Here is a 53,158-nt window from a genome sequence, read left to right on the forward strand (position 1 = left end):
CCGTGAGGTCTGCCCCTGTATCGGGGCAGCCTGGACGTGGGAAAGGGGCTGGTGGGCTGCTGAGCCCACTGTGCCACTGTAGCTTCCAGCCCCACTCCAAGTAATGTCATTTCCCTGCCTCTTCACAGGTTTTTCTAATTCTCACCTTGGTGCATTCCTAAGCCAGCATTAGATCCTCATCTCATCTCTGCCTGTTTTTTATGTCTTCTCTCTTTTCTTACAGCTCCTTAACTACTGCCCAGGGAAATGATGTGTACACTGGGATGCCCCTGCTCTTTATGCCTGGCTTCCCACCTAGTACCTTAGAAGAGAGTGTTACAGCTGTTTGCTGCTCTGATTTGCAACCCAGCTGGCACTGATGCTTCCTTGTGCATTCCCTAAGGTAATTCTGCCTCTCTGCCATTTCTGCTTTTGTCTGGAGCTTGTCTCGGATTCCTCTGTTCTCTCTCCCAAACTAATTGTACTTTGCTGCTCAGATCAAAGAACCTGGTTTTATGTCTATTAAGATGAACATGCAATGCAGTTTATGAGGAGGAGGCTCCTTTGGGAAGTGTGAAAGCAGCAGGTGCATGTGAGGTGGAAGCACTGCATTGCAGAAAGAGGGGAGATTAGGATTATAACAGATACAAAACTTCAACATTACTCTTTAAAATAATGGATTAATTATTCCAGTGACAATGTGCTGTGTGTCCCTGTGCTAAGAGGGCCTTTATTTCTTCCCTCTGGAATGGGGAAAGCAAGTGGTTGCTTAAATCCCTATTGACGTACAGAACATGAATTCCAGTTTTGATTTTATGAACAGCCTCTATCATCCTGTCTTCTCTGGACTGCCTCATTCTCATTGTACTGTGGGGTTAGACACGCTGTCACCATTCCTATAAATAGCCTGCCTGGTTATGAAGGACCAGCAGTGTTTTCTCTGGGAGAACAGGACTTTGACTAATGGAATTTTAGGCCAGCTTTTGTCAGACTTTCTATAGGAGATAGGGTTTGGAGAGTAGAAAATCTGCTAAAGAAAGCCAATAATCAAAATATTAATGTTTGAAACAGGCTCTTGGAGAATCCACAGAGAAAACTGAAGTTCGAAGGAGCAGGATGGTGGTGTGCTTTTAAAACAGAGGCTTGGCTTCAGGGCTGGTAAGAAGCAAGGCAGCTGCCATGCGGAGAAAGAGAATCTCTCTGTGATCCTGCAGAAAGCTGGGCTGTGGTGCAAGGATGTCTGCAGTGCCGGAGAGTCTGCTCTGCACACGAGAAATGTGCAAGTGCCCTGGGGAGCAGCAGGTAAGGCAACACGTTTTTCTGTAAATTTTTGTAGCAAAGGAGGAAGTACCTGTGTGTAGAAAGCCTTGTGTTTCAGTCTTTAGCTGTTAGTAAGACCTTTTGACTGTGGAGAGCACTGTCAGGCAAACAACCTCAGAGATGGTTCAGTAAGGATGGATGTGGATGAAGTCCCCTGGTTTTAAGGATACAGGTAATTTGGGCCGTGTGACCCTGTTTTGTGAGTAAATGCCTTGGAGACACCAAAGTGAACACACATCCTGCTGGCCACGGAGTGAAGGAAGTTCTACTGCACACAGTGCAAGAGGTCAAACACAGCAAGGATGTGAATGACAGGTAACAAGGCTTGGTGGGTGTCTTCTCCCGACTATTAAAATCAACAAATGCCAAGATATTTGGGGGGTTTTCTTACAATCAGCAACTGATCTGGAATTCAGATGCCATCTCCCACAGCCTGGGCAGATTCCAAGGGTGCGTTGAATCGACAGCAGCACCCTTTGTGCAGAGCAACTCTGCACACAAGAAGATAGCCCTGCCGAAAGAAAAGAAACAAGCATTGCATTCAGGGATGTGACTAACTTCTTCTGAATGGCAAGGAAAGCACCATGCTTGCCAGTTATCTCTTCTGTGCGTTTCCTCAGTTGTGGCTGGGGCCATCTGATGAGTGTTTCCCTTTCGCTCCCAGCGCGGCGCAGTCTGTCTGCTGTCAGCAGTTAATGAAGTCACTTGCAAGACGCCATCCCCTGGGGAAAAGCAGGGCTATGAATAGACCTGTTACTCGCGTCTCTGGCTGCAATGCTCTCAGCGCTTCTTTTGCAGTGCCACCATCTCTGATGATTGTGCCACTTCCCAACAATGGGCTTTCACTCTGGAGCTGCTGCTATTCCCGATGCCAAAACCAGTCCCTTTCCTTCTGGCAGAGCTGTGGAGCTCAGTGTCCCCAGTGACAGGCACAGGTTCTGAGATACCATACGCTTACCAAAAATGTGCAGAAAGTGAATGAGTAACCTTATTGCAGCAAGTGCTTTTAATTATAGTCCTGAGTGAACATCACTGTCAGATGCATCATCAGGGCACATCCTAAAACAAGGAGGAAAAAAAGAACTTTTTTTTCAGAGAACAAAGTATTTCCATGCTACTGGAATAGAAAGGCAAACTGTTAAACTTATGAAAACATCACCTCTTTGCCCAGCTGAGCTTGAATGTCTAGGTATGGTTAAGCTTGTGTTTATAAGGAATTGTATGTTGGTCTAGACAGAGGTGAGTTATAAAAGAAGCAAAGTCAGCAAAAATAAAGAGAGATAAAGAATGATGAATCATGACGACATATTGCTCAAAGTATGTAAGATCATGTAAATACTTATCATGCTGTGTAGGGCATACAATCATTATCAGTGCAAGTAAAGTCTAAGACCATTCAATGCACTTTAGTTTGTGATTTTAGTTTATGTTTGTGACTTAACTCAAAATAACTTTACAGTTGAACACTTTGTAAGGAAATTTAGCTAACAATGCCAATAAATGGTGAAAAAAAGAAAAACTAAGTCAGCATTCACTTTGACCATTTCCTGTTCTCTCTTCAGGAGATGTCAGGGAAAACTTATTTTAAAAAGGTTTTGTTTCATATACACCGTTTATTATTTTATATCAGAGTTGATGGTCTTAAAAGTCTCCCCCAAATCAAGTTGTCAAAATTTTAATTCTCAGAAAGCTATAATGAGGTTTTCAACAAAATGCAAATGTAGATCTTTCTGCATTGTGGTCCAAATGCCTGAACCATTCCTACATGAGCCGAGTTACAGTGGTTGCCACATATGAACCTTTGCTCAGATGCTTCATCCTCCTGCTTATATAAAACCAAAACAAAAAACAGCCCCTTGTTACTCATACTTTTCATATTAATTCTGGTTGGCTGAATTAGTTGAAGTGATTCATGACCTATGTTAAAATTTAACACAGCCTTTAGTGTGTTTGGCCTGACACATGGTGCCTTATAATATTGATATATCTCATCAAGCAAGCAATCTGCATCAGCTTGCTGAAGCATGCCTTGAAGGGAAAATGATACAGTAGTCCTGATCTACTTCTCTGCCAAAGCTTTAATTAAACATTCATGCTATCAGGTAGGAATGAAGGAGCTTGGGGAAATGCATGAGATGTCAGTCCTGTCATTAACAATATTTCTTTTTGAAAGTTTAGGAAGATAGGAATATGCCTCTTAAATCAGATGTCTGTGACCTCGTCAGCATCTCAATGGTATTAAAACTCTGATCTGTCTTGCTCTCTGGTATCCTAAACCTAAGAAAACACAAATCCATCTGATTTTCTGAACTCAGTACTTTTTCCCAGTAGCACCCAAAGCAGGTGGGGTGAGTTCAGCAGAGCAGAACTGGAGTAGTAGTGCTCTGGCAGTGGATCTCATCCTTTTCCTGGGGTACAGAGTTGTGAACCTGGAGATAGGCTTCTCCTTAGGGTTTGTCTCCCATTGCTGGCACCCAGACAGCCTGAAGGCTGGTAAGGCAATCCTCAGCCTTCTGCAGGCCACTTGTGTGGGAGGTAGAGCCTGGTCCAAATGAGGTTTCATTTAGCACTAACTGCCCCTGAAATGAGGCTCTGCCAGACTAGTTAGGAATGGCACTTGTATGATAAAGCCTTCTGGCTGTGCAGAGGTGTGTTATGACGGTCATGGAGAGAGTGTTTTTCTTCCCTTAGTGGAACTGTCTGGGGGTAGAAAATGCAAATGCTGCCGTTTCTCCCCAGGGCAGAAAACCTACTTGGAATGATGACCCTTAGCATCCCTAGAAGATGCTTCTTCCCTCCTTGAGAACCATGCTAGCAGCAATTAATCTCATCCAACAGCAGAGGATATTAAAACCTCAGCCAATACCTCAAATGGTTGTTTAAAATCAGCTTCAGCAAGCTTTGCTTCCTCTCTGACCCTTTCCTGGCTTCCACATCTCTTGTGCTTGGCTGTCCTCCACTCAGGCTTTCAGCCTCAAATTTGGAAATCCCCTGCTTCTGACAGTGGACTGTTATTCTTCTGGCAATATTTACCTGCCATCCTTGTGGAATAGAATCAAGGCCTCTGTGGTGCCTGTGCCGTTACCCAGAGTATTAATAAACATTGTAAACAGATAGAGATTGTCAGATTTCTGCCACAAGAGCTGCACTGAGGAATTTCCTCAGCCAGGAAGGCTGCCCAGGCTGGAGCTTGTGATGCTTTGTCTGACTCTGAGCCTGGACTGGGTCTGGTTGTAAGAGGGGAGAAATTATTTCTGAGGAACAATCTTCCTCAAGCTTCACTATAACAACAGAAGAAGCACAATACCAGGTTCGTGAAGAAAATGATACACCATAAAAACCATGACCTTAGAAGAATATACGTGAAAGGCCAAGTCTTGAATGATTCATTAATATGCAAGTTCAGAAGGATGAGTTAAATCAAACTGTCATTGCCCAACCCACAAGCACAGCAAATAAACTTAAGAGGGGGTTTTGAAGCAGCAGGGGAAAAAAGAAAAATACTCATTTTGAAGTGGTCAGGACAAATCAGATGGTAACACATGAGAACATAAACATCAGTACAGGATGAAGGAAAAATAGGCTTTATTACTCCCCTTGAGCAAACTGATGATGAAGGAGACCTAGTAAAAATGAATGTTTTTATCAGTAATATGATGCACAGGCATCGTGAATAGCTGTGTGTCAGCGCAGTCTGAATAAATTACTGCAATGGTTTTGTTTACTTCTCTGTATGCTTAAAACTGAATATTGATCAAATTTCACAAAATTAGACAGAAAATTATGACATCATGAGAACATGACAAGTACACACTTTCCACAAGTGCTGACACTACTATTTAGATAATCTAAATTCAAATTTTTACCATTATTTTTGGCTATTATGTCAATGTACCCATCCTGTCTAATCTTCATGTTAACATGACACAGGCAGAAGAAGTTGTTTCTGTTTTCTCTACATGCAAGAAAGTTGATACACTACAGAGCTTGAGAGGAACTCGCCTGGCTTTGTAGTACAGAAAGAAAGGTGTACTCTGTACATCTGATATGCCCAAGTTAAGAACCAGTTTGCTCTTGACTGCGTCTATGGAAAGAGCAGAGTGAGGCACCTCCTGTGTCAGCCCAAGCCCTGTGTCTGCTGTTCCCTGGAGCTTTGATTATTGCCATATCCATGCCTTGGCACAGTCCTGGGAGCAACCATAACACCAGTGTTTGACCTGTTTGAATTTTTTCTTGGTTTACCCTGTTGCTCTCAGACGTTGCCGAGCACAATTTTTCTGATTTAAGAGAGCATTCAGATGCCTCTTCCAGATTAACATAACTCATTAATCTCTTTACCTTTATGTATGTTTCTCATGCAGTTTTAAAATTTTGTGGTGTTCCTCTGGTCGTTTGACACTCAAATGTCTCCACCGATTAGGGTGGGCAGGGTCTTACTCTCATCCCCCAGATCAGCATCTTACTGTAGATCAAAACAAAAATAATGTTGGAAAGAATCACATCATAACAGACTGAATAAATGACAGCTATGAGTCAGTGTCTGCATTTCTTCCCTAACACAACACTACATGGTAGACTGGTTTTGAATAGGTTTTTCCCATAATTTCAGGTAATGATTAACTCCCAATGACTAAAATATCTCCAGGAGAACTGATGAGACATTTCACAAAGCTACTCAAGTTCAAAAGTATATGCAAGCTTTCATTTTAGCTCTTTCATGCAAAGATATACTTATTTTAACAAAAACTATTTTAAAACTGCCTCACAAACGTAAGTTCAGCAGTACTATTATAGCATAGTTTTAAGCTGAAATTATTGTATTCCAGGCAAATACACACACAGTATGTGCATGCAGTTTATTATTTATTCCATTTATAAAACAGAAGCCATTTTAGTGCTGCTGGCAGTGCAATCATTTCTGGGATGAAATATAACTGTAGCAGCTCACATTGTAGGATAAAAGACTGAAGGAAAGAATGAAAACCAGAGGAAATCTGTGTGAGTAGGTTTGTCCTGAAGGAAAAGCTCCCACTCCAGGGTTTCATTCCTGAAGAGGGTGTGTTAAAGCATGCAAGATAATAAAGAGCAGCAGATGTCTTAAGAATTAGTGTTATGAGGAGTGTTGTGAGGAATTTAGCTTTTGAGAAGAAGGAGGATTTTTCACACAAACTAGATGAACTCTGTTGGAGCAAACTTGACATTGATTTTCTGGAACCAAGTTTTCTATAATTGGTATCAATATAGTATAAGGGTTAGGTCATGTAGCATGTTTAAAAATAATAGATGATAACAATATATATATATTTATACATAAGTATAATCAGTACAAGAATTCTAAGAAATGGGAGAGGACGTTGGGGGGACACTTGTAAGTATTTTGATGCCTGGTTCTGAAAAGCAGAATGTGATGAATAAGTTAGGGAGAAAGAAATATCAGATGGGAGAAAAATGGACAGGCAAAATCAGCACTGACACAGGTGCGAATGTGGTGTGTGTGCCCTGGGTGTTAGGAATAAAAGGGATGTGATACTTGAAAAAAACCTTCACACTGTCACAGAAATTGAGCCAAGATGTTTGTGTACAAAAACTGCACACACAAGCTAGAGCTGCAGCATCCAAGATGACCCCAAATCTTCCAAGAATAGTGAAGGATGGTGGATGGGTCATCTATGACTGAAATGAACTTAAACTAATGTGTAGTCTTTTAAGAAAACTGGAAATAAAACCAGTGGCACAGAGACATCACTCAGTAGCAGTGAAGTTGCCTACAGAGGCAGAGAGAGGTGGCAGGGGCAGAAAGGAATTTGCCAAACTAAAGGTCTTCTGAAGGGCCACTAAGGGGCAACATGTGACAGATAGGTCTAACTCAGATGATGAGCATGAAAGAGAAGCTCCCAAGCATTGCCTCATTGTGGGAGATTTTAACTCATCAGAAACAGAGTATAAAGCAAATGTTGCTGATAACAGTAGAGCCAGTTATTCCAGGGTATAATAGCTGGCAGATTTCATCAGCAAGCAGTCACTGGACTACCATGATGCTATTCTAGGGGATCTTTGTTAGGTAGTGATGACATAGAGCAGCTGGTTGTAGAAAATAACCTAGCTAAAGTTATCTCAACTTGATTAAATTGAAAATAAATGAAAGAATGAACAAGAATAGTCCTGTTCGTTTCTCAAAATTTGTCCTTGTGAAGTATTGTACCTAAAGAAATTAGTTAGTGATGTTAATTGGATGAAGGCTCCAAACCTATTAAAATTTCTTTAATTTAAATAATAATTTAAAAATCTGTAATTTGTACTGTAAGGAGAGAATGAAGAGTGCTAGCACCTTACAAATCCTTAGAAAAGAAATAAAAATATTGGAAGTTAGCAAAGAGAGTGAAAGTCCGCAGCATACCAGGTCATCAGTGAAAATGGTATTTTGGGAACCTGGAAGAAGAGGGTGCAGTCAGATCTGTCATGTTTACAGACTTACCATCTGTAACAATATTTGAAAGACTGAAAGTTTCTTCTACCACACAAATAAAAGGGAATCTGGTACGTGGCAAGTACTCTCTCAGGTAGAGATTAAAGACTGTGTAGAAACCAAGCAAATTCTCTTTCTTCTTTTCTGTAAAGATGATGGTACAGATCATGGAGAAAAATGGGAGAATCTGTAGAAATTAAAGCTAACATTTACACACTTTAAAATTTGTAAACAAGGTGTAGTGGGCCCACAGTGAAGTGGTGTTTGTTATCCAACCTAAATTGCTCAAAGAAGAAAAATTAAATTTCAGGTACAGTATCAAGTTTTCCTTTAAAGATATCCCAAAACAAAGGAGAGAGAAGAAGTGAACTCACGCCTACAGCTTCATTAATTAACCTTAGTAATCTGGAAATTTTGTATACATTTTGCAAGAAGCAATGAACAATAGAGTGAAGATAAAATAGAGAAAATAAACAATAAATGTTTAATACAATGTATTAGGGCTGAGGAAATGTTTGCATGGTGCCAGCTGCTCTAGAGGGGGAATTACTGGGCTACCTTAAGGTTGAGTAGAGCTTTTCAAGCATCAGTGTTTCATCTAGTCCTTCAAAGTGTTAACACTTCCATTGTTGCTAAAAGTGGTCTAGTCAGAGGAGAAAAATATCGGTTCCATTATGGAGGAACAGAGAGCTGGAGGTGTGGGGTAGAACTTAATAGTACAAGTGCTGGATCACACCCAGACTGAGGTAGAAATGATTTCTGTTGTAAATTGTGACAAGTTGGTTAGGTAAGGGGAAGACCATAATGTCTTGGTCAGTCGCAGAAGGATCCCAAGAGAACTGGGGTGGAACCATGGGAAAGGCAAAATTGATCCTCCTTAGAGATCATGTAGGAGACTTAAAGAAGGGATACCTGAGTGCAAACACCATTGTAGGAGGCTCCTCTGGTCAAAGCTCCTCTGGGTACTGAGAACAGTCTGTCAGCCATAATTAGGAAATGGCATTGAAAGAAATGCAGAAAATTAGTACTGGACAAAACAAAGAATGAGGGATATACAATTGCTCTCTATAAATACATCAAGGGGAGGGGAAAGAAGGGCAGGGCAAATACTAGGGAGGAAAGAAGCTATTTAAGTTGCCAGACAATGTTGTCATTAAAATAAATGGATATATATTGAGAGTTAGTCCATCCAGGCTGGAGCTGAGGTGGTTTCCAGCCATGAGAAGAGTGAAGTCTCTGAAAAAGCCTTCTAGTGAGAGTGACAGGGACAAACCACAGTAGGTGTGTGTATCACAGTAAAATGGAAGTTATTTGCTTGCAAACTGGATAATACGAATTCCCGTAGCTCTTGCATAACGGTGAGTAGAGCCACTTTCTCTTTGCCTCTCTGCCAGAGTGAAGCAGTCTGACAAGACTTATGATGGATTTCCATAAGTTTATTAAGAGAGCTGTGTAAGGTGAAAGGACACATCTTCAGCATCTATAAGATCCTTTGCAGTGTTGTGCCCTCTGCTTTTTATAACTATGGCAATAGTATTTTTTGAAATTTCTGTTAATTTATTGGTCCAGATATAAAGCACGACTCTATGGCCTGTGTCGTATCAACATGCTACAAAATATTAAGAACTAACTTTTTTTTAAAGATTGGTTTAAAATTTTGACAGATCTCTGTGCCAAGTGTCAGAATAAAGCACAACAAACATATGAGATAAGAAGCATAAGGTATCAGTGGATCTAATATTATTGACAGTATTTACATGATTAATCATTTTGAACTCTTGGAAAACATTGTTAGAGAAACCTGCTCTGCCTTTTCCTTTTGGTATTGCTCAGCAAAATACTTGGAATTGATTTAGTTTGATTTTATTTTTACTTAGAGGTGGCCCTATTTACATATTCCTTGTTTTGCATGGGTTTATTAGATATATATATAATATCTACAGTTCTGACAAGTACTTTGAATTGTAGAAGTACTAATCATTTAGTACAATATTGTTTTTCCAATATCCCTGTTTCCATGTGAGCAGACACTGTTGGTTTAAATTTCCTTCCTGCTTTCAGAAGAAACACACAAGAATAACGCAAGGTTTATAAAATACAGTAATAATTTACACTGACAAAGATATTGCACAATTTCTGACATTTCAGAAGCTTTTAACCAAGCTTATAGCAAAGAAAATGGAAGTAATGTTCTATTTAATGTGAGATGGGATTTGAAAAAAGGGTGCAAACAAAATTATAATTCTAATATAATAAGTGAATAAATTGTTTAACAAAGATGTGAACATCTCCAAAGGTTTTTATATAAGTCACAAAGCAAAATATTGCTAAAAGTTAACAGGACTCTTAGTATCACCTTTTTCCTACATGAGTTTGAGAATACTCATTTTTTTACTCCAGAGAAGCAGAGTAGCCATAAGATGGCAGCACTCTGCACAAAAGGCTCCTGAAACCACAAATTCTGCTCTTTTCTCAAGAAGAGACGGCAGCCACTGGCCAGAACGAGTGGCCTGAGTGTCTGTAAATGGAAATCGAACTGGCCGAGTCCAGCTGCTGGGAAACTTCAGAAATGGAGTTGCTTTCATGCAGTACCTGAGCCCATTTTCCTCAGTATTTAGTAGCTGCTTGGGTGCTAAGTTAAGCATTCTTATCTGTTTTGGTTATTCTAGAATAACCTTATTCAAACCCTGTGTTTTAGTGAAGCAATGTACCTCTGTAGGTCTAAGTACAGTAAGATCAGCTATAAAATTATTTTCTGTGTGCAAAACCAGAGCAGAATCACTTTTTACAAGTGATTTAATCCCAGCTCCATAGTTTAGAATTTACATATGGGTGGTCAGGCCTGACGACATTGTGTTTACCCAGCCTTACAGTCTTCCACAAGCAAGCCCAGCTTGGTGCAGGGCTATGATAAAGGGTTCTGTTTCCCTTGGTGCTGCTGCAATAGCAAGGCCATCACCTTGGCCTGTCTGTGATGGGGAGTGCAGGTCTGATTTGAATTTAGCAGTAATCTAAACAAAGAAAGTTATGAAAAGTTCTTCACCTAAAGTGCAGGGGTCTGAGGAGCTGTGGAGTCAGCCCTCAGTGTAGTTCCCACCCCCAGCATGATCAGCCACCAGCACTGAGAAGTGCTTGCTCTGCTGCCTCTGCCCCACATTTTTATAGTGTAGGGAAAGCAAGGGGTACCACGTAACCAAGAAAAGCAAACAGAAAACAAGGTGAGATTTGATGGGCTGTGTGGAAGTCCCTGGCACAATTTGACTGTTGTGGGCTTGCTGACAGTCTGATGCCAGCTGATTTTCCTACCAGTTCCCCCTGAGCCCTTCTGCAGTTCAGAGGTTTGATTATTTCTCTTTGAGTGTGACAATGTAGTAAAATCCAAAAAGCAAACAAATCTTTCGCGTTGCTCACCCATGCCAAGAAAACTGAGAACAAAGGTTTGCTCATGCCCTCGGCTGGAACTAGCCAGGTCAGAGCTGTGGGCAAGGGGAATACAAGTTGAAAACACCCTGAGTTTCCTGCCTGCTGCTCACTGTTCAGTTGGTGAGCAATTCCTCCTCCTTCCTCCTCTTCCCCTCTGTTTGTTCAGAAGCAGGTTGTTGACTTCACTCCCTGCCCTCATCTAACAGCAGCATGCTGCTCCAGGAACAAGAGGAGACCAAAGCATGAATCACAACTTGAGTCACCAATTCCCAACACCTTGTTTTGCTCAGAGCTGGAGGGGAAAATTCCTTTCCTCTATGTGATTCTCCATCTCCTGTGACCCTCCAGAACTGGCTACAGACAATCCTCCTCTGCTTCCAAAACTGCTCTCCATTGTGTGTAGCCATGCTTGCAAACAGCACTTGGAGAGGAGAGTAGGAGACACCACATCTCAGTGGGCTCTGTGGCAGTGTTTTGGTCCTAGGCCCCTCATGGGATATGATATTGGTACACCCAAAAAACACAGGAGCTTAAATGAAGCAGCTCCACCACTGTATGTTCAGATCTTTGCTTACAGCAGGCTCCAGGTCACTCATACAGGACCCAAATGCCTCCAGCAGTTTCTCTGGATGGATGTCATTTTCTATTGGAGAAATACCCATCTCCCACCATGATGATTTATAAAGAAGGAGGGAGCAGATGTCTCAACAACAAAAAAAAAAAGAAGTAAAAGTTGCTGATTTGTTACATTCATCTTCACTGTGAATTTCCCCATTAAATACAACGGTTTGTTAGGGATTGTCACTTCCTCTTGAAATGGTTTTGCCAGCTCTCCCTAAAGCACTGCCAGATCTGTACTGCAGCAAAGGCAGAGACAGGATAGTCCTTACAGTGTCACTGCAGTACTTATGTGTGGTTTCTCTCTGTGCTGGGCTGGCCTGTTTGCAGAACTCTCACACTGCTGTGTGGATACTCAAATCATCTCTAGCTCTGTAGAGATGAACCAAAGTTTCAAGCTTGGAAACTTTTTTCAGCCTTCATTGCTTAGCGAACTGACAGGCATCCTCTGAAACATCTGCCATTGCTGTTCTTTGGAACTGGGTCTATCAGGCTGCTGGGGGATATATATCTGTCCACACTTTCCAAAGAAAATGCTTTCCATTTCTGCTGGCCCAAGAGTATGGAAGCACTCATCTATACAGCTATAGAACATAGGTCTTCTTTGGGAGAGAAGTGTTTTAACCCGTAAACTTGCGTATAATCTTTACTTACTGCCTTTCAGGTTAAAAAGTTTGACTGAAATTTTAAAGTCTACTTTGATTCCCCACTAGAGATTGTCAGGAGCTTTCAGTATTTGATTGGGAAAATAAACCAGAGAGAGAATAAAGTCACCAGATGTTTCAAGCACAAAGCAATCTGCTTCTGACCTAAGATGCATTGAGGAGCTAAATATGGTGGAGAGAAGGCAGACTCCATCTCAAAAACAGAGAGAAATGTTTTCTCAAGTGCAAGGGGTGCCTCCCTGCACCTTTGTAAATATTCTGAGAATCATCTCAGCCAGGGGACATTCAGATTTTAAATTGTTCCATATTTTTCCAGGCTTTCAGGGTGTGAGCGTGTAGATCACTGGGAATTAAAAACTGGGCTGTGTGTGAAGCTGAGAGATCAGGGCTATATTCATGCCAGGAATGGGGGAAGACTTGCATTGTTCAGCATTGCCTACACTGAATGATAAAGAGCTGTTTTCTGTTCTGATGTGTCATTAAAAAACTGTAACTCTGATTTAATAGAGACCAGAATTTGCTCCAAAATGAAGATACAGTGGCTGATGGGAGACAATAATAATTGTGTTCTCTCTGCACTATAAACTACTTCTATGTGTATCTCATTGAATCAATGCCTTTAATTTGGGTGGGTGAAGCAGAATGTACTAAAAACCTTATGAAGAAGGGGAACCCTGCTGTCTAATCAAGCAATGCCACGACCCCAAAGGATTTTACACACCCTTCCTACACCAGCATGGCCACTCTAGATTGAGATTGTACTCTTTTAGTGATAATTAAAGCCAATAAAACATTGATCTAGTAGAGGAATTTCCTGGTCAACTTACCTTTAGTTATCACAGGTGATGTTTCAAAACAAGAATCGTTTGTCAGCTTCCTGTCTAGGTATTCTTACCTTGCCCAAGGTTTACTCTTGGTGCATGCTGTCTCTTTTTCAGGACCTCTCTTAGGCCCCTGCTGTCTTTTTTTTTCCTGTGTGTTTTTGTTGTTATTTATTCTGCTACTTCCTTTTCCTTCTCTGCTCTCTCCAGACAATCCAGAGAGGTCTATTCTGAATAATTTGCAGAAACTTAGCTATTTTATTCAGTAAAGACTTATTCAGATAGTCTTTGGCAGCCACCCCACTCCGAGGCAGGCACTTAGCCTCCAGCCATGCTATTCTTGCCAAGACCTATATAAAATATTAGCTCACAAGCAAATGGGGAACTGATAATATCAAATAGAATTTGTAAATTTTATGTAGGCTGTATTATTAATTATCTCTACACTTCAAAGTTTGATATCTTGAATCTAAGTATTTGCTAATTGCCAGCTGTTCAGCTGGCTGGTCCTTAATTTGAGACACTGCTGGTGGCTGGTACGTTGTGGTGGCTGAAGGACTGCCACCGAGCCCTGTGAGTACCTCGTTTGGAGTGTTGTTATGTTACCAGGGGCCAGTGAGAGCTACAAGGTGACCCTTCTACAGGGAAAGCACTGGATTTTGGAGCTCTGCAAGGCTGTAGACATAGTAACAATATTAAAGGACACATACACAAATGTCAGTCAAACCCAGGGAGATAAGATGTTTGAATGGCTTCTTACAGGAGGATGTTTTTCTTAGCGAGAACAAACACTTTCAGTAGATTCCACTTCTTTTTGACCTTATGTAGTTACATAGGCAGTGTTCTCACAGAGTTTTGTCTTCACAAACTGAGGGAACATAATCTAATCAATGCTTTTTTCATGCCACATGAAATTGCTGTAGCTGAACAAGTGCCTTACAAAGGGCACTCTGAGGCATAGAGAGCAGCTGAAGGAGACTTAGGAATGTTGTTGTAAATAGAAATGTTAAGATATGGTTCCACAACAGCCTAAACTGGGCTAAATTTGGCCTAACATATTCTCACCTTTCCTGCCAATTGTGCCTTGCACTCTGGACTGGGCAGCCACAGGGTTCAAGGGACACACCCAGATGAAAAACAGCCCTCCATCTTCCCCCAGAAGGTGACTGGATTTTAGTTGGATCAGTTTGAAAGGCAGCGTGTTTGGACATGAACACTGACTAGTAAGAGCAAAGGGGTGGGAACACAAGGGCAGAGCAAAGGTAGTCCTGATGTAATCCAGTTTGAGTTGCTGTTGAACCTACCCATAGTCTGTGTAAATACTAGTAAAATTGGATGTGCCTGGGAATATTTCCAGGCACTAGAATGAGATTGTCTATGCTATTAGACTGTTAAAATTCTCCCTGGCATGAATTTGACCTCTTCCAATTAACACTCACTGCAAAAAATTTCTGGGCACAATTTGGTTGCTAGAATAGTCCCAATAGGCACTTTGCAATCACAAACTCCGGTCTTTCTGTGCCAGTTGGCCTCAATGCCCAGGAATGTTTCAGGCATGTTGAGTTTAACTAATACAGACCCATCCCTACTTTCACTATTGCAAATCCTTGTGAAAAGACAGGATTTGTCTGGAACAAATGATTTTCAAAACAGACAATAGCAGGCCATAAAAGATGGGAGGAGATGAAATCTGGAAATAACGTATTTTATTTCCTTTTAATATGGTGGTAAGAAAGACATATTTTGCATTCATTTCAGGTTGGGAAGGTGGAGGAGAGATAGCAGTAACTTGTTATGCAGTTGTATCTGTGCTGTAGAATATTCAGCCACTTATTAGACAGAGTAAAAGCTGACATGATCCTGTTTTTCAAGTCAGTTGCTGTACTGCGAATGAAATTATTCCTCCTTCTATATATTAAAATAAATCCACAACTGCAGTATTTTCCTTTCAGTTTGGAATGTTATAAAATCAATATACTTGGTATCTTGAAGTACTGAAGCCAAGTCCTCAGCTTTAATCTGTGATTGCTTTTTTGTTTTTGCTTTTTTGGGTTTTTTGGGGTTTTTTTTTTCACAATTGCCTTTATGAGTTTCCCTCCACATCAGGAAATCTGAAAAAATGGGATTTTTACTTCTCTGCAGGTATACTCACTTGGCAATCTTAATGATCCATCTCTCAAAGCACTCCCTCAGGGAACAATTAAAGGCGTTATTTGAAGGAGCCTTTAAAGGGTTGTTGTACATGGACAAACACGGTCTCTTGGCTGGGTTGCTCTAGGACCCAGAGTGACTGGGATTAACAGAAATCTTCACCTGAATGAATTTTCCCCGTATGCCTTATAAGGAGTCCAGGGAAACAAGGAAGTGATAACCATGTTCACGTTACTGTGTGCACAGCTTGTCCTCTTTACCTGCCCAGGTAGCCCTTGTTTTCACTTTTGTTCATGATCCGTCCCGCTGGGGTTGAAGTTTCCTTGCAATCTGCTGTACGTGACATCTGAAAACTTACCCTCCAGGAATGCATGGTTTTTACGACATTCTACCTTTACGCAGACGATAATTAACAAGCTAATATTTTTTTGTCACGCAGCCAGCACTGAAAACGAATGGGGATTGAATTGCTTTGCCTCTGTTTCCTATTTCTGCAAAGAAATAACTATGTGCAAGGTAAGGCTCAGGGGCAGGGAGATCCATTTCAAAACCATTCTGCATTGTTTCTTGCTTGAAGTTGACACGAAATAGCTTTCTGTCCTCTGTATTTAATCTTTCCTTTCTATTTAATGATTTTTTTTTTTGACAGACTGCTGTAGGGCTGCATTGCCAATTCATCTACTATTTGGTGGTCGTTACATAGCACAACAGGTTTGAAAGAGACAGACGTTTGAGCAATTTTGTTTACACTAATCACAGATTGATCTGCTAAGAAACTTTCATATGATACATATGAATGAGTGTTTCTCTGGTACTTACACAATGGATAAAAATCATATCCAGTATCTAGAGCTGAGTGAAGCAATTTTAAGCTTACAATATGAGCTAAATTCGTTCTTTTAACATCTCTGGTTACTTCAGAAATTACTTACCTACACCACACCAGAAACACATGTAACACTCTCTCAGGTGCACTGGAGGAAACAAGTTAACATGTTCTACGTGAATGCCACCCGTAAAGCATGCAAAAGGAGGTATGTTAATTGCCAGCAATTCTGAGGTTTTAATCTTTATTAGAGAGTTAATATTTTACCAATAGAACTGTCGTTAAGAAGGAATTTTATCAGTAATCCTAAATATGGCTAAATGTGTGCATTTTCCACCACACACATTCTCTAAATGACAAGTTTCTTCATAAATGGAATGATTAAGCATATTATTAATAGTCTTTTATCTTCTTGGATTTAAATTCAGGGACCTGTTCTCAGGAAAGCACAGTGACTTGTGAAGATTGTTTGCTTTCCGGACCACACTGCGCTTGGTGTTTGCAAGAGGTAGAGTGATAAAAAAAAATTTCAAAGTAAGACTTGAAGTCTTTGTAGTCACTCCAAGTGATGAAGTATTGACTTAATAGGGTCAGCCCATGGTTTTGTAATGCATGCAGTGCTTAGTGAAGCCTTCCTGGGGATCAGAAGTGGAATTTAATCTACTCTAGATGGTCTGCTATTCAGAGTGTGGTTGTTTGGGCATTTGTTTGCTTGTTTGTTCGTTTGTTTTTTTGAAAAAACCACAACAACATCAACCTTCCAAATCTAAGGCAGAAATAGAAGTGCTATTAGAGGGTCTCAGATCATCAGCCTGAGAGCTGGCTCACTCCCAGCATTGATAATGAAGCACCAGATACAAAGCCAGAGGCCAGTCTGTATCGTACAGGTTACGTGCTAAGCCAGACAGTGTAAACAGAAGGTTTGCAGGTAGAAACAGTGTGTAAGTTTCCACATGTAAAACTTGCATATGGAAATTATTAATCTGGGGTTGATTTTAAGTATGATGATAATGTCGGCTTTATAATTAGTATGATATAGATGTGTTTTGGTAAAACATTGGACTTAAAAAATATATCTGGATTTTTTTCCTATACCTTTGTTTCAGATTTTCAGTGCAACCCTGGTCAAGTGACTTCACATCTCTGCTTTTAAAACTTTCTCCTATAAATGGTGCTAAATAATATCTCCCCACTTCACAGTAAATATTCTAGCTCTTAGTTCATTAGCATTAACAAGATAGTCAGCTACAGGAACTAAAAACTTGACAGAAATACTAGAGAAATAAAGTAAGTCCTTTTCATTTTAGTTTCTGGATTGCACCTTTGCTGCTAAAAGTTTTTATTGTTTTTGTGTATAGTAAAATGACACTTAGCATGGGACTAACATACTGCTTTATGAAATAGCTAACAAAGACAAAACTGCATATTTAAAAAAAAATCTAAAAAGACATCTTTTGCCATTTGCAAAATATGTTACCATGGATGTCAAAAAACCCCACATTTGTGTGTTTGCAGTAGTTTTTATATTTTTACTATAAAAGAGGATTTTATTGAGGTTGGATCACGTAATTTTGACTACTGCCATGTATTTTCAGGGGAAAAAAAAGAGCCAAACATAATTTAATTATTTAAAAAATCCCAAGACCAAAACAAGCAAAACTGTGGAACTATTGAAAACTTCAGTGCAGTAAACATGATTTTTCGTCTCATTCATTTCTTTGTTAGAGAAAAGCACACCAAAATTGCAAAAGACATAGGAGCTTTAGTGTCAGAACAAACAAAAGCACCTCCAAAAAAACCACTGTTTTCTGTAGGATAAGAACACACTTTGTATTTGAAATATGAGGTTGTTTCTTCACACATTTTGAAAAGTTACAAAGTGTATAACTGATACAGATCTCTCTGCGAAAGGTTTGTAATGCTAGAATGGTGTATTTTATGTGCACTGTATTCCAGATGCAGTGGGTGAGAGTTTTGCCTGAGCAAAGGCATCAGGTTCAGTCTGGAGAATAATAAACCACTGCTCCCAGCAGGTGCCTCAACATTGTTTCCACCAAAATATATAGGATCCCTGACAATTTTCAGGCATGAAGGGTGATGTTTTGGTGGAAAGAAGGGTCATAGTTCTGGTTTTAACAGGTTAAAAGTAAATTTGTTTTGTCTTGCATGGGAAGTTTTTCAGTGACTGAATTCAGAGAATATTTGTGGCTTAATGGCTGATCCATGGGTTGCTCGCCCAAACCTAGGACAGAGCAGCAGCCCCATGGTATGGGCCCACGACCATCTGCCAGGAATTGAATGCTTCAGAGCTGGTCCTGCCAGGCATTGCCCAGGTTTTTGGTCAAAACGTCTTGCAGGCCAGAGCAGTTTCCAGGAGACAGCTGACTGATTTTGAGGATCTTAACTCTAGGCATAGCTCTGGGAAATGGTAATAAGGCACAGAATGGTTACTTTTACTCTTTGTGAAAGTAACCATTGACTTCACCCCTGTGCGAGGTTAATACTCACCCTGTAGCAGTGCTGTGGAAAGGAATGCATATCAATGCTGAGTAACAAAAATAAACTGTGAGATATCAAAAGGCTTGTGATTTCCTCTGGATGGGAGAAGGTCAAGGAGGATGCTGGGCCAAATTTAGATGTGTGGATGCCGAGAGCACCGTTGGTGCTGGGGAACCGTGGAGTCAGGCTGTGGTCATTGCTGGGCACCAGGCAGAGGAACAAGGACTTGATGCCTGCTTCAGTGAACAGGTTAAATGAGAGCTGAGGAGAAAGAGTAGGTCAGAAAAAAAGAACCAGTAAACACTGGGTAGCCCACAATCAGTTTGTCACAAAATGTCCAGGAGTTTATTATCAGCAAGACCTCTTCTGTTATTAAATGATGTCCTTCCATCAGCAGTTCAAAACTGTCTAGGAAAGACTGATGAATTTGCAGCATAATCCTGTGAGAGAAAAACCAGTGGCTCAGAGGGGCTTTGTGTTATCATTCCCAGTACTGTGAGAAGCCAAATGCAGTGAGTGGCACAATTCCCATTCCCCAACAATAGAGCAGTTTCTCCCAGGATAACAAGACAGTGTAAGTTACATTAATTATACACCTGTGTGACATGAGCCATGAAGGGCAAATTTGGGTTTCTGTGCCACCTAGATCTAGTTCTGCACTAGTTTGCACAAACTTGCACCTTTGTTTCCATTCCCTGCATTGGACTGACCTTTTGTCCAGCAGGTGCTGGCAGCTAGTCAGTAAAAATATTTAACTCATCCCTTCCTTCTCCTGTTTGCATTAGAATTACACGGACTCATCTGGAATTCATGGGAGGTGTGATACCCTGGAAAATCTTTTGTCCAAAGGATGCCAGTTGAATTTGATTGAGTTTCCCATTTCAGAAGTAGAAATTCACAGAAATGATCCTCTAACTGCATCATCTCAGAAGAACAATTCTGACGTCACACAGATTTCTCCCCAAAAATTAACTTTGAGGCTGCGACCAGGTAAGTCACAGCTTATAGGTGTGGGATATTTTGTTTCAGACAGTGTGATAAACTGAAGCTTCTTGGATTGAACAGTCTAAAAAATATCTTGACAGACTAAAGATGAAAATCTGTGTTGAGTCCAAAATTATCTGTTGACTCATTGCATGAAAACTAGGTTCAGCTGAATTCAGAATACTTTCAGAAGTGCTGGATACATCACAAAAATAAGGATATATATTTTTAGTTCCCCTCTTCTCTTGCCAGTGAGGTGGCAGGGAGAGAATGAAAGCCCCTGGCTCCTCCCCAGCCAAGCACCTCTCCCCTGCTGGTCTGGCAAACAGACTGTCTCAGAGGCAACATAAAATCTTGCTTTGAGGATTTAAAAGGTACCAGTGACATTTATGGTAGCATTCCAGACCTACCTTGGGGTCCTTCAGATGTGAATTTTTCCTGAAGAAAATTTGGAATGAAAAAAGGTAAGAGACATTCAGCTAGGTCAGGTCATAGTGTTGGAACTGAGAATAAAATCTCTGTGTACGTTTTGACTTTCTTTAAATTTTTAAAGGATATGATAGGACCCCAAAGTTCTGCCTCCAGTTTGAATTAGTTCTATATCTAAATTTTCTAAAGCCTCATGCTGCTGAAGGGATGTTCTCATATTTCTTCAAATTATAGCAATCAGTTTTAATTCTGTGCTTATGGCATTACTGAAGAACTGTTCAGAAAAAAAACCCAAACGTTAGAACTACTTTTAATTTTTCAGACCCTTATTTGAGATTTTTTTTGTTGACAGACAATTTTTGAAGTTTTTTAGTTAATGCTACTGGTGATTTAAAATACCAGATAATTGTCACCATATAGAAGTTTATGAAGAAATTGGCATTGCTCGTGCTTTCTGCACAGAAGTGCTGATCTGTATCCCACTTTCCCTGACCTTAATAGGACATGAAGAAACAATACAGATCAAGGTTCGCCAGACTGAAGATTATCCAATTGATCTCTACTACCTCATGGATCTTTCAGCTTCCATGGATGATGATCTGAATACAATCAAAGAACTGGGTTCAACTCTTTCCAAAGAGATGTCAAAACTGACAAGCAACTTCAGACTGGGGTTTGGATCTTTTGTTGAAAAACCAGTTTCACCATTTATCAAAACTACAGCTGCAGAAATAAACAACCCTTGCAGGTAGGCAGGGAAAGTCCCAATATCTGTTTGCATGCCAACACTTAGTCACAACTTTAGCTAAAATTAATTTCAGCTGCTTCACTGGAAACTGCCCTCTTCCAGATGTAAATCAGTCAGTGTGTGAAAAAAGATTTGGTTCTTCTAGTTTCACCCCTCTGATCATTGTTCTGTTGCATCTTACATTATTTGGATAGAGGAATCTGGGAGTGATTCTGGTTTTTAGCTTTTGCTGCTAGTTACAAATGTGCTTAATATGTCAAAAAAAAGGTATGCAGCATACTTGTATGTATATATATATATATATATATAAGAATTCTATGACACTATACTAAGGAGTTGCAAACTCAAACCCATCACAGAATATCAGTTTCAGCCATCAATGCTGTTTTCCTGCTTTTTTTCCCCCTTAAGGTCTAGCAGTCTCCCCAGCCCCAGGCTGCCCTCGCCCTTAGCTAACCTGTGTAGGGGAGAACCTGTGCTCTGCAACCTGGAGCAGGATGGCAGCACCTTGGTAGTTCTCTCTGAATGCCATTAAGGAACTGTAGATCCCAATATGCTTCCAAATATGAAATCAAAGCACAGCAGGGGGCATGGCATGTTGGTAACTGGCAGCTCCAGGAGGCATTTCCCAGCCTTTATGCAGATTTTTTACATTGCTCAAGTCACTGGATGCTCTTTAATTATCTTATGCTTTTCACTAAATCTTCGTAGGCACAGACGAGACATGTAAGACCAAAACCAACCCAGGCAGGCCTCTGAAGTAGCCATTGTAGTGATTTTACACTCTGTATTATCCATAAGCTGTCTCACTTTTCTTGCAGAAGTGTACCATACGAGTGCTTACCCACCTTTGGATATAAACATGTTTTGCCCCTAACAAATGATGCTGAAAAATTCAATGAAATTGTGAAAGGACAGCGAATTTCTGCTAATATAGACACTCCAGAGGGAGGATTCGATGCAATTATGCAGGCAGCTGTTTGCAAGGTAATTGAAACTTCTAAGTATAATATTATTCCATATATTACATCTTCTAGTATTACATGTTGGTATTTCAAAGTTACAGATTATTTTTCAAAACATTTTAACAGAAACCAAGAGCCTCATGAAATTTGTGTGAAAATACTTTGGGCTGTACAAGTAAAACCTGCATATTGCAATATTTTAGTCTAAATTTCCTTTTCATTGCCAGAGACAAGCCCAAATACCTGTATAATTACTGGGTCTGTCTTTCTCTTTAAATATTTTTTATTAATTATGTTTAGGGTAGTAAGCAGATTGACATGAACATGGCCAACCCATGTTATTAGACCCAGGGATGGGGAAACAAAATGTTAGCCAAAGACAATGGAATGAACATAATCTCTTAAGAGATGTTGTGTTGCCTTTGATACCTCCTTGAGAATGATGCTCTTCATTTATTTTGAGACACTGTTCTCCAAATATTTTGCTATTTTTCTATGTTGTGATGCAGTATAGCCTGCTAAACTGATGTGTTTTAAATGACAGGAAAAAATTGGATGGAGGAATGATTCTCTACATTTGCTGGTGTTTGTGAGTGACGCTGATTCCCATTTTGGGATGGACAGCAAACTGGCAGGGATTGTTATTCCTAATGATGGGAACTGTCATTTGGACCATAATAATGAATATTCCATGTCAACTGTTCTGGTAATTAACTATGAATTTTGTACACTCTCACATTCTGGAAATTTAAAGACTAACACAAACAACTTAGAAAATTAGTGAATTATAGCACTGAAATGTGTAAAAGCTGGGGAATCCAGATATTTCACATAATCTATTTTATTTGTAACTGTTCATTTCAGTCAAGAGAGAACAGCACGTTTGTATGGAATTAGGATAGATTATAACTAAAAAAAAAGAACAAATCTGATTTCTGCAATAGGAAAGCCCATGGATTTGGACTAAATACTATTTCCTTCTGCAGGGAAGGCAAGATTTGCATTAATTATGTTCCCTGAAAGAGTGTGAATTCAGGGCCAGTTCAGGAATTTTCGGGACACTGTTCCTGTAGAAGAACTTACCTTAAGATTCAGTGTTCAGAAATACTGAATATATACACTGTGCTGTTCATTGTAGGACAAATACCTAGTTGCTCTGGTGCAGTGTTTTCTTTGGATTAAATATAAATATATAACACAGATGCTACTGAGCCAAGCTCCCTCTATGGAATCTAGCTCTGTATTTTTCACAGAGGGGTTTCCTTAAAAATAACATGAGGAAATTAGATGCACTATCTTTTATTTTGTATACACGTATTCCTAATTAGAGTTTATACCACACAGAGAACACAGTGTTCATTATGATCACTTGAATGTGTGTTTCATGGGAGTCAGTAACTGGAAGCACGTGAGAAACAGACTGATGTGCCTCTCTTTTGTTTGTTTGCAGGAGTATCCCACAATTGGACAATTAACTGACAAACTCATGCAAAACAACGTTCTATTAATTTTTGCTGTAACAAATGAGCAAGTTCACATATATGAGGTGAGTAAACTAAAATGTTCAGTTTGCCAGTATTTGTTTTAAATTTCACCTTTTTGCACAGCTGATAGAGTAATTCTAGTACTCAGGACTGAATTCTACAAGATATTCATGTGATAAAAATAACTAGGAAATTGTGTATTGGAGGAAAACTCTTCTGCTTAAGTGCTCCCTCATGTATTGATTTTGGTGTTCTAAGGTAACTATTAAATTGGATTTCAAATTGAATCACACTAGTCCTTTAAATCAAAGATTGACAAGCTATGCATTGCTAAACTATTCCGTGTAATTATTGTGATTAGCCTTTTGTATTTTATAAGGCTAGAGGAGAGTTGAACCTTTTCTTACTTTTATAAAACAAGAATATACCTGGAACATGCCGTTATCTTCATGCTCAGCTCTGAGATCTTTGTTTGTTGTTTTTTTTTTCATTTTTCTTTATTTCTGTGACTCTTTTGAATGAAACTGATAGGACACCAGTGCCAAGATGAAAAGTAAAGACCACGATGGACAAAGTCCTCTTTCCTCATGTATTGTTCCTCATGACTACTGAAGGAAAACACTTCATTACAGGAATTTTGGGCATTAGGACTGGCAGGATCCTATTCAGTGAAGTGATTTCCTGCTGTGTGAAGTTGTCATGGGAAATGGAAGCCAGGAGAGAGGGGAAAGCAGAGGAGCAGTGGATATGGAGATCCAAAATCTGTATTTTTAACAACTGGAATATCATTCATACCTGCAGCTCCATCAGTCTTCTGTGCAGGAGTCTGTTTTCAGCCTCCACAGCTACAAGCAGCCCTGTGTTACTTTTGACCCATTGGATATTCCAGCTGTGAGCTGAGGTGAAGCTGCCAACAGCTGCTTCCCTCTTCTTACAGTGAAAGTGAGCAAAAGCCCTCTAAGATAAAATAAGATGGATGTTGGAAATTCTTATTTCATTTTCTGTCCAGTCCTGCTCCTGGGAAAAGATCTTCACATGCTAAAAGAAATTCTAGAGAGGAGTTCATTGTGGGTAATAAGGGGTTTTGCAGCCTGAGCTTGGCTGCCTGGCTACATCCTGCTGTGTGAAAAGGGACAAGCAGAGAGAAAATGTTCCTCCAAATTTATTCAGGTTGGTTGAGCGGTAGCCAATAACGATGGTCCTGCTGATACAATAAGACTGGCTTTCTGAAGGAGAAGCCTTTGTAAAGCATTCTGTATTAAAACCAGAAGTACAGTAATGAGCAGAAGTGCTTCTCTGCTGTGATTACCACATGGCAAATAGGAAAGAAAGAGTAGGGAAAAAGAGAGAGCAGCTGAGTCCTTGAGGTAGTCACCGGTAGGATGGTTTTCTATTTCTGTCCTCTGTGTAACCCAGGGAAGACCCCCCCAGTACTTCTGCAACTGATTCCAGGGTTGGAGTTGTTTTTGGTAAGACTGATGATCCAGCTGTTTGACAAAAGTGACAAAGAGTCACAAATTTCATAAACTGATTCTCAGGTTACAGCCTTGACAAGGGAAGGAATACTCTGAGTCTTGAAGCACTGACTGCCTGGCTTTTTTGAAGACTGTATTGAATACTGAGCTGGATCATGAAAATTTAGATCGATAGCAGCAGAAGTTGATCACTTACAAATGCAGTGGCTTCAACAATTTCTTAATAGAGATCCAATTAATAACAGGTGAAATATTTTTCCTTATAGGTGCTTTTTTTAATAGGTGCTTCATGAATAATGATTGTTCTAGGAAAGTAGTTTGGAAATACCTCTTTGATTTACAGAACCTTTCTTTGTCCAAAGAAACATTTCTCTTGCTGATGGCACTGTATTTTACCTTGGAAATTGCTTGTGGTCATCCTCAGAGTTGGCCACCAGCATTCTTATCGAGGTGTTTCTATTTCAGTATCCATTCAGTGTCTTATGTCAGTATCAGTTTCCAAGAGGCACCCTTTGTTTGTGGGGAACACTAAACAAGGTCTCATAGCTAACAAAAAATACAAATCATGGTGAACCCAGCTAGGGAATGGTTTGCTCTTGTTACTTTCTCTGTTAGAAAAGAGAAAGTATAACAATCTTCTAAGGTGTGTAGTAATCCCACTGAATATGATTTATCTTCTGATTTTTTCTTTTAATACTGCTTTCTTTCCTTTATTTGGATAGCTGTAGTTGTTATGGTCTGCTTTTTGTCCTGTAGGTGATGTAAAAAATCAGTCAAAGCAAGTACAAAAGTCATATACAAGTGTCACAGTGCAGTTTTGCCAGAGTAAAATATACTTTCAAGGGTCTATGTAGGATGTGCAAACAGGGACATAGTGCCATGTTTTCATCTCTGTGATGCAAATCTGTAATATAAATGTAAATAACCAGTATCTATGCTTAAGAATGTAAAAAGAACAAAGCAAGACAATGAGAATCGTTCTCATGGTACGGCCTCTGCTCAGGGAGCCTGGAAGTGATGGCAGAGGACCCTAAACCCTTAAAAGTTCTGGTGTTTCAGTTCTCTTGTAAAGCTTCAGCAAGTGAGATTCCGTAGTGTCCCTCAGAAAACCCTTCCATTTATCCTTTGAGGTAGAAAGACTCTCCCCAAATATCTCATCTCAAATCTACTTGAACTCAGCATCTAATTATACCAGATACCAATACTGACTATTGCTATTTATAATCGAGTTCTCAGGGACAAACTTACGTTAAAATTACTGTGAGGACTTAGAAAGCACCTCTTTAAATAGACTTGATAGATTCCATTAGTCTTAAGTGCAGTGTTCAGACTGTCAAATATACATTTTGTATTTCTAGCCCTGAATAATCCCCAACAATTTAGCCCAAAATAATTCAGACATGTAATATTCTTGATCCTCTTCAACTGAATTTTCAGTTTATCCACTTACATGTGTGTTATTATCTAACACACAAATGTTAGGGGTGGCACAAGCACAGAACACCTATGCTTGTAACAGAGCTGGTGTTGCTTTTGAACCTTCCACGCAGCTAAAAAGCTGCTGCACAGTAACCTCAAGAGATCATTTAGATCTGATGCTCTCCCTGACCACAAGAACTTCAGAAGCAGTCATGTGGAAACATTTATACAGCCACTCAAAAGTAAATGCAAGAGAGGAGAGAAAGTTCTTTACACTGAGCCGTGATTATTTGAGATTATTTTTTTAAAGGAATGGTTTTTTTTTAAAAAAAAAAGGTCTTTTATAATCTATTAATGTATGTCTAACTTTTAGCATCATTAGTCTCAGCTGAGTCTTGCCAAAACAGCAGGGGATGTTTTCATTCTATAAAAGCTATTCACTCAAAAAGCATCTGTGACTATGACAATAATAATTATAGTTTAAAAAATCATATTTTGGTATAAAAGAAAACACCAGTCCTTAAGCTTTCATGAAGTAGTTGCTGCTATTGCCGATATTATTTCTTTTCCAGCGGAATTCTTTAAAAACATATTCAAACTTAGATAAGGGAAAGACTCCATCTTTAGTCCTGAATAAGCAGCATTTCTTTTGAAACAAAAATTACTCTTTTTGATGAATTATTTCTTTTTATATCATAGGAGAAATAGCTTGAAAATTAGGGTTTCAAACTGCATTGCACTGCTGAAAATGGAACTAAAAATACTCTAGTCTCCACACTCATACAGAATCTCAAATTATGTATTTGGTGTAGCACACTATTTATGATGAAAATTCTTCTATCATTTACACTGCTAAAATATAGACATAACCCCACTGGGCTCAAACATATAATTGTCAAATTTCCTTTACTTGAATCAGAGTATCCCTATAAAATGGCAGTTCACCTGTTAATGAATATTTGCCAAAGGTCTAAATTCTGTGATATCCTTTGGATGTTTGGCAATAGTAGCACCCCAAAAGCATCTGTCTACCTCACCTTGGCAGTGCTTGAACAGAAATATTTGCTAAGAGGTGAGGTTTAACCAATGGACTAGAGACACACAGTCAGCCTGGGCTTGAAACACCATCCTTGTATCACCACGCAGAAAATTTTTGTTCAAAGAGGAGAGATCAACTGAAGTGTTCAGAGCAGCATATCCCTGCTGTTTGTTTTGCATACCACAGATTAAGGGGGACTATATTTTAAATTCCAGGTTTATCATCTTTTCTCACAAAAGGTCCACATGTACGAAACACAGAGTTTCAATATTCCAAGAATCCTTGAGACTGCACTAATCACAGGAGGAGTCAGGAATGCAAAGATGCCAGCTGTAACCTAAAATGCAGTTAATCCCACTGATTTACAATAGCATGAGAAATCTAATGAATGATGACTATTCCATACATAATAATAAAGTAATCACAGGGCTTTGGGAGATATGAAGTATAATAAGGATATAAGGGTATCAAATTACCCATGGTTATTAATAGTTCTCTGGATACTTTTATTTAAAAAAACAGTATTGATATGATAATGTGTAAAAGAAAACTAGTGCTACAATGTGTTTTTTTCAATGATGAACACATTGTTTACCAAAGGCATGGGTAAAAGCAAGGGAATTTCATGTAGTTAACAATCAGGCAAGATAAATTTTAATTCACCATATTTAAAATCTAGCTGTCAGATGTCATGTTAGTGTCACAATGCAATTTAATGCAAAAAGAAAAGAAAGCTTATCATGGAAATAAATTGCTAAATTGGCACTGTATTATTAACAGAAATTCAACATACAATCCACCATAACCACAGAGCACTGAGATACATGTGCAAAGACAAAAAAGTGACTGCAGGTGCTGAATGTAGGGTCCAAGACTCTTGAGCAGTGCAGCAACAGTAGAGCAGCTGAATCTGTTTCTGGATATTTTTATTAGAGCAAAACACAACTGTTGATAAAATGTATCTTCCTTCTAAATTGGAAAAATTAGAGCTTGAAGAATACAATAGTATCAAACTTCCAAGGACATAGAGGTGATTTAGCACTATATGTTCAAAGAATTTTAAATGAAACCAGCTCTTCTTCATCTGACTTTTTCATTAAGACATGTGCAATGGAGACTGCAAGAATTCTTGAAAATGTTGCTGTCATTTATTTCAGTTGGCTTCAATGTTCTTGGTTTTGTTGTGGGCTCTTTCATTTTTGTTTTGAGGTTGGTTTTTTACTTTTTTGTTCAGCCTTAGGGTTTTTTTAGATGGTAGCTCCTTGTCACCTAGACTTTCATTGTGCTTTAAATTAATTTTTTATATTTCCAGAATTATGCAAAGCTTATTCCTGGAGCTACTGTTGGACGACTACAGAAGGATTCTGGAAATATCCTCCAGTTGATCATTGCTGCATATGAGGTAAGATGGTTACAATGCAGTTTCTTCCCTCATGTTTACATGTTCAACATTGGTTTGCAGTTTGGTAAAAAGAAGTGTCTTTGATTCCTTTTATGAACTGGTTACATAATTTTTTATGTTAGGTGCTGACCTTAACAGGAAAAGTGTTCACTCTGAGGATTAAGTAAGCACAGAAACAAAATTCCTACAACCTTCTCTCAGTCCTTAGTTCACCTGGAATGCTGAATTTAAATCAGTGTCTCATCTGCATTGCTTTCTTCATATTCCTGTATTTTACACCTACTCTTCAGCCTTCTTTATATTAAGTTCCACAGTTCAAGAGAGACTCAGCTCTCTCTGCGTTGGTAGCCACGACCAGAGCAGACAAACAATTGCTTTGCAAGAATATCTGTGGGGAAAAAACACTAGTCTGTGCTCAGTGCTCTTCTCTCCTTCAGCAATTTGGTGCTGCCCCTGTGAGGCTGTTTTGAGGTTTTTGAAAAGAGGAACACAGGAGCCAGCACGGGTTTGTTTAGGTAATGCCAGGACCTGAATGGGTTTGTTTAGGTGATACAAAGAAACACCGTAACGATGTCAGGAACATAAACACAGCACTGTTCTCCAGAGCTTTGTTTGTAAAACGCATCCTGGGCGCCTCCTCTGTCAGAGGAATGTTCTTAGGCAGCTGCACAGGTCTTTGCACAGATACATTAATTTACATACACGCTGATATACCATAGATTTCTCTCTTCTGTCTCAGCCCATATTTATGAAAAACCTGCTCTACCAGTTGTCTACAATGACAAATAATTTTGCAAATAACTTCTGTTTCTTCTCTTACTTTTTTTTCTGCGCTTCCTTCTATCGTCTGAATAAGACAATCATCACTGTCCCAAAATTACTTTGGTCTTGGTGATAGAAGGAAACCAAATTCTTCTAACTCTTATAAAAGCAATGAAAGCAATACAATTGCTGAACTATGATTTTTTTTAAATGAAATGGAAAATACCAGAAGATTCTTCATTTTATGGAAAATTATATAAGGAGAGACCTTCGGGGTTAATCTCGGGAGTGTACAAATTGTAATAAATATGGACGAGGAAATCTTCTCATGAACAAAGCTATTGCTAAACTTTTGAGTGGCAACAGGATTTCACTTCTGGATTCCAACCTGCTGCTAGTCACATCTGGTTCCTATCAGCATTTCTTCAAGCTGGCAGTCTAATGTATAGACACAAGTTCCTACATTTAACAGCTAAAATATCATTTTGCTGTCAGTAAGTAATGGAAAAACACACAAAAATTGTCCCAGGGCTGTGTCCTGGTGCCTTTGCCGTAACATAAGTGAGGAATGATGCTCCACTGGAGTATTGAAAATGTGAACGGTGAAGTGAATTCTTGCCTCTTCTCCTTAGCATCTGCTTATATTCCTATGGCCTATGATTTTTTCCTATTCTCCTTTTTGAACCTGCTGATATTTTTGGCCTCTGTTGACTTCTATGACAAGAAGAAGTTCAGTTGCACTGTGTCAAGGTACATTTTTCTTATTCCTATCTTACTTCTTATGTTTTAAAGTTTCACTGAGTGCATCTCCATTCCCGTGTTGTAGGGTTTGGTGAATAACAGCTCTGCATTCACCTTATCTTTGGGTCTTCATGATTTCATAATATTGTGTCACTGAGACACCTTCCACACCCCCAATCTTCTCTCCAAATTAGACAGTCCCAGTCTTTTAAGTCTCTCCTTGGCTGCTCCATTCCCTTGGTAATTTATCTGACCATCTCTTTACCCTCCCTGACTCTCATGACTGCCTCCTGAGATGAGGAGCCCATAGGAGCTTGCAATACACAGTACAGGACACACTGAGGTTTATACAAAGGTGAAATGATGTCCTGTCTCTTGTCCTCAGCCTCCTGGCTCTGTTGGCTTTTTACCTGCTTTTGAGCTGCTGCATGCTTTGAGCAGAGCAGCTCCCAGAGCTGGCAGTGGTGACCACGATGCAGCTCCTGAGCTGTTTCATCGGATCCTGTTTTCATCTGTTCACGGGCGTGGTTTGGAGGGAGCTCTGAGCTCTGTGCTTGCTGCACTGCAGGAGTGGCAGGGAGGTGACTGCAGGGAGGGTGGTCCTGCCTTTGGGCCATACTCGTCACCGCCTCATCCAGGCACAGCATGTCTGGACCATGCACCAGAGCTGCACGTAGGTTCTTAAAATCCCGCATTTCTTTCAAGGTGTAAAAAGTGTACAAGCAGCTACATGTCACACTCAAAATTTCACAAAGTCCATTTTATTACACTTAACCTTAAAGGTTAACAATTTTATTGTTTCGTGATGGAAAATCTTCCAAGCAGGAAGCACTAAAAACCACTTTATTTGACAGGAGTAAAAGTATCTGAATTTTTTTTGACTGTGAAGAAGGAAATGACAGGAGACCTACAGCTGAAAATCACATGCAAAACAGATCTAATGCTACTTTTGTTAGAAACTTTTCATGATATTCAATTCAATGTCCTGTGTCTCTGCTTCTTTACTCACTAGAAAAGGAATAAATAACTTTTTGCCCCCTGGGAGTAGAGTTAGGCTAAATCTTTTAACACTTTTGAAGTGTTTTTGAGTGTTTACTTGCTGTGCAAACACAACGTTTGTTAATGCCATTCACCATGTGTTGCCATCTAGAAGCCTCAGAGAGGAAGTAAGTAAGTTAAGAAAGTCTGAGCTGTCAAAATATTTGTTGCAAGGAGTTCTCATGTTCCTTCCAAGTATGGTTCATTTTCTCTTGTAAGCATATTTCTGCCTGCTTTGTTTAGCATTGAATTCTGCACAAGTTTGTGTTGCAGAGCTGCAGGCTAAAGTGCATTGTGACAGATAGCAGGCCGCTTGATTAAAGACATTCCAAGAATTTAAAATTTCATAAAAATTCCACTTTCTTTTTTTCCCCATTTTTGATCCTTGCACTTACACAAAAATCAGATCAAAGAAATTATGTATTAGAAAGGACAGGTAACACAAGGGCACAAGTATGTAGCACTGCTTTGTCTGTTGTTCCATTCAGAAAGTATTTTGAACCACAAATGTTTCTGTCTGAACGGCTTAAAGCTCACTAAACTGCTATTTGTCCTCAAACTATGGCCAGAGAGCTTAGTAGTTTTAAAACATCATTAGAAGTGCTCACACATATTAGGATTTAAAACCCTTGAATTTATCACAGTTTGTGTTGTACACCACAGTTCAGTGGTGTAAGATGAATAATTTGATCTCTCACAACAGCAAGGCACATTCAAATGACCCAATACAGACTCCAGAATTCAAAGTATTACAATCTGGTGTTCAGCAGCATTTAATTTTCTCTCACAGTTGCACTCTGTACCTTACAGTTTTGCAGCTGGTGGAAAAGGGCCTGCTGGTGATACCTCCAGTAACGTAAGCACATGCCCACAGTCACAGCCTTACCTAGAGATTTTCTGTATTGGGTCCTTTTGGGAGAGCCCAGCTATTGCAAACAAATTATTATCTATGACTCTGCATTGTTTCAATAGCGACACAAGCACCTACCTCCAAATCAAATGTAAATGGAAATCTGGACATACCCAAAGCTACCAACATTACAAACCCGATGCCCAGGGCACAGTTTTACAATAGTAAGACAAATTTCCAAGGAATCCAGAACATGTACAAAGGACAGGGAGTTGTCTATGCAGGTTTATACCTATTCTATTTTTACTTTGATTTACCCCACCAGACCTTTACTCCAGTGAGTCATCCTGCTACCTTTAGTAGAATGACTCACTGAAGTAAGGTCAGCAAGTTCCTTGTGCTCTGATTGAAGGGCAGGGGGTATTTTGCAAGCAATTAAACTTCCATGAGCACAAAGTCAAGTCAGTGAGATGTTTTCTTAGCAGTTGCCGAGGTACTTTTGAAAAATTTCCATTTACTGGATCCACAGGCCCATGAAGTCATAGGGAATTTCCCCGTGGCCTGTAATAGGCTTCGGATTAAGGTTGTGTAAGCAAAGTTGCTATAAAACATTTTAAAGACTTGAAATATAAATACCTAGTATGAGCGAGTTCAGGAAGACAGTTTGTGACTTTCAAAATGAAAGTTTGATTGAACAAATTGATTTAAATAATGGGGAAGTTGTTGAATACAGGTTAAAATAGCACAAACAGCTCATGAAGCAGGAATTTCCATTGTGAGAAGAAAGGAAGGGAGGGAGCAATATTGACAGAGTTTGGCTAATCAGGAAAAGCAATGGACTAGCAATGCAATCAGGGACGCAAATCCACTCCTCAGTAAGTCCAGACCTAGAAGAAAACTTGCATCAGTCAGCAGAGTGATGAAAGGTGATTTAATAAAACATTGAATTTGTTCTTCTGGAAGGGCAGGAAATAAGCCCTGTGAGCGGATATTAAAGTGATGCCACCATTGCTTTCCACTGAAAGCTGGGTCTGTCGGCATTTGCATCATTTTGCTCGTTCCGCATTTTTCTTGCAATAGAGAGTTCTATAAACAAAGTGCCAAAGCACGAGTGTGCTCCTGTGTAAGTCAGGATAAATTATAGTCCACGTTACACAGACATGGAGCAGTGGCAGCACGTGCCAATGTTATCACTCCATTCATCTCACACTTTTTTCCTTGAAGGAGCTGAGGTCTGAGGTTGAATTGGAGATCCTGGGAGAGACGGAAGGGCTCAATCTCTCCTTCACAGCCATCTGTAACAATGGGACCTTTTTTCCACATCAGAGGAAATGCTCTCGTGTGAAAGTGGGAGATACAGTAAGTGAAGAACATATTCTCCAAAGACATGAAGTTCATATAATTTAGGACACCAAGGTAGAGCTTGCTCTTTATTAAACAATCTTCCTCCAAACAACTTACCAAAACACAGGCAGTATCTATGACCGTCTTGCTGTGTCCTCTGCATGCACTTCCCGAGCACCCTGCAGAGTTCCCTGTGCTCCAGCTCCCAGCAGCTGCCATTGTCTCTTCCAGGTCTCTTTCAATGTGACTGTAAATCTCGCTTCTTGTGAAAAAACCAGAAGGCATATCAAGATAAAACCTGTTGGTCTCAGTGACGTGCTGGAAATGGAAATTCATCCCCTCTGCAGCTGTAACTGTCAGGCAAAGGCCGAGATGAAGAGCCCAAAGTGCAGCCAGGGGAAAGGCTCTCTGGAGTGCGGGGTGTGCGTGTGCAGCCCCGGGTACGTGGGGCCGCGCTGCGAGTGCGACGAGAGCTCCCTGGGTGCCAGCTCCTGCCGGGGCCCGGCCGAGCACCGCTCCTGCAGCGGCAGAGGCGACTGCTACTGCGGGCAGTGCCTGTGCCACCCGTCCCCCTACGGAAAGGTGTACGGGCCCCGCTGCGAGTGCGACGACTTCTCCTGTGTCAGGCACAGAGGGCTGCAGTGCGCAGGTACGGTGCCTCAGTGCTGCTTGCAGTGTCTGCACTCAGGGCTTTACGGGCTCACCCTTAGCTGGGAGCTCGCGGATTTGTATTTTCATCATGTACTCAGCTGCAATCCATTCTGTATAAAGAATTACTGTTTATGAATGGCCTTTAGACTTTAAATAGTTTTGGCTATACCATTATAAACTGGAAATATTTACGCATTAGGTTGTGCACTGCCAGGAGACAATCTGCATGGAGGACTCCAGTAAAGAGAATGGAGCTGCGCTGGCTTACAGCCAGTCTAAGCAAAAACCTGATCCTCTGACTTAAAACTGAAGATTCTGGGAGAGAAAGAAAGATGTTTGGAAGAAGAGTTGGAGAGAGCAAAATATTTTCTGTTAAAGAGAATTATTTTAAAGATCATCCTTCAGATGATCACTGATCATTCTTTTTTAATTATCAGTGACTGATTTGAAGTATGATAAATCTTTTTCCAGGTAATGGTGACTGTGACTGTGGGGAATGCAGGTGCCACAGTGGATGGACTGGTGAATACTGTAATTGCACAACTGATACCAGCACCTGCATTGCTGAGGATGGGACACTGTGCAGTGGGAGAGGCGAATGCATCTGTGGGACGTGTGCTTGCACCCATCCAGGGGCTTCGGGCCAAACGTGTGAAAAATGCCCTCTCTGTGGTGACCCTTGCAGTTCCAGACGGTAATGTGCTGGCTTTAAACCTCTGATGTTTATATCATCCAGGTATCTATTTCCTATACTGCCTCAGCAGTGTGTTTATTGCCATGTCTGTAAATTGGGTTTACAGACCAGAACCAAAGAGCTTCTTTGTCCTTTGAGATGGGTAGCCACAACTCATATATTAACCATTCATGAGCATTACTCTTGTACAAAAGGACTTTATGTGAAACAATTAAGCCAACTTCAAGCAGCACAGGCAAAACTTTACACTTCCACTGCTGTCCCTGTCTGTACAACTAATCAGAATGGTGGCCTTACCTGACACTTACATGGCCTCACAGGAAAATTTGGCATTTGTATTACCATTCTCATGCATATGAATGAGTAAGGTCATTTTGTCCACTCAAGCTTCACACATGTGCAAATTCATAGTCGAAACTCAGTTAAGCTTGGCTGAATTAAAGAGGTGCAAGTATAATAAACTAGATAATAGTCTGAGAATGAATAAGTGGGTAGCTGTATGTCGTGAATAAGTTGATGATAAATTGATTGTAAATGGTGAAATGTCTTTTGTCCACTGAGCATACTCAATTTATGGAGCTTTCCTGCTGGTGCAGGATGCATCTTGCAGTGATGCAAGGTGTCTGCCATGGTACATGACAGAAAAAGCAACCAAAAATATGCAGGTTGTGAAGATGACCACCCTAAGCACACCATTGCTCATGCTTGTATTACATGACCTCTTGTAGGGCTGCAGTCCAAATGGAGCAGTCTTCAGTAGAAATTTAAGCTAGAAGTTGAGTTAGGCTTCACAGAACACACATTATTAATGACCCTGGCTTTGCTTTCTGAGTGCTGAGCAGTTTAGGTTGCATGGTTCATGACGATGTCCTGTCTCCTTGTTCAGAGTTAAGGCCCATTTCTCTCCAACACTGTATTTTCATACTTGTCATTGCAGTCTACAGTATACCTGAGTGAAAAGCTACTCTGTCGTGATTAATTCATCGATCTCTTTCTGTTAGTGATAAATTTGACCTAAGAAAACCGAGCCTTTCAGTATGTTCAAAGAGAATTTCTGCAATCAGCTGCTCTAAACAAAAAGGACAATGCTGCTGCTTTGCTCTGCCCAATTTGGCGAAGAATAAGAAATATAAAGTTACATGATAGGCATTACATTAACGAGTTTAAACATGTATATTGTATGCAATGTTGGATCTTTTCTTTCTGTTTCAGTGTCTTCCCTTGCTGAAATGCAGGGCACAAAAAGCCAAAAGAGAGAGAACACTGGGAATACCTGGGTAGGGTAACTGAAAGAGCTGAAAGACCAGGTCAGAGGGGATGGAGATCAATGGCAAGGCAGCTGAGAAAGAGAGTGTAGCATGAGAAACATGGTTAATATGACAAAACCACCACCAACACTGAATTTATCTCCATGAGATAGAGGCTATCCCATTACCCACTTGCTTTTACTATTCACCATTTCCAGAGCGAGTGATAAGGTCACCTCCATCTCCTGAAGATAAATTCAGCAGCCTCAGCATATTCCCATGGATATATGTAGCTCAGTGCAACAGGAGATAGCCAGGGTTTTTTGGGATGTTTTGTTGCAGTTTTCCTTTTTCCTTTTCCCTTTTTCCTTTTCCCTTCTTTCCTTTTTCCTTTTTCCTTTTTCCTCCCCTCCCCTCCCCTCCCCTCCCCTTTTTCCTCCCCTCCCCTCCCCTTTTTCCTCCCCTCCCTTTTTCCTCCCCTCCCTTTTTCCTCCCCTTCCCTTCCCTTCCCTTCCCTTCCCTTCCCTTCCCTTCCCTTCCCTTCCCTTCCCTTCCCTTCCCTTCAGGCTGCTTCTCAGAGTCTCAGCCCCTCCATTTGGCTGAAGCTATTTGTGAAGAATCAGCAAACACATTTTTCATCAGAAGTGTTCATATATTAATTGTTTATTGTTTTATTTTCCATTAATCAACCCTGGATTTATTAAAATCCTCATTGAATTTATGGGAAGATTTTCAGAGGTTTCTAAAGGAATTGGTCTAGACTCTGTGTTTTTAAATAATATTTCAATAATTCCACCACTGAATAAAAAATACTTTTCCTGTAAGTTTCATTACTATAATTAGGACCTAAGTAATTCCTGAGACAAATAATCATATTCAAGAGACAACTGTTGAGACACCTGCAAAGTGGTTTAATGCATTATTCAATAGACTTGCAATGAAGGCAGGCTCATAGTAGGTGCCTCAGCTTGATCTCTTTGAAGTCAATTTCAGATATTGTTCATCTGATAGGAATTCCTTCAGCTGGTATTTAGTGTGAGAATATTTAGTGTTCAGAATATTTATTTTTTTAATTTTTTGAAGATGAAAGTTACATGTGAGTAACCACATGTCTTTGATAGACCTACATGAATAATATTGCCTGGGGTTCTGTCTGGTAGCTAATAAACTGGGAGAGAATAGAGGACAAGACGGAGCTTATCCACAATACCTTTATTCAGGTGGGGGTTTTTTTGTTTGGTTTTGTTAGGATTTTTTTTGGTGACAGTACCTATCATATTCCTGAGAACTGCTGTATCCATAGCAGACAACCTTTTATTTAGCTGCTTTTTAAAATGCAGTTGCACACCTACTGGCTTTTGTATTGTTGCTTTGTGACAGGCAGAGATTGATGAGCTGCTGAATTATTTTCCACAGGAGCTGTGTGGAATGTCACTTGGCTTCCGATGACAAGTCACTGGGAGATTGCAGTGAAAAATGCAAATTGGTTGATGCAACTGTCAGCATGGCAAAGGGTTGGTATACCCAGTCTTCCTTTCTTGTGTGTGTTTGTGGTTAGCAGGAGGTTCCACTTTCAGTAATTTATATTTGAAAGTAGCCTTGTTTTTCTGCTGTGGAATTATATTCTAGGTCATAAGGGAATTATGAGTCTGTCTATGGTTCTTCTGAGGCAAGTAGGAAATGCAGAACAGGGCTGGTATTACCCTTCCAGGTTAATGAACTCATTGGATCATGCCTGTTTTCTAAGTAGTTTATGCAGGAAAGTCTAGAATTTAGTAGATACCAGCCCCTGAAAATCAGTGATAGATGAAAGTTCCTGAGTTTAAGGTATGCCTGTACCATGAGTTTCAGTGGGGCTTCTTCGGCCATACAAATACAAACCTGACTCCAGGTTTGTATTAACTCTAAATCCTTAGGCAGATTCTTGATTACAGCTGGTGACTAAACTCAGCCCTTTAACCAGTGGTAAAGACAGTTCTTGTCTTCTAAAAGGCTAAGCACTGTTGCAGTGGGGTCTCCTGCAACATCCATAGACAGCAAGGTCTGTGGAAAGAAATAGGGAGTGATTCTTGATAGAAGTTTCAGAGATCTTTATTTTCCAGCCACATGGCCAGGGGACTGCTCAAAGACTCCGGAATCACGGGACAACCAGGGTCCTCCCCAGGCAGGGGAACACAAAATCACCAATGGGGAACAGGATTAGGGTACGTGTGACCAGGGAGCAGGGAGACCCCATGCCTAGGCCATGCCTCTACCCCAGGGTCCCCTCTCCCAGGACCCCATGGCAGGGGGGAGGAACCCCAACAAAGCACATCTTTCAGTTGTTTGCTTTAATGCAAAACTGCCCTGCATCAATGGAAATTTCTGGAATAGGAATTAATCTTGAGTAAAATAGTACTATCAGACAAAAATCCAACAAAACCCACCACAATCAAAAAACCAAAACCAAACCTTTAAATCAAAAAAGTGTGCATTTTTCTGTAAAGGAAGGTGCCTGTATTTATCCTAGTGGCAATTCTAGTCCCAATCCTATGGCACAAGAAATTGTTAAGTAAGGCAGGACATAGGTTGATAATATCCACATCACAGATGTACCGTGAGCATTAAACAAGATGAAGGTAAGAATGAGGATGACAATGCAGAATCCTGTGTGCAGGCCTAAGGCTTGTACCTGCAAGCTGTTGGAAGCCTATCCAGAGCTGTGTGTGTGCAGAATTGTCACTGATGTACATCCTTCCAGCAAAGTTACACCTTTTGGTTTTGATGGCAATACTCCATAATACAGAGATCAAATGTTGCAAATACTGCCCTTGTAAGAACAATTAATTCAAATTTTGTATTTTTAGTAAAATTATTATCACGCTTTGCCTCTCTAGATATGCTATCATGCTTTGCCTTTCAGTATTTGTTTATAAATATAAAAATATCTTTACAGGCTTAAAAAACATATAAGCACTTTTACTGCATCTCTTTAGTTAGTAAAGTTTACAGGTTGCTTTTGTAAGGTGGCAGATATTTGTAGCTAGGAATATATAAAACATTATACTTTCAAATATAATGAATCCTAATCAAGAGCAGAAACAGCCTTTTATATGGTTCTGCTCAAATACACAGAGGTCACAGGAATATGAACATGACATTATCATCTCCTATTCCTGCATATTTCCTTTTTTTCATGTCCTGTGCTTCCCTGATTGGGACTGTCAGCTATTTCTTTATATTTAAAATTTATTTACAGCAGTTACTGCAACCTTCATGTTCCCATCCAGATGCCTCAAAAAAAAAAGAAAAAAAAGAAGCAGCTGTTGCAAACTGTTTCATCTTAAATGCTTGTGTAGCCTCATTAAGAAGTCCTGAAAGAAAAAATTAACCTTTAAAATAGTAGCTAAAAAATAATCATAAAATAAAAACTATTACCTGAACAAAACTCACCAATCTGAAATTGGTATAACTAGCATACCACATAATATTTAAGACAGATAATTGAACAACTTCATGGGGTTGTATACTTCTTTCTGGTTTATATTTTAATTTCTTTAGTGCTTCAAGGCTTTTGGGAAAAAAAAGTAAAAGCTCTAGATTAAATAAAACATTAGCACTTCAAAAATTTTGTTTCTCTTTTACACGTGAATGTTGCAATACAGTGACTGGAAGGGTGGAGCAACAAAAAAAGCATAGGCTTTACATTTTCCTGTTTCCTGGGAGTGCCCATTTTAGGCTCTGAGTCGTGGCTTTCCCCTCCCCTGCTTTGGTTCTGGGTTTGCTGGGGGTTTCTCCTCCTGCTCCCCATCAGTGGGTCAGGTCAGCCGCTCCCCCCGGGGATCCACCAGGGCATGGGGTGTCCAGCAGCTCTGCAGGTGCTGATGGCTTCATATTTACTGGGCTTATCTCCACAACAGGCATCCTGTTTGAACTTTCCTTTTCATTCACTTTTAATACTTGAACATTTAAATTAGGCTAGTCCCCCCTTTGCCACATGGGTGTAAGAGGAGCTCTAGTTGCTCTACTCACCATGAAAGAGGAACCAAAATTCCTGAAAGGCATCTCCTGCCACCACCCCAGCCACAGTGCATCAGGCTGCTCCTGCCACAAGCCCGACAGGGACAGTTATACTTCCTTGGAGAAACTGAGTTTTTCCTGCCCCATAGCACTGACACCTCACAAATTCCCAGTGCAGCAGCAAAGTGGGCACTGGAGCCTGAATAAACGTCTATTATCAGCGCTGCTCTGTTACGAGTCAAAGTCAGGTGAACTCTGCTCAAAAAAAGCATTTTGTTGAGCACAAGGCAAACAAGAAAGGGCATAATGACACTTAAATTTAAAGTCATCTTTTTTGTTGTTGAATCTTTTATAAATGTGTGTTAGGAAACAGTCTTTCATGCTTTGAGTCTCCTGCTTGCCACGCTTACCTGAATCCTTCTCCAGTGTGACTTCAGTTTTTTCAAATATAATTCAAATTACCAGAATTAGGCTGCAGAAGAGTGTGATGATTCGCTGCAGAATGCAGAAAATTACACAGATGTAAATTACAGGAATTTACCTACCTAAGCAAATTTTTGTGCTGATGAACTGCAAGTAACATATGCAAAGGTCTCTCTTTAGTGATCCCTCATTCTAAAAATAACATCAGAGAAATAAAAATACTAACCATAAGCTGGATTCCGAATAGCCTGAACTGGCATTTTTGCTTTCATTTCTACATCATTGCACATAATCAGAATTCTGCTCCTCTTGGTTTCAAATTATGACATTAAATTAAAAATTACAATGTAAAAATAGCTAATCTATGTGCAGTTACTGCCTTCTGGATGGTATTTGGTATATGCTTGCAAGTTTTTCCTCCATTTTCAGGATAGCTAACAACTATCCTTTTCCTTTTTTTTTCCTCTTTGTAAGCAAATTAATATTTTGAATCTGCTTGCTTAAAAGAGTTGGGAAAGTACAAATATTGCAAAACTTTTGACAGTGTTACTGGAACTGTGACGTGTCAACGAGAGCCATGAGTCTGCAGTTCGTGGCCCTTCTAACAAAGCCAAATCTTGTTAAATCAGCAAGTCTAGGCTGCCTGTCCCCTTGGTGGATAACACATTGCTCTGCCACGAAGGACTGCCAACAGGTTAAATACAAGGCTCAAATCAAGAACAGGTTTCCGTTAAAATCCAACCAGCTAGGGTTCTCTTTTCATAACAAGCAGAGAAAAGGACTGGAGGGTAGTCAATACTTTCATATTTCCTATGGTGTTTAATAGTATTTTCTATAAGACCAAATCTTGTGATAATAAGCTATACAGGGAAGAAAAAATAGAGCAAGCACCTTTTTTATTAATGTAGTGTAGGATTATTTAAAATACATATTCTTGTCTGATTCCTATTCAATTACTCTTCATATTAAAGTCTGAGGGCTTCAAGATTTTTAGCACAATTGCTTATGAAATTTCAGTAAGAGTTTTGAATGGGTAAGAAATAATGGTGAGTGACAATTATTTTTAAAGAAATGTTTGAGAAGCCTACTGTTTTTCTTTCTTCTAAAAAGAAATCCTAAGAAGTTTGACTAAAATATATTGAAAAGCATACCTAGATTTCCAGTGCTGCTCAAATCATGGCCTATATGGAAACATAAGCATTCAGCCCCAGAGGTATTATTGCACACAGGTATGAAGTATTTTTTCTCTGTAAAATATTATATTATAGTTACACTCCAAATTATGACATTTCTGGCTCTGGACTTGTACTCTCAATTTTGATTGCCTTATTTGCTTTATATTCTCCCTCAAATTCAGCTTCCTTTTGTCTCTCTGTTCCCTTTGAATGAATTTTTCTTGCCTCCTCAGATTAGGAATAACCTGGGAGGAAACAAAATGGATTATATTTTTGTGCAATCAACAGTAAGTGGAGGGACAAATAAATGGGGTCAGACTGTCATCTCAGGTCACTTTATTTGCTTCATCTGGAATCCCATTACAAAAATCCCAGAATCGCAGTTTTCTGTTATTAATCTTTATTTACTCTTGTGACAGTACTGGACAGGCAGTGACCTTTGAGGGGCTACTGTGGAAGAAATGAAAGGCAGCCCTTTAAACAGCATCCATAGCTGCTTGATGTATGTATATCTACTTCTGAAACATGATCTAGAGGTGGCTGGAGTATCTGCAAACCAAAGGAACATACTTTGTTCTACTGTTTACTTTGTCCCATAATTTGGGGCATTACATTTCCTAGACAGCTGCCAGTTAAGACTCTTGGAGCACTTCCAATTCATTGAAATTCACAGTTCACTAAAGTAGCAAAGTGCACTAGATGGTCAGTGCAGATTGACAATATCTGGATAATTTCTTTGGAAATATAAGTGAAAAATCAGAAACTAAACAAAATTGGGATTGGAAAAAGAGCCATTAAATTTAGTAAAAATTCTGAGAGTATTTCTGCTTTTGTCTTTCACTCTTTAGCATCTGCAGACGAGCCTGTGACAAACACAATGCCAGCAGTCTCTCTAGTTATTAAAGGTTAAATTTAATTTGATCTGATGAATTACTTTTTTCCTTCCCTCTGCAGATTACTTAGAGGATAAATCCATTTCCTGCTCTTTGCAGGGGGAAAATGAATGTATAACCACATTTCTACTGGCTGTGGATGAACAGGGAAGGACAGTCATTCACAGCATAGAACGGAAAGGTAAGCAGTGAATATTGCTTTTTCTGGGTGAAATCTGATTTAAAACCGGACAAGGTTAGCGATCTCGAAGCAGAACTCTTTGAAGCAGCACAGCACCTCCTTGTGTTTGTTGCCCTTCTCTGCCCAGCCAAAGAGCAGCTCCTCAAGTACTTATTTAATGCAATGGTAACATAAATACTTTGCCTTTCATGAAAAATGGGCAGAATAATCCTTAGGCTGTAAGAATAAGTTAATTTTTTCAAAGCCTTGTGCAGTTCTAAGAAGATGATACCAAACATCATTTGCATTATATGATAAAACTATAATTCACTTTGAAATGATACATGCTTCATAGATGGACAAATATTCAAAAGACTGTCTAATTGGGTGCACCTGATGGAATTCTAAAATATATTTATAATTCTGTTTAATGTTGCAGTATCATAGAATCATAGAATGGTTTGGGTTGGAAGGGACATTAAAGTTCATCTAGTTCCAAGCCCTCTGGCACGGGCAGGGATGCCACTCTCAGAGCCCCATCCAACCTGGTCTTGAACATTGCCAGCGTTGAGGCATTCACAGCTTCTCTGGGCAACCTGTTCCAGTGCTTCAGCACCCCCACAGTAAAGGATCCAAACCTACCCTCTTTCAGCTTAAAGCCATTGCCCCTTGTCACTACATGCCCTTGCAAAAAGTCTCTCTCCAGCTCTCTTGTAACCTGTTTAGGTACTAGAAGGTGCCCCAAGGTCTCCCTACAGCCTTCTTTTCTCCAGGTGAACAACCCCAACTCACTCAGCCCACCGTCATGGGAGAGTTGTTCCAACCCTCATTAAGTTTTTAATATTTTGCAAAACTAACAGATATAGAACAGATCTCTTTATGTCCTTCCATTTAACATTAGTTCTTCATTTACAGCTGTTTCATTACTGATTTTTCATTAAATCTCCCAATCAGGTAGGACAGGAGAGAACACAGACACCACTTTTCTGCAGCCAAATAGTTTCTCTTCTAGGGAATAAAGATGTCTTCATACCAAATGTTAGTCATGTTTTAGGCAAAGCCATGCAGTCTGTAACTTCCTTCTGTTTTCACAAATGGGGTTTATTTCATTAAGCCTTTGTGTAACCCTTCTCTAGCAAACATGTGAGAATTAAATTGATTTCACTGCACAAAAAAAACCAGCTCCTGCCATTAGAACATTAGTCTGGTTTTGTATAGGTTACTAGTACAGAAAAGGTGCTTGTAATAAAGGTAGTACTAAAGAAGCACATCTCTTAAACTACACCCCCCACATCCCTAAGATTCAAGAATTTAAATGTAGGATTTTATCTTTATTAAATACTTTATTATGCACTTTAAGTAGATTTGACCAAAAAAAAAAAAAAAAAGTCTTATGGAAGGGAGAGTTCACTGACCTCTATGTAATGGCCCTCCCACAACACTACAATAACCAATTTCACTGTCATCTGCTGTTCTGCTCCTGGGCCTCAAAATGTGAACTGGGATGGGACTTCAAGAAATTCTCTAGAAATATTACTTCATTTATGGAACTGAAGTCAATATGGCACCAGTAGCCAGAACACCAGCCCACTGCTCAAACCAGACCCCCTCAGAATTAGTTAACTGAGGACATCAAGCAAAAACAGAATGTGAAATGCAATCATGTAAGACAAGCCAGACTGAAGTGAATTTTTTAATGTTATGAAACCACGGTTCTGCAGAAAATTTTGTAAAATAGTAGTGCCCACCAACTTTCATAGAGAATGCTTTCTAATATTAAAAGAATCAAAATTCTTTGGGCTTTGGTGAAGCAAAAACTTCAGTTTTAATTTTGAATCTCTGAAATATTTTATCATAAAATTCATTGCAGAACTTGAAATGCAAAATTCCTTGCAATTGCCCAGTCCAACATTTTCAAAAAGTCTGAAGGAAATTTTTCATCATTGTTTTCATGACAGAAGCGTAGTTTCCTCTATTTTATCAATATCATTGGTGACTTTACCCTGATATAGATCTCATTAGAATCTTTTCTTCTGCAACACACTGAATATCAGTTAATTGAACCAGAGCTCCAGCCATAACATTGTAAAATTTGTAATTTTGTGAACTCAGCCCTGTTTTTTATAATTATATTGACACAGATCTGAAATCAACTTTCTGACTTTTCTCTTCAGAACCTGTGTCTGTATCCAGCAGCTGATAATTCTTGTGGTAAAAGAGCACTGGAATAAGTTAGCAATTCATTTTTTAAACATTTTAGTGCAATATTTTTCAGCTGGTTTCACAAACCCTTTAGCAAGCTAGCAGGAGAAAAATAACGTGAACTTGAAGAAAAAGGCATGGTCAGCTCATGGCAAATGAGAATCTCAGCACACCTCTAGGCTGTTTTTGATTGCCTAAAATTTATTGATTGGTTATCCGCCATCATAACTGGTTTTGTTTCCACAGATTGTGCACAGCTTCCAAATATCCCAATGATAGTGGTGGGTGTCACCCTTGCTATCCTTCTCATTGGCATTGTTTTACTTTGTATATGGAAATTACTGGTGTCAGTTCAAGACCGAAAAGAGGTGGCCAAGTTTGAAGCAGAAAAATCAAAAGTTAAATGGCAAACGGTATGTGAAATGTATTGATTTTATATGAGGTTTTTTAATTTGGTTACATGATGCACAACTGCCTTTAAAATTCTCAGTCTTGATTTTGTTCTTTTAAATGGATAGATTTTGCTGGCAGGTTTTCACCACATTTAGTATTCTATAAAGTAAAATTATGATTCTTTTATGGATCAAAATTATCTAGTGTTTAATCTCCTGGCATAATTTCTTCCACATGTAAGAAAATGTGTAAATAACTTTTTTTTATTAGTCGCTTTTAATTAGTACCCTGTCTTTGATTAATCCTAATGAAGTTGTTGTCTGCCTCTATGATTATCAGAGGTGTACCCCTTTGCCCAGAAACAGAGCTGTTTAGGAAAGGGAGGCTGTTCCTGGCCTCTGTCATGATCAAAGCCCACTCACACAGAGCAGAAGCGAATGGAATTGTCCCAAATGTAGGTGAAAGGACAGAGAAATCCAGGCCTTGTTTTCTATCTGTAGCTCTGGGCATCTAGTGCAAGCTTACACCACATGTTCCCTTTTCTTCTTTTTTTTCTGCTCTTGATTTTTTGCCCTTTTGCAAAAGCTTTAGGACTTCTGAGAATCTTTTTTTTTAAAAAGCATGTTGAGTAAGCGTTTCTGGTGGGTGTCGGGAGGACAGGCAATGTGTTCATGCAGCTCCCTTCTCCTCCAAAGTCCTGTGATTGCACTTTTTCCAAGAATGGGCACTGTCAGCCTTTCAGCTTTTGAGCTGGGAAAAATCACTAACTTACAGGCGAGGCCACTTGAGAATGTTTTCTTGATCCTTCAGGAGAGCTATGTATGGTAAGAGGGAAGGGATGGATACAGCTGATAGAAGCATTTTAATTTTCTTTTCTGCCACAAGAGTAAAGGATAGGAAATGATTGATGAGAGACCAGGTTGAAAAGCTCAGGTGGGACTTAACCTTCTCCCAGCACACAGAAGTTAGTGTATGTGACAAGAGAACCGTGACAAGTCACATCTCAGTGCTGAGACACTCTCTGTGCTTTTATAATGGTCCAACTGCCAGATTTGATTTGAATTGTATCAGACCCATTTGATGAGGTATTGTTTGATGAAGTGCATTACTTTAATCTGGGAGGCTGATGTGAAGGAAAGCCTGTTCCTGACCCCAGGCTTGTTTGTGCTGCCTGAATTCAGATCAGTCTGAATTTCATTGGCTTGGAACATAAATGAGCTACCAAAAGCTATTCTAAAGTCCTCAGAAATACAACATTACTTCTATACAAACGTTGTGTGACACCCATTTAACCTGGTTTTGTTTGGTTTTGATTTTTTTTGTTTGTTTTTTTTGTTTTTTAGGAAACAAATCCACTGTACAGAGGCTCAACAACCACTTTCAAAAATGTGACTTACAAGAACCAAGATAAACATAAAAGGGCTATGGCTCCAGATTTCTATTAGCACCTTGGACACTACAGCCTTAGTTTTACTGGCAGGAAATCTAAAACACTTCTTTCTTATCAGCTGATTATGTGATATTTGTTTGCAAGTTGCAGTGGTATAACCATTCTGTTAGAGAATATATGTCTTGTGTTGGGACAAATAAAGATAACATATTAGTAGTAAAGGTTAGTAGAAATATTTTTTTTAAATGACCCTTTATTCTTAATGGCCCCATCTTAAAAAATGGCATTACAAATAATTCTAATTTTTTCTTTATTACTGAGGATTATAAATTAACATGTAAGCTTATTTTTTGTTCAATTAGGTATATACAGTGAGCTTTATACTACTTTTTTCATACACACAATCCTATAAATTAGTGTTTAGGAATGCATTTGTACCAGTCTATTTGGTGGGATGGTTTAAATTTAGAAAAGACAATTTGTTTTTTCATGAATGCAGTTTAAACTACTGAGGATTGAGCTTTCTCATATCACCTGTGTAACTGAATAGTTTGTCACCAGAAAAAAAGTAGTGGTATTGCCTGTCTTCTGTAAATGCAAGTTATACAGGAACATTTCTTCTCTAGTTCTTCTTTCTTGTCCTGTTTCCCTCTTTCCTTTTCCTTGTTGCTGTTTGATGTTCTTTAAGGACCTAGTCTCTGGGATTATCTCAGGGAAAGTTACATCAATCCAATCAAGCCTTATTCACTTGCAGTTGTTTTCTACTCCAGGCACAGACTGCTCTTTTTTTTTTTTTCCTCTTTTAAATTCTAGTAAAAAGGATACAGAGAAAAAGATAAATATTTGTAAATTAGAGACCCCAGTAGACACACTATTAAACCAGAGGATTAGCAGAACTCCATTTCACCCTTTACGTCCTGTAAATTATTTGGGCGCTCACAATACCCCTCACACGCTGGAGCATCACACAAAGTGGCTCAGGAGCCCTTTACATGCAGAAATGTTCACTCAAAAGACTTACTATCACACACAAAGACAGTACTCTTTTGTTGATATGTCCAAAATTGTGAGGTTCTTTCAATGCCCAGCAGCCGAACTGTTTATTCATGTATGGAATAACATATTTCAGCTCTTTTGGGCTGGGTTGTTTGGTTTGGTTTGGGTTTTTTCCCCCAAACTAAACAACAAAAAGATCTATGGATATCACTTCATATTCATTTCCATTAATGAGGATTTTTACATCCCAGGTTTAGCTAGTTACAAATGACTTGCCATAAATGTTTAAATTGTAATCTGTTAGCATGCATAGCACTGGGCACAGAAAGCCCCAAAAAGTAGCTAACATGCTGGCAATAGAAAAATTACAGCACTGGGCTATTTTAAGCTAAAAATAATGAACTTTACTTCTTAATATCTTTCCAGTTGCATTTTTTGCTACTCTGAAACAGATAGTCAAAATGTACATATGAAGGTACTTAGAAAAGAAGACTAAGAAATCAAAAGTATTTTGGCACTGTTACAAACAATCACAGACATTCCTTAAGGTAAATAGGGAATTTGATCTGAGAAAGTATTGATCTGAATGTATTGGATCTGAAAAAGTTGATGTCCATTTTGTAATAAATATTTACCAAGTCTGTGCAACTTCAGTCTCCATATGCTCCACAATTTCTGGAATTGAGACTGGTATATTAGCTAGCTCTGACCATGCCTGTTTTAGGGCCTGATCCAAAGCCTACTGGAGTCAATGGCTACAGATGTGGATCTAGTTTCAGTGAAACTATTAGTTTTGGTTTACAAATATTGTTTTGGTTAAACAAACTGGTTAATACTGTCTATTAGTGAATTAGACCCTATAGTACATATTTCTGTGCAAAGAGAAATAGTATCAGATGCCTTCAGAAAGAAGGTGATGCTATAACCACGTATTAAGTACAAAATTATAGCCGTGTGATGGAAATGATGGCTGTGATTAAGCTGGAACAGATTCACATCTGTGCTCTGGTATTCCTGCCTATCTCACAGTGGAAACTGCACAGATAAAGGCTCACATCTGTGGCCCTTCCAACCACTAGACTCCCACAGATGTCAGTGCAAGTTACATGTGGGACCAAATCCTGTTTCTCTGGCACATGGATAAACTCATGGGATGCAAAGTTGGCCCCTGATTCTGCTCAGATTCCACTTGGGTCAGAATTGTCCAAGGGACTAGGGAAAGCTGGATTTAGCCCATGTAGGTTATCTGTTACTCTTCTGTTTCTCATGTAGAAGTCATCAAATTATAAACTTTCTCTGAAAGAAATTAAAATATTTTTATTACTTTTTAAGTAATAAAAATCTATACTGTTTATTAAATACCTTTTAAGTTCTGCTTCTGAGATCTGATTTTGCTGCTCAATATTAGGTTTGAAAGCCTTTCTCCTGTAGGTCAGCCATTTCAATATTCCAACATATCCTAGCCTTCAAATGTTAACAACAAAGTGGTATTTGCATTTCATATCAAACACTTGGTGCTCTACATTCCCTGTTCCTACAGGAGATCTTGTTTCACAAACCTCACTCTCTTCCCATCACTTGTGTCTTCTGATCATCAGCAGAGATCCAGTTTGGTATGTTTCCAAGCCCATTCCTCCTCCTAAAAATCTCTCTCCAAATTATCAGAGATGTACAGGAATCAGGCAGGATGATTTGCAATTTCCCTGCTGTGACTGTACTACAAATTTTCTGCACACCTTCCAAGTTGTCAGGATGGAAATCACTCAAAAATTTAAGAATTCATCAGAAGAGAGAAAAGAGAAGGACTTGCTGAGGAAGGTTTCTATTATTGAGGGATATCAACTAACTTGACTCATTCATATGAGCCATCCTTTTAACAGCATTAATTTAGATCATAAATTTTGACTAAACTCCCAGATTTCAAAAACTTTGAAGATCTTACTTGGCAGTCACCCTAGAAACAAGAGTTGTATTCATCCTTTTCTATTAACTATATAATTTCCATCTGTAGAATTTGTGTCAAAGTTCATATTATTCTCTTTTTTATGTTTTTTTCTCCACCAAGCTGTAAGTGAGTTTGTGTGTGGTGAGTGGGATGAAAAAGTCTTTCTGCTGTTTTCACAAACACTGTTTTGACCTGAGGCTGGACCTTGAGAGTGGCCAAAACATTTTTTAATAGTAATACTTTTATTCACTAAAGAGTTAAACTGAATAAAAGAATAATCATTAGCAATTTTAATGGTGTTTGTATATCTTACACACCCTATGGAATAGTAATTTCACTAATGTCTGTTAAATGGATAATTTTTCATTTGATTTATAAAAGGTGCATGTAATTGGTATTATAAATGTCCAGACTGCATTCAGCTTTGTTTTGTAATGTAACTAGTGGGGGTAATGAGTCTGGGTTACAAGATTTGGGTGTCAAGTGCAATACTCTCCATGTCTCATCTGCCTTTTTGTAGAAGTTCAAGTTTGTTTTGCAGTGTGTATAAGGGAGTTATTGTCCCCCAAAACTTATCACACACAGTCTGAAAATAAAAAGAACAGACAATTTTTAGCTTCATCTATTTGAAAGAAACCAGCAAATCCTTCAACTTGTTTGTGTAAAAAAAGGAGTTATTTGACCTTGAATAAAGAGTGAAAAATTGAATGATTTTATAATATGTTTTCTTGTTGTTCATTCTTCATTTTCTATTTTGGCATGTGTCTTTATCACTGTTTTCACATGATTTTACAAATCTTAGCACATTTCTCAAGCTTTGGCATACGCTAGAAATTATTTTCCTCCCCACTTTTTAAAGACAGCACATGAAATTTAACGTCTAGATTTTTTCATTTGTGATCCTTTACTTTTCAAGGAAATGAGTTAATGGACGAATGTTGCAAGCAGCCTATTTCTGGAACACTGATCGGTGACATATGGCATTCTTTCTTTCTTTGGAACTAGATGGTCTTTAAGTTCCTTTCCAACCCAAACCATTCCATGATTCTTTTGTACAGATCTCCAAATTGCACAAGTTTCTTAAAGCTAAAGATCCATCAGGGTAACAGCAGCAATATCTTTTTGGAAATATACAGCAAAGTGCATATTTTCTCTTTAGTCCTTTCTTAAATGATGGTTCATAAATCTTCAAATATGAGACTGACTATATACGTGATTTACCAGAAAGCAAAATATCTAAGAGAACAAAAAAATCTACATGTACTCATTTTTATTGAACACAAAGTAAGGTATCTAATAGGAGAATTATTTTGCCTGAGAAGAAATTGGTTAAAGAAAGAGGCAAAGTAAAATGCCTTTGGGTTTCTCCACGTACATATTTTCTAATGAGCACAGTAAGTGTTTTTATATTAGCTGTGGGATTTTGGAGTCTAATTTTGGAGTGTGTAAGCATGGCTGAGAAAACACGATCATCTCTTGTGGGAAGGAGTGTACAAGGTGCAAAGGCACACCCTCTCCCAACCTGTGAAATCATGTCAGCACTGAGCCAACATTATGCCCTAGAATTTGTGAAGCACATATATTTGTTCCAAGTGTTACACCCAGTCAAGTTTTTTTCAAACTAGACTGATAGTACTTTATTTGTGGTTTTCTGTTCTTCCTGAGTTGTTCATAATCTTGTAGTAAATTACAAAGCTTAAATTTTCCTAACACTCATTTCTGGCCACTCCAGTTTATACCAAAGCCAGGCCCAGCTCACCGACCCTCCTGTTTCATGCACTGTTGAATCAGCAGGATGTGCAGAGAGGCAATGGGACTGAGCAAGAGGGGTTTTGGTGGTGGGCTGGCTGGTGGGGCAGTGTGGGCATTCCACCCTGGAGGGAACACACTGGCTGAGGGCCTTGTGCCTCTTGAAAGTATCATTTTTCCTGGAGCTGATAAAAAGTTTCCTTCATGCTTCAATGTCGGAATCAATGTTCACTCCCATTTTTTATAGTGGAGCCTGTGTATTTTCTATTACCCTGATTTATGAAGCTTTGTTCTCATAAAATAAAGAGTGTTTGTGCTTAAGGAATTGTTTAGCACAGGGTAGAGGACACCTCTGGCCTAACAAATCAGGAATGGTCTTGCATACAAACCTGTCTGCATATACTTAAAAAACAGGAAAAAAGCTATCAGCCTCTCAGATGCATTTAAACCAGGAAACAAAGGGGGTGAAAGTTTTATGGGACTTATATCTATTCTAAAATTTTTACTAAACTTATAGGATGACTTTATTAGTTTGTTTAAAAACAATAATATTTGTTGATCACAGTATGTGTAATTTCTGGTATTGAGCACAGTGAGTCATATGTTTGTTTAGCAACCAAATTGACAGTGTTTTAAATATTAATAGCTTTTTTTTGATAACACATTAGGCATTCTTTTGGTGGCAAGTCTTTGCAAAAACTGCTCTCTTCTATTGATTTCACAGCAAAACACAGCAACATTCACTAAAAAGAGTGGCAAAAAAATGTCAGTGTTACATCGAAGGATAATGATACAGAAGGTAAGGTTTTGCCAAGGATCTCAAATGGAAAGGATAAGGTGGAGAAAGGCTTTGAGAAACAAACAGGGTTGGACCAGAGGCAGCTCTGGCCCCACTATCCATTTATGTTTTATTGCAAGTATTTCAACACTGGATTTTTTCCCTTAATGCCTTCATCAAATGAACTACATGAACATCTGCCTGCTATTGAATTTGATATAAGTGCCAATCAACAGCCAGACTGACATGCTAGATTTATAGTAACAGTAAAATTTCTACCCATTATTAAATCATATACTATTACAAACTATTCTAGACTTGTGTCAAGTGAGCATTTACTGGGGGATGAGGGATGGAGAGCTTGGAAAGGTTAGTTGGTGAGTCCTCTTGGAAAGGATTCAGCTGGGGATGGCTCACGTGGCACAGTAACAGCCACACAGGTTGTAACTCTCTCCATCTCGTGCCTGTGAAAGAACAGCTGCTATTTAGCAGAGTTTAGAAGCATAAACTCATAGTAATGCTCTTGTCACCCTTTAAAGGAGTTTTTCACGTTGAAAAAGAAGTTTCTACTCTACAGCTAACAAAGAAAACTAAGAAGTCACATCTAGAAAAAAACCCCACATTCTGACTAATGAACATATAACTGGCAATTCACAGCTGGGGACTTGACTTAACCTCAAACTGGCTGGTACAGGCTGTTCTGTAAGGTCATGTTACTCAATGTGAGCTGACGGGGACAGAAACTGCAGAGCCTGGTGGCTGCAGCAATTACCTGGGAGCATGGGAGACTGGAGGGGTGTGACAGAAGCACACAGGTGGGGCTGCCAAAAGGAAAAAGGGAGTCACTGGTCATGGTTGGGATATGTCAGAGGAGGTAGGGAAGGTGGTAGCAGTGCCTGTAGTGACTATAACCAGATGTAACATGACTGGCAGAGCTGATAAATGAGAGTAGTTCTGTCTCTGGAGTAAACAGAAAAACTTTTAAGTGAAAGGGAAGGTGAATGCAAACTGGGGA

General features: G+C 39.3%; 1 protein-coding gene across 10 annotated transcripts; it reads left to right on the top strand.

Annotated features, from left to right (window-relative positions):
• Positions 1–1,192: 1,192 nt before the first annotated feature.
• On the top strand, positions 1,193–50,332 carry ITGB6 (integrin subunit beta 6). Of its 10 annotated transcripts, none has more exons than XM_048310370.1 (16): positions 1,193–1,281; positions 15,883–15,959; positions 16,698–16,777; positions 19,554–19,758; positions 20,683–20,929; positions 21,751–21,916; positions 22,439–22,600; positions 23,345–23,440; positions 28,624–28,713; positions 33,329–33,463; positions 33,680–34,097; positions 34,571–34,793; positions 37,457–37,554; positions 42,592–42,711; positions 45,139–45,305; positions 46,629–50,332. In XM_048310370.1, exons 2-16 carry the CDS (start codon positions 15,899–15,901, stop codon positions 46,728–46,730), a joined length of 2,370 nt encoding a protein of 789 aa, XP_048166327.1. In that variant the 5' UTR covers positions 1,193–1,281; positions 15,883–15,898; the 3' UTR covers positions 46,731–50,332. The 10 variants fall into 10 exon arrangements, with proteins under 10 accessions (XP_048166327.1, XP_048166334.1, XP_048166335.1 ...); XM_048310371.1 differs by lacking the exon at positions 1,193–1,281 and adding an exon at positions 15,275–15,778; XM_048310372.1 differs by lacking the exon at positions 1,193–1,281 and adding an exon at positions 15,275–15,711.
• The last annotated feature ends 2,826 nt before the right edge of the window (positions 50,333–53,158 follow it).

This window comes from Corvus hawaiiensis, chromosome 7, assembly GCF_020740725.1.
Source record: "Corvus hawaiiensis isolate bCorHaw1 chromosome 7, bCorHaw1.pri.cur, whole genome shotgun sequence".
Classification (NCBI taxonomy): Eukaryota; Metazoa; Chordata; class Aves; order Passeriformes; family Corvidae; genus Corvus; species Corvus hawaiiensis.

Bases quoted from the DNA above. Each gene is read 5' to 3' on its own strand.
- ITGB6 (XM_048310370.1), top strand. From the start codon at position 15,899: ATGGGGATTGAATTGCTTTGCCTCTGTTTCCTATTTCTGCAAAGAAAT. The intron at 20,930-21,750 runs GTAGGCAGGGAA...CTTTTCTTGCAG, and splicing joins GAAATAAACAACCCTTGCAG to AAGTGTACCATACGAGTGCT. The intron at 34,098-34,570 runs GTACGGTGCCTC...ATCTTTTTCCAG, and splicing joins CAGAGGGCTGCAGTGCGCAG to GTAATGGTGACTGTGACTGT.